Source organism: Hyaena hyaena, unplaced genomic scaffold (genome assembly GCF_003009895.1).
Source record: "Hyaena hyaena isolate Hyena2069 unplaced genomic scaffold, ASM300989v1 scaffold_19, whole genome shotgun sequence".
In the NCBI taxonomy this organism is placed as follows: Eukaryota; Metazoa; Chordata; class Mammalia; order Carnivora; family Hyaenidae; genus Hyaena; species Hyaena hyaena.
The window spans coordinates 4,140,654-4,211,684 of NW_024080651.1; the positions used below are offsets into that span (position 1 = coordinate 4,140,654).

The window sequence follows — 71,031 nt, forward strand, 5'->3', positions numbered from 1 at the left end:
TGGCTCAGTCGGTTAAGTGTCCGACTTTGGCTCAGGTCATGAACTTGTGGTTCGTGGGTTTGAGCCCCACGTTGGCGGGCTCTGTGCTGACGACTAAGCTCAGAGCCTGAAGCCTGCTTCAGATTCTGTATATCCATCTCTCTCTGACCCTCCCCTGCTCATGCTGTCTCTCTCCCTCTCTCAGAAATAAATTAAAAAAACATTAAAAAAAAATAAAAAATAAATTTAAAAAAGGAGGCTTCCCAGAGAGGGTGTGAACACAGACAAATACAAAATGTGAGCCTCTGGCCCTGGCTCCAGGCCTAGAACCCATTACTTGGAGGCCCCAGGATTCCCCTTCCTGAGGTCAATGAGAACTTGTCCTTGGGTGGCACTGCCAACTAAGAGCTAGGCCTTCCCAGAGCTCCGTGGGTGGATGTGTCCCACAGGTGGGGGAAATAAGGATTAGCACCCTCCTCAGCCTGGCACCAAGAAGCTGTTTATTACTGGAAAAAGTTTCCTTCCCCAGCTCAGCCTGAGATAGTTCCTGGAGTCCAGAGCTGAGACAATCTTTATGGTTAGAAAGCCCCAGGAACTTCTCACCTGTTCCCCTCGGACAGGTGTTAGGAAAAGCTAAATGCCTGGGTACCTCATAAAAGTAGGTTTCTCTTCTGAGAAATTGGTCTCCAGTATAACTCTGAGCAAGCAGGACCGCTCTCGGCTAAGGATATTGGAGCTAATGTCCTGTTTCAAAAATCTCTAGAAAACTGATAGAAACCAGTCATTTGGTCATTCGGTTAGTCATTCGGTTAGTCAATCAATACATATGTATTGAGTGCCTACACTGCCTGGCTCTGTTCTAGACATTGGGTATAGAGTGGAGAACAAGAAAGATCCCTACCCTCATACAGCTTACATTCAAGTAGAGGAGACAGATGGTAAACAAATTAAATAAGTACTTCAGCTCATGTTAAGGGCTATGAAGAAAGTAAAACTGGGTAAAATATAGGGGGTAACTCAGGTTTAAAGAGCAGTGTGAGATGCTACTAACTAGGTAGCTAGTGAGGGAACATGTATGGTCTTGTAGGTCATGCTAAAAGAGTGTGGATTTCATTCTAAGAAGAAAGGTAAGCCTCTGGAGGGTTTCTGATTAATAGCTTACACTTCTCAACTAGTTGCCATGAGCCAGGCATCATATTAAGTGCTTTGCAGTTTGTGTGTCACTTTACTTGAAACATAATCCAAGAGGCCATTTTATTATTCCCACTGAATTAACTCTAGTGAGGTGTAAAGAGCACTGATTTCAGAATGGACAGCACTGGGTTAGAATTCAAGCCCCACCACCTACTGGCTGTGTGAATTTAGGCAAATTACTTACTCTCCCTGAGCCAGTTTTCTCATCTCTAAAATACGCAGCATGGTATTGCAGAATGGCAGCTATGATTCTTGTTATTTCTGGAGATGTTGTCGTCTTGGAGGGGTGTCAAAGGGAGTCAGGATTACTGTGCAGTAAATCCTCACCAGGCTGACTGCTTAATTAACCCAGCCAGGGGCTATCCGGGCTGACACTCTAGGGCTGCCTGCCAAGGTTCAAAACTTTTCAGCTCTGGGTGGAGTCCAACTTGTCCTGGCAGCTCAAAGAAAGGCCCAGCCCTTGGAACATTCTAGACTTTTCCCCCGGTAGACACAAGGATGCTGCCTATCATAGGCTAAGTTCCTCAGGAAGCCAACTCTGGGCTTAGTGTGCAAGAGGTTTACTGCTCAGGTCCATTGAATTATTTTTTTAATGTTCTTTGTTTTTATTATTATTATTTTTTAATTTGAGAGAGAAGAGTATGGGAAAGGGGGGACAAGGGGGAGGGAGGGAGAGAGAGAGAGAGAAAGTCTCAAGCAAGCTCCATGGTCCGCGCAGAGCCCAAAGCAGGATTAGATCCCACAATTCTGGGATCATGACCTGAGCTGAAATCAAGAGTTGGACGCTCAACTGACAGCCACCTAGGCACCCCCTTTTAATTTTTTAAATTAATTTTTTATTTGAGTGTAGCTGACACACAGTGTTACATTAGTTTTAGGTGTACAGCATAGTGATTTGATAAGTTTATACATTATACTATACTCACCACAAGTGTAGCTACCATCTGTCATCAGCTATTACAGTATCATTGACTATATTTCCTACACTGTGCCTTTTATTCCCATGACTTACTCTTTCCATAACTGGAAGCCTTTATCTCCCACTCCCCTTCACCCATTTTGCCCCCCTGCTTATCAGGCCCATTTTATACCTACATCTACTCCTTGAGACTCTGCAAGAATGGATCTGCAAAGTAAAAATAGTTAGACATGCAAACTTGTGAAGATTTTGGGCACCTGGGTGGCTCCGTTGTTAAGCATCTGACTACAGCTCAGGTCATGAGCTCACAGTTCGTGAGTTCGAGTCCCACGTCAGGTGAGCTCATGACCTGCATCGGTGAACACGAGCCCTGCTTTGGGTAAAAACACAAGCCCTGGGTGAGCCCCACTTCTCTCTCTGTCTCTCTCTCTGCACCTTATGGGATCCTCTCTCTCTCTCTGTCTCTCTATTTCTCTCTGCAGCTCTCTCTCTTGTGCCCTCTCAAAAAATAAAAAATAAAAAAATAAACTTGTGAAGATTTTTAAAAATTATAATACCCAGCCTGAGCAAAGATATAGGAAGTGATTTTTCTCAAATCCTGTTAGTAGGAAGGCCAATGTGACAGTAAAAAACCTTGACTCAGCAATTCTAAGAACTTACCCTGAGAAAATAATCATGGATGTGGACAAATATTTAGCCACGAGGTTGTTCACTGTAGTTTAATAGCAAATAATCAGAAACAACCAAAATGCACAGCTACTGGGTTGACTAAAGTATAGTCTGATAGAATAGCATTAACCCCTTAAAAAGGACAAAGACTAGCAATGGAAACATGTTCACAATGTCTAACTAACTGAAAAAATGGTGGCAGTAACGTGTAGTATGATTCCATTTTTGGAGAAAAATTCCTTTTTCCAAAATAATGTCGGAAGGATACGAGCTAAAATCTTAACAGCAATTCTTTCCGGATGGTGAAACGTTCTTTCTCTTTGCTTACTTATGTGAACCACACTGAGAAGCATGTTACTGTTTTTGTAATAAGGGGGGGTGGGGGGAGAAGCAATATAAGTGATTAAAAAGTAATAGATTCCATCCCATAACTCAGCCAGCCCTTCCAATAACAAGGAACAAGGACTGTCCTACAAATGAATTTGAAGCCTTGCGAGGAAAGGACAGAAATCAATGAATTTCAAATGTCTGAGCAATGCGCATAGTTGGAGGGAATACAAATTCCTCAGGCAAAGTGACGGTGATGGCAGTTGCCTTCGTACGAGCAAAGGACGAACACTGCACAGGGGCAGACACCAGCACACGTAGAGGATCACACACCCACACGCAAAAATAGCTGCCTTCTCTAGGCACTCACCCAGGGCCAGGCCTCGGCCTGGTGCCACGAACGTACCCTAGGTCACTAGATTCTCAGTTGCAGGTGGGCGCTGCTCTCCACGCCATTTTATAAGTGGAAAATGAGGTTCAGAAGGGTTAAGTATTTTGTCTAGGGTAACACAGCTAGTGAGAGTAGAGCAGAGGTTCAAATACAGCACAGTTGACTCCCGAGGCTATGCTCATAGCCATAGCTCCACACGGTGTAAAAATCATTTCTCTCTCTTCACTGGGGCCTTGGCCTGATATGCTTGGATTTATACACAGACTGAATGCCAAGGGCAGACTCCAGCAGGCATCAAGGACAAGGCAATGATGGAATGCAGAGAAAGTGTCAGCTGGGAGCCACTTGGCCGACAGTCTGTGAATACAGGGGTGCTATCTATCTGCTTCTCCTGGCCCATCCTCCCTTCATAACTCCTGCACAGAACCTTCCTCAGCTGCTCTGGACACTTCTTCTCCATTGCACCCTTATGAGGCTGCCAGATCAACTCCCCTGCTCAAACACCTTTGATGGCTCCTCACTATAGGTAAGACCAAGTTCAAATTCCTTGGCCTGACATTTAAGATCCAAGCTACCTCAAATCTCACTTTACAAACCTTCCAAATACGGTCCTTGCTATGGGTCCCTTTGCTGTCCTGTCTTCTGCCTAGGCATGGATTACCGAAATAGCACATGCCTGTGTTTGAATTCTAGCTCTGCTACTTTCCAGTCAAGTGACCCTGTCAGGCAGGTTGCTTCCTCTGTGTGAGCCTTGCTCTCCTCATGTGGAAAATGGGACCGTGATGGCAAAACCTCACAGGGTGTTTGGGAAGATATGTGAGATAATGCTTGTAATGTCCTCAGCACATGCCGATTAGGGGTGGTTTTGTTATGTTGCTACAGTGAGTAAATAAAAGGGGGCTCCCTGCACAGTCTTCAGGACCAGTGCCTAATTAGCGTATTCAATCCACAAAATGCAGGCTGAGAACTTCGGCCATGACTGTACAGCTGAATCATCCAAGTGCCCTACCCCTTGTCCCAGCTGTTTTGAAACTGGGATCCTGACATCCTTTCTATCCCCCTAACGCCCGATCACTTTCTTGTGCTCCCCTGTGTGTGGCTGGGATAATCTCGTTTTCCGTGTCTCTAACTAACACTGTTTTAAACTCCAGCAGACTTGTGCATTCCTCCAGTAATCCTTATCTCTTCCCCACACCTTTAACCACGTAACAGACTCCTGTCTGCCTCTATCTATCTTCCTCCCTTCCAGATGTCTGAGCACATTTCTGTCTCCCTCCTGTAAGGGCTATCAACAGAGAGGCCACTTCCTGCCCTGGGGCTGCAGTTTTGTGTGATGCCTTGTGTCTGCAGCTCACTAATCTTTCTTTATGAAACACCTCTTTCAAACTGGACCCTCTAAGGGGCATCCCTTCCTTCCATTAGCAGACAGGGGAGACTACTGCAAAGTGGAGATTTGGAAAATATGTCCTGCCCAACTTCCTACTCTCATCTCCTTCTCCCTGCTCCTCCGTCAATGGAATGAGTTGATTATAGGTTGTATTAATAGATGTATGGTATTTAGAACAAAGGAGGTGATAGGTCCTCTTTTCCATGCTGAGCCAACCACGCAGGGATTAAGTGTCAGCTACAGGGAGCAGGAAAGCCAAGAGGCTGAAAATATGGACTTTGGAGGCTGGCAAGCCTCAGTCTGAATCTTGACTCAGCCACTGCTCAGCCATGAATAAGTGGCCAAATCTCTAAACGAGACTTACAATTACACCTATTACATGGTTTTGGTTCAAAGATTCAGTGAGGTAATTTCCTGTCCCACAAAGCTAAGCAGGGTACCTCCCTCTTGCTCCCAGGGCACCTATCACATGCTTATCAGGCTGGATGGTGCCCTTCTTCTCTTGCCAGCTCCTGTGTGTCCAGTTCATCCTGAGACCAGAGGCTTCTGGGAGGACCGCCCTAGAGGAATCGGGGCAGCCGTGCTGAGAAGGTGAGAGGTGGAGTGCACAGAAAGCCAGCTGGGACACTGGTGGGAGGCCCCTGCCACCCTTCTCTGGGGTCCCTGTGAACAGGGCCCTGCCAGTTCACTAGCCTGTCTCACAGCGGGCCAGTACTGCACACCTTATCCCACCAGCATCTCAATTTAGAAACAACTGTGGCTCAGAGAAACGAAGCCACCTTGCTCAGAGACACAGGGCCAGGGAGTGGCCGAGGCCGGCTTGGTTCTGACCCTGGAGCCCAGGCCCTGCTCTAAATGGCAAAAGCCTAATAGACCACTGGCCATTCAGAGGACCCTATTACCCAAGAAAAAGTTCTGGCGTGCCATTGCATGTTACTTGGAGGTAATACTCTGGGGGAAGAACCAATGCCTTTCTGTGTAGACCTGTCCCGAGCTGGGGAGTCTGATTTTCCAGCTGTGACAGGCTGAACACATCCCTGTAGCAGGTCCTCATCTGTCGCCCCTCTCCTGTGACAGAGGTCACCGGGAGCTGGGGCCTGCGCTCTGCCCATTGGATCTGTCGTGTGGCACCTGATAGGCCTCTCAGAGGAAAGGAATAACAATCTCACCTTCTAAACAGCCTCCCATCCCAAGCGGTCCCAGTGTGACCATGCCAGGCTTCTCTAGAGGCAGGGGCCTTGCGGGGAGGCTGTTTCATGACAGAACTTGCTCGTGGAGCCAAAAGCTTTGGAGTTCAAGCTGTTCCCTGATTCTGTCTTTCTAGTAGGAATGGTCAGCAAAAATCCAGACAGAGGCAGCTCTAAATCTTTTCCTGGCTCTGGGACCCCAGCATTCTATTCTTGGAAATGTGTCCACTGGAAATAGGTGATTTGTGCAAAGAAGTTTCTGGCAGGGTGATTAAAAGAGAGAAGTGGAAACTGCCCCAAATGCAAGGTAGACAGGCAATTTTCTTCTCTTCTATTTGAGTAAGATTCACCAATTTCAGAGTGCACCTTCCCTCCATCTGACTATCACAATTACCCATGACCATAAGGCAAGAGAAGGTAAATGATCATTCCCATTTCATGTCAGAAGAAATTGAGGCCCAGAGAGGCCAAGTAAATGACCCAAGGTCACACAGCTTGCTGAAATTTAGGGCCTAGACCCCAGCCTCCTGACCCTTAGTCCAGTGCTCTTTTCACCACCCCAGGTCACCGAACAAAATAACAATAAAAAGGATGGGCTTGTGAGGCTTGTGAATGTACATAGGAAAGAACGCAGAATAAGCAGATCAGACCACAAGATGGGAGACAGGGTGACAGCCTGTGTGTAAGCTCTGCAAATAAAATTCCGAAATGGATGGGAATGGCTGGCCTCCATCCCACTGGGTGTCCCCTTTCGGCCAGCCTCTTCTGTGAAAACCACTTTAAGAAGGAGAAAACCATAATTACCCCCTTGGGATGGCAGAGCACTTAAGGGACCAGTCGGAGTGTCAAGGGTGGGCTCACACAGCCAGAAAAACCATATTCAATGTCATAATTTCATAGTTGGGAAACTAGAATTAAGCGCCTGTTATTTTTGTAATTCAGACCACAGAGAGCAAAGCTTGATATAACCTCCATGGCTGGGAGAGCATCATGGAAGCTCAGTGAATTCTTAAGCAGAGCAAACCTCCTCACTCCCAGGGGTGGGGGAGTGGGTAACTGAAATCCCAGGGCCTGAGATTGTTGGGAGTTTAAATAGGTTGAGAAATTCTGGACAAAATGCCCTTTAAGGCTCTCCCAGGTCTGCCAGCTGTGTAAAATTCTCTTGATGATTATTGATTGTTGGGAGAAAATTTTCAGTGTGATGTGGTTTGAATTTGATTCTCATTTTAAGACACCCCCCCCCGCCCCCCCTGCCCCATACACACACATTGGACTGGAGATAGTAACTTTAGACTGCATTGTTTACCTTGCTTAGGCTACAGGTTGGCAACAGCAGCCTCTGGCCATAGGCCCCTTCCTCCTGCCCCAGCACCCAGGGATCTAGCTAGGACCTGACACCAGGCTGATCTGGGGAGCTCCTACTGGGGACTAGCCTTCCCCCAAGTGGGTCCCCTAGAGCTCTGGCACATCCTGTCAACATGGTCTGGGTTCTGACGCTCCCTCCTCACTTCTGAGCTCCCTCTTCCTCCTCTCTGCACCAAGTTTCTTAGAAGAGGGGCCCACTCTCCTGCCTCCTTTTCCTCCCCTTCCATTCTTTCTACTGACTGCCTCCCCATCACTTCCTGGCCAAGCTGGGGCAGTGGCCCAGGGAGCCCCACTGACAGCCTTCTTGACCTCCCAGCTGCTGCCTGACACTGTGACCACTATCCTTTGCTTTTGGAAAGTCTCTTTGCTCTTGTCTTCTTTCTATTCTCCTTGCCTGCTCTTTTCTTCATTTATTTGTTTTGTTTTTCATTCAAGTTTTACTTTAGTAAGTCTCCAAACTGAAACTCTTATCTATGATGCTGGGAAAACTTAGACAAAAGCTACAGTTAAAAAAAAAAAAGTGAACAGAAAAAATAATTGGGAGAGAGCTGTGTGGTATATTCTTTTTTGTTTATTTATCTATTTTGAGAGAGACAGACGGAATGTGAGTGGGGGAGGGGCAGAGGAAGAGGGAGACAGAATCTGAAGCAGGCTCCAGGCCCTGAGCTGTCAGCACAGAGCCCGATGCAGGGCTGGAACTCACGAGCTGTGAGATCATGACCTGAGCTGAAGTGGGATGCTTAACCGACTGAGCCACCCAGGTGCCCCTCTGTGTGGTATATTCTTCAATCACTCATTTTTTAGGGCTCAGTACAACTGTGACTAAATCGCTTTCCCAAAATGTCTTCACATCCAGATCCCGCCTTGGACTGTGAACTCCATAGGGGAGGGGCCCAGTCTTTCTCACGCACACCTGACACAGAGCCTGGCACCTAGTAGATGTTGGTCGACATGTGCTGAGTGGATTCATTTGTCCTCTCCTCCCCTGGTCCTTCCAACCAGGCTGACTCAAGCCCTGAGGGCAGGCAGTAAATACTGGGAGTTTGTGGGCAAATGTCCTGGCCATGGCCTGGCCTCTGGTCCTAATTCTGGGACTCCCTCTGTCTCTCCCATCCTTCTTCCATACTCATCTTGCACCCTTTGACCCTGGCCTCTTGGCCCCTCCCTGCCCTCAGTGCCCCTTGGGCTCTGCTGCTCCCCTCTTAGCTGAGAGAGCTCTACCCTCAGCCTTTTCTCTGCTTCCCACGGAGAGGGACTGGACATAAAAAATGAAGAATCATTCAGTGGACTCGATGGCAGCCTGGACAGAGGAAAGGACGCACGGATGTGAAAACTAAACGTGAGAAAAAATGCAGCAGGACACCTGTGATCTGACAGTAGCCAGTGGTGCACATACATGCAAGTAGAGTCCCATCAACCTGGTCTGCCCTCCCACCCTCCTGTTCTGCAGCTACCTGACTTGTATTTTCTTCTTTCTTTGTAACAACAGTAGTAACAAGGATAAAGATGTGGGGGCAAGAAAGGAATGGCATGTGGTTTCGGGGTAAAGAGCATGGGCTTTAGGAGACAATCCAGGGACTGAATCCCACTTTGGTCACCTGCCAAATGTGGGGCGTTAGGCCAGTCACCTACCCTCTCTGACCTTGGTTTTCTCATCTGTACCTACCTTGTAAGAATCAAACAAGATAACGCAAGGAAAGAGCCCAGCAGATACTCTGGTCATGGTAAGTGCTCAGTAAGTGCTTTTATTCTCATTACAAATGTCATGGTCTTACCATCATTTTCGTTTATGCACATTCCTTTCCAGACTCGGTCTGCAGGCAAATATTTAAAAAACATTTTCACAATCATGATGCATTACCATCCAATTTATTCTCTTAAAAAAAACAACTTACTCATCAATATTTAGCTTTTTACATTGCTACTAAGTGTTCAATGACATCATTTTAAAGAAGGGGGCTCCACAACCACCCCCTGCATTTTTGGTGGGTTTACTCTTGTGTTGTTCGTTTCCCTCCCTGTATCGTTTAACCCAAGCTCCCAGTGTGACAGGGACAGGCAGGTTCTTGCCAATCACGTACCTTTCCAGACTGCACCTGGAGCTCAAAAAGGATCTGTATCCAGGCCCTGCTGCTAACTTGCCATGGGCTGTGGACAAGTTCGTTGCCCTTCCTGGGCTCCCAGGTCCCTTTTTTATCAATGACAGGCTCTGCCCTACCTATCTCACAGAGGCACAGAAGCACAGCTCAAACATGTCTGCCATCATTGCCACTCATGAGCTAGAAACAAAGACACTCAAAGTCCTAAGTCCTCCGGGAGGCACTAGGTTGTAAAAGCTTCCTAGGAAATGCCTGTGATAGTCATGTTCTCTAACAGGGTGTAGAGAAGGCACTTAGAAATTCCTGCTTAGGGGTGGTGGGGTGATGGGGCCCATTGATCAAGTGAGCAGGGTTCAGGGCTCTCACCCCACTCATTTGTAACACTCTGCCATTGCTCGTCTTAAACCTTGGGGCCTCTTCAGAGGATTTAACTGGCACCAAGCGGAAACCATTCACTTGGCCCAACATACCCACTTTGCAGATGGGAAAACCGAGGCCCTGAGAGGTGAAGGGATGTGCTGACCAGCACCGTTCTGAATGACCCCTGAGTGAGGTGTTTGCAAAGCACCCCTGAAAGGGTGCCCTCAAGATCTGAAATGAGAAAGAACATAGTTCTTCAAGGGAGATCAAGTTTGACCTAGGAGTACATTCTGGGAAATTTGAAAAATTGCCTGTCTTCTCAAATCCTTTAAACCAGGATGCCAGTAGGAGGTTTGAACACCACTCCAAGTGGTTAGGAGGTACGTATGACAAAATGAAGGGCAAAATGAGAGGGGCTGTGTGAACAGTAACATGGTAGGAAAAGCCCAGAGCTCCCCTCACTCACCTCACTTTGCTTCAAGTCCAAGAACTGGGTCTGAGGAGCTCAGGGAGAGAGAAAAGAAATCACCCTCGCCTCCATGGTCCCCGGCAAATGCCTCTGGGAGGAAACAGTCTTCCTGCTACCTGTCAGAATGGCTGACCTCCCAGCCTGATCTCACCTAATTCAGTAGCTGGAGGGGAAGACACCACTCCCATCTCCGCTCTGCATGTCAAATGCACCAGGAGAACTGGCGCGGCTCAGAGGAATTGCTATTGATTTTCACTTGTGCGGCTGACCTAACAAAACCAATTCGTCAAGTGCCTGTCTGCCTGGCTGCTCCAGACACTCATCCTAACCACGTGCAAATAAATTGCACAAGCATCTAGGGTGATTTGTCCAGGTCCAGCTGGGCAGGGGCCCTAACTTCCCCAGATGGACGCCAGGCTAGGCTGGGTAGGATTGGGCCAGCAAATACCCCACGGCTGATCCTCTGTTGATCAGAAGTGTTCAGGGGTGAGGTGGGGTGAGGAATCAGGATGCCTGCCAGCTGCCGCCACACTATGAACCACTGCCCACCACTCCCCTGCCCTGGGAGGAGGTTTTGAGGAACTAGGCCCAAGTCCTTCAACAGGGCTTGGCAGTGACATCCCCACTTGTGTCTCCTGGTCTCTGACCCCTTGATTTTGGAGGATTTGATGGGGTGCACACACAACCAGGACACACCGAGCTCCAGTTTTGGCTGTTACTGGACAGGTGTCCTTGAGTCAGCTATGGGATGGTGATGACAACACCTATGGGGGTCTAGGACCCTAGAAAGGCCAGCGGTCAGACTAAGGGTCCCTGTTCTACTTCCTAGCTGTTGCCTGGGCTGGCACCTTTAGCTTTCAGTGCCTCACCTTCCTCACCTATACCACGGGGCTGGAAATAGTACCTACCTCCCTGGGAGGAGGTCTCAGGGACTGAACAAGAGCATGGAAAGGACTGCAGGACCTCACACCCTTATCTCTTCCTTCCACGAGCAGGGACTAGGTACTCAGAGAAAGGAGTGATGTGCTCAGTACCCCAAGGCAAAGCCTGGCAACATCAGGAGGGGTTACAACGAGATGCAAGCACAAAAGGCTGATGAGAAGAGCGGGTGATCGTCCGGCTCTCTTGCTCTCCTGATGGTGGCTGTCACTGAAGAATGGGATACAGGGGGAGTGGGCCATGGGCACATCATGGATCATTGCTTGAAAGGGTCAAAAACTTTATTTGCAGGCCTTTTTTGTTTTGGTTTTTAAAATTTACAGGTTTCCTGCCATCCAGGGTAAAAGAGAAGTGGTGTCTTGCTGTACGAGGTTTGTGGGGCTTGCCTTGGGGCTCTGTCCCCATCCGTTTTGCCTGCTCGCTGGCCCCAGGGGTTCTTCCACTGTGGGATAAGGCACTGTGTGTTCTGCAAGAAGGCGCTCACGGCTGGCTGGTGGACGACGAGGCGGCCTTCTCAGGGGCTGCAAAGCTGAGGCTGTTGAGGGGTGGAGTTGAACTTGGGGCCCTGGCAGGAGGCCAATTAGTGAGACCCGAGGCTTCAGTTACTCAGCCCAGCAGGTCTGGTGCCATTGCCCCCCAGCTGGCTCTGCCATGGCGGCCTCAGGATGGAATCATGCCTTTGCTTCTTTTGCGGTCAGCCATGGTTCTCCGGTTGTGGTTGGCTCGTGTTGCCTTGTTGGCTTCCTTCTTCCTGCGTTCCTGGGTTGTCTCACGGCTCTGCCCGTGGCCTCGGGGGCTGCCGGCCACTGCCGTCGAGCTGTCATGCCGGTACCTGAGGGAGGAATGACCCACCGCAGGAGATGGGAGGAGCCTTTCTCGGAGGTCCCTGGGAGAGGACACACAGCTTGGGCCAGGAAACCCATGTCCCAGCTTCCAGTGGGAGAAGAAATGGAGCCCAGCATGGGCAGGGCTATGGGGGTTTTGGCCGGTCCTGTGTCTAGTGAATTCTCTTCTCTGAGCCTTGCCTCTGGATGGGTTCCTGGTGAAGCTGAGGGAAGGTACCCGCTGTGGGCTGACCACAGCCCACAATAAGGAGAGGAAGGCTTAGGGATGGGGAGGGCCTGTTTCTTCCTCTGTAAAATGAGGATAATGAAATAGTGGCTACTTCATATGCCTGTTGTGAGGATTAAATTAATACATGTAAAGCACTCAGGGTTTATGTGTGGGCTTCCTAGGTGGTTGGCTGAGCCCTCCCTGGATAGCTCCCTCTCACCAGAAACAGCTTTTTAAAATGCTTACCCCTTCCTGGCGAGGAATGCCATGCGCCTAGCTTCTGCTTTCTCCCGCAGCAGTGCTGGGTCCTGCACGAAATGGTCAGGCTGTAGAGGGGAAGGGAGAAAAAAATCTAGAGTCACGAGCCTGTCTATCCCCCAAGGCTGTGGCAAGGCGGCGCCTGACTGAATCTTGTTGATACCTCCATGCCAGGAGTGGGGGAAAGCCAGGCTGTGGCAGGGTGATGTCCTAGAAGGAGACACCCTTGCTTGGTCCAAGGTTTTCCATTCCAAGTCTCTCTCCTCTGTCCCTCCCACCTCTTTTGTGATGGGGAGGCAGCTAAAGGGACTGAGGCTTTCCCACACAGGCATGATGGGATAGGTGGACCATAGTTGGAGCATGGATAACAACCGGGGGTCTGGCCAGGATGGCCACCATGAGAGACCACATAGAGCCTTGAAAGCTGCCCCTGGGAGCTGACTTGTCCTCACTCTAACACCACTACCAACATGCTATGGGAGTGCCCACTCTTTTTTTTTTTAATTTTAAGGTTTTATTTATTTACTGGAGGAGGAGAGGCAGAGAGAGAGAGAGAGAGAGAGAGAAAAGGTAGTGGGAGAGAAGAATCCTAAGCAGACTCTGCACCATTAATACAGAGCCTGATGTGGGTCTTGAACTCAAAAACCGTGAGATCATGACCTGAGCCGAGATCAAGGGTCGGATGCTTAACTGGCAAAGCCACCCAGGTGCCCTGAGGAAGAACCCACTCTCGACTGTGCTTTTGTTTTTTTGTTTTTTTTTGTTTTTGTTTGTTTTGGCCAACAAAAAAGGAGCCTGAACTAGCAGCAGGAAAAACTGTGACCTAAGAACCATAGATAGCTTTTGCTGGCCTGTACTGTTAAAACACACACACACACACACACACACACACACACACACACACACACACACAGAGAAGTACAACTGATAACATTTGACAACTGGAAGATTATACATAGAAATCTAGGCTGACCTCCTGCCTGGGAAGGGAAAGCCCTGGAAGCTCTGGGCCTACATGTATGCTGAGGAGCCCCTCGGGCAGGGTGTATGTGTGCTTCTGCTCCACTAGTCAGTCTCCATCAGGCCCTACTACTCATTTACGCTGGTAACCTGGCCTGGACACATCTGAATTTGTCACCCTGATGGGAGGGCACGAGGGGATGCAGGGGGTCCCAGGGTGCCACTAGGGTTCAAGCTGAGCAATCCACCCTTAACTGTTTTATATGTTGAGGTTCTAGTTAAGATTTCATTTGAAGAAAAAGTTCAGCTGCTAAAAAATAGAATTTCAAACTCACCAGCCCAAATGACCACCAAGGGCCCTGGGGCTTTAACATCTCTGTGAATTTAAGAACTGCCATCCTGAGCATGGTGGCCAAGTACTGCCTGGCTCTCTCTCTCGGTCCCCAGGCTCCTGGGCCTCATGAATCCAGTGGCCCCTAATCCATCCCCTGAGCCCCCACTGGGTATGGAGGTGAGTTCTAAGCGAGCAACTCTCCACGCAGGCATCTCGGGCTTGAAGGAACCCCTCTTCTGAGCAGTGACGATGGGGCTGCCTCAAAGCCAGATGCAGGCAAGCAGGGGCCCGTGCTCCCAATTTGCCCTTCAGAACTGCACCCTCCCCTTCATCTGCCACCTGCCTACGAGGTACCTTGGGAGCCTCAGCCTCAGCCTCCTCCTCCTCCTCTTCCTCGTCCTCTTCCTGCCCTTCCCCGGGCACTTTGGTTCTTAGCACCTGAGGGATGGTGAAGGGCCTGAGGGTTTAGAGAGAAAGTGAGATCAAAGATTAGATTAAACCTGGAGAGGGAGCTTCAGGGAGGAGGGAATCAGGCTGGGTGAGAGGGAGCTGTCAGGATGGGGAAGGGCTCAGGCAGCTGGAAAAAAAACAAAGTGCCTTTCAAGCCAGCTCTGCTCTAGCCCCCGGACCCTCTAGGGGTACCAGAGTCTGATATGGGGGCTTAGCCAGAGTGGGGCAGCTCTACTTTTCTCTGCACTGGGAAATCTCTGTAAGGTTCCACTGGGGAGAATTTTCTGCAGTTAAAGAGAACAATGTAAAATGACAGCCTGAAACCAAATCAATGCTGTCCCACTCGGGATGGGTTGGACCAACTGGCCAAGGGGGTGGCCTGGGGTGGAGGGAGCACTGGACCGGGAGTCAAGAGACCTCGGTTTGGGCCCTGGCTCTACCACTGACTTGCTCACGTGATCAGGGCCTTGGTCTCCCCAGCTGTATACACAAGAGGCTCTGGGACTGTCGCTGTGCCCCTGGAATTCTGCCCTCTGTCCACCCTGCAGCCTCACCTGCGGCTGATGAGCTCATCATCTGAGTCGGCATCGTTGGCGCCCACCTGATTGCCATCATACGTGTCATCATACTCATCCTCATAGTCGTCCCCGCGATAGGGCAGGCCCTCACCTGGCTGCAGCGGCACCTGCAACAGCAGCAGCATGGGGCAGAGGGGCCCGGGGCTGGCTGGCTTCCCCCACCCGGCAAAGGGCCGGCAGCCTGGGGCCACCTACCTCCTCCACCACCACGCTGTACTGCTCGTAGCGCTGCCGCTGTGCCACCACGTCCCGTTTGTCATTCAGCAGGCTCCGCGTGTTCTCCTCCTTCCTAGAGTTGTGAGGGGACAGCGCAGAAAACCATCAGGCTTTGGAGGCTGCAAGTGCCAGGGCCCAAAGTACCAAGGGCTCAGGCTGGCACAAACTGTGACAAATGGTATCAAACACTGGCAGGGGCACCCACTGGGGTGCCCATGTGACCAGGTCCAGCCACTTTGGAAGGCACTCCAAAACAGCTGTTGCAATGTAAAATGTGCCCACCCTTTGGCCAGGAAATTCCTCTTTGAGGCGCCCACCGGGGGGAAACACTGGCCATGAGCATTAAGAGCTCTGATCGGAATTTTCTTCCCAGTGTTGTTTGTAACAACGAAAAATGGAAAACAACTAGTGTTCATCACAAGTGAAATAGCCAAATAATGCGCCACATCTTTATTACAGAACGCCAGGCGGCAGTGATCGAGAATGACATTCATCTGTTTGTGCTGATGCAGAGAGAATTCTAAGACCTACTCAAGAGGAAAAAAACCAAGCTGCAGAAAAATGTATATGGTATGAGTCCATTTGTATAAAAGACAGAAAGCAAACCAAACTAGCTGTTCCTATGAGCACATATGATTTACATACATCAATGCACAGAGAGGACTAGTTAAGTCCCCCACCAAATGACAATGGTTACTCCTAGGTGGGGCCTGCTATTATTTGAACCTTTTAGAAAACAAAAATTTAAGAAAGGGAAAGGCCAGGGGCACTTGGGTGGCTTAGTCATTTAAGTGTCTGACTTTAGCTCAGGTCGTGATCTCACGGTTCGTGAGTCGAGCCACATATCTGGTTCTCTGCTGTCAGCACAGAATCTGCTTGGGATCCTCTGTCCCCCTTTCTCACTGCCTCTCCCCCACTTATTCTCTCTCTCAAAAAACAAATAAACTTAAAACAGAACAAAAAAAGAAAGAGAAAGGCCATATGTGGCCTTCTTACTGAGTTCAAGGGAGCCACAGGGGACTTCTGGGGTGTGAGGGGCAAGCGGGGTCCTGCCCCCTTCCTCCTACCCCTGCTTCCTCACGGTGACCTTCTATCTTATACAGTTCAATCTTCCATGTCAAATTGCATTGGAAGAAGCAGCCCAAAAGTTCAACCGCTGTGATAGCACAGGTGAGGAACCTCGGGTGCCGTGGAGGGAAGAAGGGATGTGCCTGGGATCAGTGAACTGTAGCACAGCCTCAGTGGGGACTCAGGGCTCTTGACTGTGGCTTCGCAAATCTGTAGAAAAACCTGGCTTGTCAGACACATGGGCCTGTGGAATGTAGTTTCTAGCCCTGCAGGAGAAAATCAATATGAGATGCCAGGCAAGAAAATCCAGCTTAGCTGTGAAATCAGTTTTCTGGAATGTATCAAAGGTAGGGGGGGAAAAAAGAAGAAGAAGAAGAAGAAAAAGAAGAGATACAAAGTCATACACAGCTCCGTTAAAATCTTCTATTAACTGGCTTTTGGTGCAGGGAGGGACAAGGGCCTGAGTCTCTCAGGCTGTCTGCCTGGGAGCCTGGGGCAGGTAAGGTTTTGGCTGCCTTGAGTAGCTTTTACTAAAGGGCCTACTACATGCCAGGGAGGGTACTGAGGCTGAGCTGGGGACAGACTGAAAAAAGAGGAAGATCTGGGTCTGTCCTCATGGAACTCACAGTCCGGTGAGGGTCACAGGCAAATGGCAGCTGACACAAAATGTACCGAATGGACGCAAGCCTGCCCTGGAACCCGGACCCTCCTCGTTTAGGGGCTCTGGCTGGTGGGGGTAAGGGGGAGGAGAAGACGAAATGGAGGCTCTGTGAGGTGGGGGGCATTTGATCTAGACCAGAGAAGATTCTTAGCCCACAGGGAAAGTCTGTATCACACCAGGAAAGGGGGCCTATGCCTGTGGCCTTGGCTCCTACCTGGCTCTTTTCACCAGGCTGGAGGCTGGAGAGGAAAGAGACAGAGAGGAAGTGAAGGGGGTCTGGGCAGTTGGTGCCACTGGAAGGAACACATCTACTCATTCCACATACATTGCCTGAGGGCCTACCAGGTGCCAGGGCCTGTGCTGAGCCAGGTGTCCAAGGATGAATGAGAGGTGTCACTGTCCTTTCTGCCACATCCCACAGCCCCTGGTCCATCCAGTTCCCGGTTCTTGTGTGGAAGGTCCCACTATGGGCCTCTGGTTATGTGGCCCCCTGGCAGGGCCAGAGAAGCCTTGCAAACTCCACTCACCCAGGGTCCTGGGAGAGGACAGAGGCAGGGCCAGTGGAGCCTGGTGCTCTGGGCAGCCCCATTCAGGGAGGTGCAGCTTTGGCCCCATGACCTCCCCTTTGGAGCCAGGAAGGAAAAGAAAAGTGAGGCTCAAATCCAGCCAGGAAAAGATTCATCGGAGGCCTGAACTTCAGTCAAGTCTGGAAACACAGGCAACAGTCGCTCCAGAGATTTCTTCGGAGCAGGTGCTTCCTCAGGGATCCCAGGGGACATGTGGGCTCCCCTGAAGCTGAGGGGAGCCCACTTCCCTCCTCACTTCTTCCAGCCTATCCTTCAAGGCCCAACTCAAACTGGCCCTTAGCGGGGTGACTCCCACCTTTGAACTTCTAAAGGAACTGTAGAGCCAATAAATCCTTCCTTTTCAAGGTAAGGAAACGAACCCAAGAGGCAGAGCAACTTTCCCAAGGTCACACAGCTTCTGTCAGCAGAGCCAGGCTAGAACACAGGTCTACTGACTCAAGTCTACTGGGTACTTCTTGAGCTGTGTGATCATAAGCAAGCTCCTTACCCTTGCTGAGTCTTTTTTTTTTTTTTTTTAAGTTTATTTACTCATTTCGAGAGAGACAGAGAGAGTGAGCAGGGGAGGGGCAGAGAGAGTAGGAGAAAGAATCCCAAGCAGGCTCCGTACTGTCAGTGCTCGAACTCACGAAACACAAGACCATGACTTGAGCCGAAACCAGAGTCAGACGCTTAACTGACTGAGCCACCTGGGCACCCCTCCTTGCCAAGTCTTGATTCTGCATCCCAGGGATGAAATTGGATAATGACTAGAAGTGAACTTGGCAAATGCTGGGCTCAACAAAACGAATCCTATTTCTTTTTACTGCAGGACTTGTCAGAGCCTTTAATGTGCTAATGTGCTCTGTGACTCACCAAGTAGCAAAGTATACAGACTTTTTTGGCCATAGAGCCTGTTTTGAGGGAGAACACTCATAATCTTCCAGGGTACCACTGTTCAGTCCAAAGGATTTATGGGACCCCACCTTATACACACTGCCTCCTTCATTTTCCTATGATATACCTGCAGCACATGTGCTCGGCCTCTACCCAACAGCCATCCCCTACCTCACCCCCATTCCTAATATACCCTCACATTTGGTTCAGGTCTTTCCACCTTTCCCCCTTCTCCTGGAGCTCTGGACCTCAGCCCTGTGACCCAGCTGCCCACTGAGATATGAGTGGAGTCTGGAGACTTCCAGGAAAGGCCTCCTAGTCTCTAAGAGAAATACAGGAAGACCTGGTCCAGACTTCCTCTTGGCACTGTCATTTCTGGAGGTCATAGATGAAGTAGCTGTGGCCACCCATTGGTTCTGAAGGAACTAGCTCCCAGAGATGGAAAAGATGTATCCTTGATGATGAGATTATATCACAGGTTAACCAAGCCTAGATGGACCCACCTTGCAACTACTTTTCCTGCAAGGGAAAGATTTCTCTATTACTTGAGCCACTGAGTGCATCCTATTTGATTTAACCACATACACACATTTTAACTCAAGTGTGACCTTGTGCTATTTTTCTCATGTGCCCGTTGACTGCCCTGTCCAGATTAGGACAAGTGTCGCTATGGAGGCCCTTGTATGCCCCACCCTGGCACCTCTCCCACTCCGTCTCTACTTGTTTAATGGTCTAAATCTTTCCCACAGTCTCTGCGCTGTTTGAGAGCGAGGCCCGGGTACCCTGCTCACCTTGTCTCCCTGGTGTCTAGCACAGGATCTGGCATTAGTACATCACTTAATAAATATTTGCTGAATGAATAAGTAAATAATGAACACATGAATGGAGGCTTTGCCTCTTTGCAATCCCCAGCCCCTGGGCTACCCAGCACAAGGAGTTCAGTAAACATTTGCCTCCCAGTCTTTCCGCCCGGCAGCTCGGAGTGCTCTACGAGCAGGGCACAGCCCTCCTCATCTGCCTCTTTCTCCACGGCAGAAGCTGCAGAGGGTCATTCAGACCTGGAACAGTGGCCATGGAGGCAGGATAACATCTCTAGTCTGGGATCTGGGGATGTTGCAATGTGTGTGACTCAGCAGTTTACAAATGCTTCCTGTCCAGCCAGCCAGATGGCTTAACAGCTCCCTGCGCCCGCTCCCCAAAGCCCTCAGCCAGTCAAGCTTCCAGCACGGGGCCCTCACTGAAGCAGCAGCCTGTAATTCTGCCACTGGGGCTCCTAGTGCAAGAATGGGGCAGGTCCCCCTTCGCCCCTCTCTGAACCTTGCTGTCTCCATATATGTGATGGGGGAGAGGGTAGGCTGTACTTGTCCAGCGGTCCCTGGATTTCTGGATTTCATGAACTAGTACAATTTAGTAGACCTCTGGGGGCTAGCACAGTGTTGTCAATGTCTCATTTTGCCATTTGTCTTGAACTGTCATCACTACTAACTCTTGGTCCCTCCAGCGGGCCTCCGTTCCAAAGCCAGGTGATCTTTCCAAAACACGTTGGCTCCTGGGACCCTCATCATGCTCCCTGCGACCTCGGGGCCATTGCCCCTGTTTTTCACTCTGCCTGGAAAGTTTCTCCTTCCCCGCTCTTTACAGAATTGGCCCTTTGAGCTTTCCTCAAGCTTCTACTCTTGGTCCCATATCATTTCCTCAGAGGAGTCTCCCAGCCTGGATGGAACCCTCTACTAGAGGCTCGGAAGTCTGCACGCCTTCACCTTATAGCGCCTGTTATATCTGCAATTTTACTTTGCTTCTTTGACAAAGTGATTAGTGCACACTCCACAGGGGCAGGGGCCATGTCTGTTTCCCTGCCCGCTACACCTCCAGCACCCGATAAATCCAGGGCCAAGTATGCCATGAGCACCAGGCAAATATTTGTTGAAAGAATGAATAAATCATAAGTGGACTTTTCAATGCCAAAAGGACATAAACTAAAAGTAAGTAGAAAGACCTTAAAATGGAGTAAGTTCACCTTCTGAAAAGCTAAGTACAAGTCCTTTGTTTTCTCATTTTGTCACAGGATGGAGAAAATCAGGTCGAGGAGCATCTTCTGGGAAGTACTGCTTGGCTCTGTCACCCAGAGATTCGACGATTGACACATCCAAAGTTGTAGGAAGGGAAGAGGGGGACAGTTTAGGTCCCTCTGGGCTTTTGCTATCAACAAGGGGATTAATTTAAAAAACACCCTGTCAGAGTCAGAGCCTAATGTATAAGCATAAGAGAAGCCGCCCCTGCCTGCTGGGAGCACACAGGTCCTGGACTGCTGGGGGGGTGGGGGGACCCTGAGCCGAAACTCAAGCCAGTTCTGTAAACATGGAGCCCTTAGTTTCTCTGGATTTTCTCACTGCACTTACAGACTTGGGGTGCCTGGCACCCTGCAGCCCACTGTACTCACCTCCTGCCTTTGTGCACCCGGCTCAGGTCCACTGTATCTCTGCTGAACACATCAAACTCGTCATTCTGGAAGATGTTGTGACGAGATGTGAGCAGGGGTGTCGGGTCTGGTTTCAACTGTCTGCGGGGTAACAGAGAAATCAATTCGAGGGAGAACAGTCAGCTGATGTCTACCTGTGCTCTCTTGACCCATACCATGTTACATCCATCAGATTCTCCACTCCCCTTCCACGGCCACATGATACACAATCTAAAAATCCTGCCCTGTGGCCCCTACATGGGTATGCAGCCATGCCTCACAAAGATCCCCCTAAGTCCCACGTGCCATTCAGAGATCTTCTCAGAAGTTCCCTCCCTCACTGAACACTCACACAGTTCTGTAACATAGGTAGCTAAAATGATTCGACCTCTCTGGGCCTCGGTGCCCTCCTCTGTAAAAAGGGCACAAAGTGGCTAAGGTACTTGTTCAAAGGCTCGAACTTCATTCATTCGATAAACATCATCTTCTGCGGAGGAAACACCCATTTGTGCACTCATTCCTGCTGCCCCACAGGCCTTCAGAGGAACAGTGGGTCAAACTCAGAAAGGGAAGGTGTGAAGAAAGTGAGAAGCTCTGGCTGTCCTCCCTCAGGAATCTGCTGGAAAGGTGACAATGTCAGGGGCAAGCCAGAGACTTCGGAGCTCTGAGAGGCTGAGCAAACCCTTTGTCATATCCTGTGCTTCTGACGGGTCCTCTAGCAAGGAGCTGCTGCGATGTCCAGCTGTGCACGCTCTCCACCCTGCAGGGGGCATCTGAGAACCACCCGGAGGGCCCTAAGTTTTGCTGTTTTCCCAAGGAGGCCATTCAGTTACACGGCTGGGGAACACTGCTATAGTGAAGAGAGAGGAGGCCGAGTTCTGGCCCCCGAGCGGGAAGCAGAGAAGCTAAGAAGGGGCCCTGACGAGGCCCCCGGAACACCTGTAGCTGGGGCCCTGAGACAGCCTGGGTGCCGTGAGACCCCTCCCACCTATGTCTCCCACCTGTCTAGGCTGCGGTCCAGTTGACTGAGGGCAGGGGCCAGCTGCTCCTCCAGGATGTTGTTGATCACCTGCTCCGGGCTGTAGCTGCAGTGCTCCAGGCAGGCCAGGATGAAGCCCTCCCCGAGATCTGGCAACAGGTCCTTCACCTGGGAGATGAGCGAGTCCAGCTCCACGCCACACACAGGAGGGCCCAAGGGAGCAGCCGCCCCCATGCACTGTGGAGAGAGCTAGAGTGAAGGAGGGAAAAGGCAGGCCAAGTGGGCGAGAGGGCAACAGGCCTCCAACAGCACAGGACCTGGAATCAGCGGACCTGGTATGAGTTCTGGCCCTGCCACTCCTGGGCCAAGATCTCAGCCAAGTGACCCAGGTCTCTTGAGTCTCCAATTCCTGAAGCCCTGTGAAGAGGGGAGGCTCTATGACTTAGTGGTTGAGCTACTTCTGGCTGTGTGATTTGAGGCAGGGCACTTCCCCTTTCCAAACCCCCAGCTTCTTCCATGTAAAATGCACGTACTGCCTTCTACCTCATGCTGTTTCAGACGGTTCAAAGAGACTAATGAGGAGCACAGTGCCTGGAGAAGGCGAGGCACTCCACAAATGGTCATAACTTCAACTAATCCTTTCCCAACTCTAACAGGTTAATGGCTGACATTGGAGAGAAACAGCAACCAACAGCCCTGGACTGTGTGGAGATGCTCCCCTTTGATTATATTCTTCTTAATAAGGGAGTTCAGTTCATATCCTGCTTGATGTGGCTTAAATCTGTTAGAGTTTTCATTTAAGGAAATCCCCAAATCAAAAAACAACAATAAAAATCAACCGTGTCTCAGAGAAGAAGCCACATGGGGAAGAAGGTGGGAAGAGTGGAGGGGATTGTCATTTTCCAAGGCCCTATGACAACCACAGGGCCTGAGTCTAACACAGGAAGGAGAGCAGCGTCTGTCGACAGCTAGAGGGCCAGCTGGGCTTGCGGCACTCCACCCAACAGCTCTGGGAATCCCAACAACCTCGTGGAGGTAGGGATAGCGACTATCCCCACCTTATACATGGGGAACAGAGGCCAGATGTGAGTGATGTGCTTCCAGCCACAGAGCTGGGAGTGGCATAACCAGGGTCCAACCCCAGAGACTGTATGGTCTTAATCCCTATGTCACGCTGCCTCCCAACATGCAGGGAAGAGTCCTGGGCTCAGGGGCAATCTGTATGGCCACAGACTTGGCGAGTTCTGGAAGAAGCTGGAACACCAGAAGCTTCCACACTTGCTCAGTAGAGCCCTGCAGTCCCATGGCGGGTGTCCAGGCTGGCCAGGCAGTGAGGGAGACCAGGCGTTGCTCTCCACTGCATCCAAAGCGGCTATGCGGTCATCTGTTTAGAGGAGAGCTCTGGGAAGGATTTCACGTGGAAAAAAGCTCCATCACTTCACTTTATAGAGGAGAAACGGGGGGTTTTGGCAGCTGCAGGGACTTGCAGGACTCTCTAAAGGCAGCAGGGAGCTGACCCGCAGCTCAGGGCTGTCAATTCCAAAAGAAACCTTTTTCTCAGAGAGCAGAAACAAAGAAGGGACAGGTTTCCCGGAAGGGGGAGGGGAAACAGGAAAACGTCGCTCCAGACACACACCTCCTCTTCCTCTGAGTTTTCCAGATGTGAGGATGGTCCACTGGCTGGTTCCACCATCGCAATGACCCCATTGGGGTTCTCAGCCACCGGTGGGTCTTTAGCATCTGTGGCTTTCTGTCGGTCCACCCCTTCCCACGCACTCTCGACTGCCTGGAGGATGTAGGCAGTCCGAGTCTCGTCCCTGTGACACATGTTAAGGTGTCTCTCTCTCAGGTGCCAGAGCCTTTTCTGCCTCTCTAGCTCTAAGGCAGCATAATTTCTCAATCCTGTCCCAGCATCTGACCCTTTGACTTGTGTCAGGGGCTATCTGGGTTGTCTACCCAGTGGGCATCACAGGTACCAGGGCTGCTTGAGGAAAGAGGCCAGATCATGGCCACACTGGCCTTGAAACCTAGTATCTGCCACTCAGCAGAAAGCAGCTCTGGATGAAGACAAGGCCACGGGCATCCTAGGACATGATAACTGGAGGAGCCAGCAGCAACTTCTATGCACTGACCCCCAGGAGGAGGACCTGATGGAGTCACTGCTAACAGGGCTTCCTGACCCCTTGCTGAGGGCTTGCAGAGGGCCCATAGGGTATCCCTGAGGCAAGACTAGCCCAGCCTCCAAAATGGCCCACAGGTTCTCCTCCCTGTCCTTCCTCCCTCTCTACCACCCTGGGCACTGCCAAGCCAGATATCTGGGAGTTGTCCTAGGCTCCCCTCTCTACTTCTAATCTAACTCCCCACTGGCCATCCCTGGATGCCAGCAACAGAATCCTCACCAGCCCCTGGGGCTCCCAGAAGTCTTAAGCCTGTCTGTTCTCCTCCCTGTGCCAGACAGAGCTTCTCCAAAGTTTAAAACTGACCCTGTCACTCCGTTTCACACTCTTCCATGACACCCCGGTGCTTGTAGGACAGAGTCCCAACTTTCAGTGAGTCATCCCAAAGGCGTGCAGGTCTGCTCACCCCCAGCTCATCTACCATGCCGTAGCCTCCTCCCCCAGTCCCCAGGCCCCCAGCCCCACCCTGAGAGCTACACAAAATGTCTGTGGGCTCCTCAGATGGGCCTCTCTGTCCTCCATCCATTGGGAACACTTAGCTCTGGCCTTGGCCACCTCCAATTTCTTCTGCTGGTCTCGGCTTGGACATCACCTCCGTCTCACAGCCTTACCCTGAGCTTGCAGGGTTAGGTGCCTTCCTTGTCTTTCCTAAGCCTCTGAATTTTTCCCATATGACACTTTAACTGCTTGTTTACTTGTCTGTCTCCTCTCCTGCAATGAGGTCTGTGAGAGTGGGGCTGAGTCCATGTTTGTCACATGGGCCCGGACACTCAGTAAACAGTTAGAGAATGCAGGATGCTATCCCACCCAGCTCTGAGGATTGGAGTAGTCATCTCCTCCAGAAACAGGGGCTGGGGCTTTGGCGGGCTTCTGGGGAAAGCTGGCTGACCCGTGTGTTCTGGGAATAAACCTCCCTCTGCTCCGGGTCCTCGCAGCCCAACTCCCACCTGGCCGGGCCAGGTCCTGTGCCAGTGGCTGTGGAAGGATACAAGACTGCTGAGGCCTGCTGTAGCAAGCTGACATCATCGGCCACAGGGAAGAGTGTGTCGTAGTCCCGGAGGAACCTGCCGAGCAGAGAGCAGACGAAAGGGACAGGGCTGGGGCAAACCGGTCTGCTGCCCAACCACAAATCCCAGAACCTTAGACCATGATGAGCATATGGTAGAGGCTCTAGGATGTAAGGCCTTGTGGGGACTGGTCCCAGCTCAGCCACACTCACCTCTTCTCCTGCAGCAAGGAGCTGAAGATCTGAAGGAACTCTTCGATGAAGCCCTGAATGTTGTCACAGCTGGAACAGGACGTCAGGGAGGATGAGCTCACTCGATACGAATGATCTGTAGCTCCCCTCCCTGCTGCCCGCCCTGCTCCCCTGCGAGGCCTCAGACCAGCTGGATGAAAGAGGCATTTGTCTCTTTTCCCCATCACTGTTCAGCAACCCCGGAGCAGGGAAGGGGGCAGATGACATGAGGGAAATACCTCTGCTGGGCTTGGGGAGGGTTCTTCCACCCGGGCAGCTGCTCCCCAGGGCTCACCTATTTTCCAGGACGGGGAGGAGGCAGATCTGGTTCATGAGGATGTGAAAAATCTCCAGTAGCTTCTTCCTGGAATGGGACAGTCTCTGCCACAGGTCACCTAGCAGCCTTTGAAGGCCCATGAAAGAGAAAAAAAAAAAAAACAGAGATTTGGGAGATTAAAAGGCCTAGAGGGATTCTCAACAGCTGCAGGTTTCCCTCCCCACAGCTGAGAAAGCCTCACAAGTCACTGTGGACAGCAACTGGCAAAGGGTTACAGGCCCTGAGAGGCGAGCTGATTCCAGGGCCGCTTCTGAGTTTAAACAGTGGGTGGGAAACCAGTAGGTCAGTTACCAAGAGCTTGGAGCATCAGCTGAGAGGAAAGGTTAGGACGCAGGGGGCAGGAGGCCACTAGGTAGGGACACTGAAGCTAGAGTTGCACAGTCCATGGTGCCACCTCGTTTGTCTTAGAGATGGAGATGTTAAAGCCCAGGAAAGGCAGGGCCTCTATCTCCCATGACAGTGTGCTTAGTTTTGGCCCCGGCTCACTTGCTGTCTTCAAGCCTCCTCTTCTTGATTGCAGACTCTAGTTCGGGAATTGCAGTTTCATAGAAGGAAGCTAGTCTGTGGAGGCACACATGGGGGAAAAGGCAAGATTAGTTCATAAATACCACACTTCATCAGAAAATCAAAGCAAACCACAGGAAGCGGGAAGGCCCATTTCTCACTTCCAGGCTGTCACCACAACAGTTTTCTCCCAGAACCACCCTGGCTCTTCCCTAAGCCCAGACTGGCCCTCTGTGGATGGTCCCAGAAAAGCCTTGAGAAGTGACCCGTAGCTATATCCACCTTTCACTGGGAAACCAAGGCCCAGGTAGGCTCATTCTAACAGAGCAATGAGCTACTGAGGTTTGAGAAACCAATACAAGGCCACTCTGTGTTTGCTCCAATCTGTCAGTAGCTTCCTACCTCCTATGACATGAAACTGTGGCTCCTCTCTCTGGTACATCCATAGCCAGCACAGACTAGCTAACCTTGCTTCTCACCTCAGCAACCTCACAGTGACCCCCCGCCCTTCCCAACTCAAATTCAAACTCTTCAGCCAGTGACAGATTTCCAGATCATGCTCACTCACGTGACTTCTCCTTCCTGGAATTAGGCGCACAGCTTCAGAATTATGTTACCCTTACAACTTAAAACACAGCTGCCTCTCTTTTGTGGTCTAGTTCTTCCTCTGAACGTCTTAAGCTTCCCAAAGCCAGAACAGTAGCCTTAGTGTCTAAGATGATGCTGAATTTGTAGCGGGTAATCTATAAACATTTAACTACTGACTGGCTGGATTCTGGCAACTTCTATGTTAGTGTAGTCCTGTGTGCAGCAGAGGGTAACTAGGCCCAAAGAGACAGGCTTTACTAGGCCCACAGCATGGCACCCAGAAAAAGAGAGGGCAATTTGGCCCAAACAGATTCAGGTGTTGCCAGGATACATCGCTGGTGGGAAGGTAAATTGGAACTACCCCTATGGAGGGCGATTTGGTGAGATCTATAAAAATTAAAAATGCACAAACCATCTGTTCTTGTGATTCTACTTCCAGGAAAGTATTCCTCAAATATACTTACAAAGGTACAAAATGATGTATGCGCAGTTATTCTTTGTAACGTTTTTCTGTAATAGCAAACAACTGAAGAAAAATCTAAAGATCGATCTATGGGGTCTGGCATTGGTATCTAGCCATACCAAAGACTGAGGATGCTTTGTGTACTGATACATATTAAATTTAAAAAATAAACTGCAGGGCACCTGGGTGGCTCAGTTGGCTAAGTGTCTGACTTCAGCTCAGGTCATGATCTCATGGTTCATGGGCTCAAGCCTTGTGTTGGGCTCTGTTCTGACAGCTCAGAACCTGGAGCCTGCTTCGGATTTTCTGTCTCCCCCTCTCTCTGCCCTTACGCCACTCACGTCCTGTCTCTCTCAAAAATAAACAAACATAAAAATTTTTAAAAAAAAATGCAAACAGTACATATAGTACTCATAATATGTCAGCAGTTTAAAAGGCAGGGGGGGTGATATATAATGTGCATATTTACTTGTATATGTGTATCTATATGCATATCTCTGGAAAACCCCACATAAAAACCTTAACAATGGTTATGTGTGAGGAACAGAACTAAAGAAGGGGGAAAGGAAGACTTCATTGCATATGTATACATACATCATATATGTACTATTTACATGTATGTTTGTGTGTGTATATTTATACACGTTTAATACACAATGAAAAGTCTTTTTCTCCCCCTTCTCTAGTATATATGTTCATATATATGTATATATATATTTGTTGCTGTTCTTGTTGTTTTAATGTGTTTTTTAAAGTAGGCTCTGTACCTCATTATATATTTTACACCTTTCCAGTTTTGAACCATGTGACTGTATTATTCATTCATAAAATTAAGCCACAGAGAGAGATATTCTAATATACCTGAGGACTTAGAGGACGGAGGTTGTTATGAGAGGATTAGCGCAGAGTTGTGTGGTGCCCACAGCCCCTTCCAGAGAGTTGCAGGACTGAGCTTGCTGCGTTTGCTCAGCGAGCGTTCTTGGCCTCCAGCACAGTGAAAACAGGCTGGGCCAGCCCAGGGCTGTTTCTGTTTGTGGGTCAAAGGCAGTGCCACTTGCAGGCAATAGTGTTTTCCTTTCTTCCTCCTCACCCCAAGATGGGTGGAGCCACTCCCCTGCTTTCACTGACCCTTGCAGGAAAGTCAGTTCTTCCAAAAATTACCCTCCATTTCCAGAGACCCTTTCAAAAACAATTTGAGAAGATGCTTTAATAAAATGGGAAAATGCCTGTGGGGGTGCCTGGCTGGCTCAGTCGGTAGAGCATGTGACTCTTGATCATGGGGTCATGATTTTGAGCCCCATGTTGGGGGTAGAGTTTACTTAAAGAAAGAAAGAGAGAGAGAGAGAGAGAGACCAAGCAAGCAAGCAAATGCTTATGATAAGTGAAGATAAACAGGGTACAAAATCCTAAGAATATAATGATCTCTCACGGTGATTTTAATTTTCTACCTTCCAGAATTTTCCAAATTTCATATGAGCATTTGCCAGTTTATGCTACTTTAATCATGAGAAAAGATACCTTTTTCAAAAAGTGGACAGCTACAGGCTCATCCTAACCCCTTTCTTCCAGGGAGAGTGCTGATTGGTGCTTTATTCTAACATCTGGGAGGCTGATCAGTCCTCACATCTGATTTTCACGAGCTGAAAAGACCCAGGAGGGGTCAGAGAACCAGCTGCCATCTCTGGCACATGTAAGCACTAGATAAATGTTTTGTTGAATGGGCAAGTAAATGACTGAATGGACCGATGGCTGAGTGGACAGAGTTGGGCAGCTCCCAGAAGCTCCTGCGAATGGTGGGGAGAGACGCCTGGCAAAAGCAACAGCCAGAGGCCATGGAGAATAAGCCAGTCCCCACTGTTGCCAGGCAACATGCAGGTTACCAGTCCAGGCCTGTGGACCTCTTTCTCACCACACAAGGAACGGACCATTGCTCGTGGCACTAAGTGGGCAAGGAAGGTCTAGCTCCCTATACCTTTCTTTACTCATATCCTCCTGTACAACTTTCCTCATCTTGGCAGGATCGTTCTAGAACTCTTTTGGATAGAAGCTTTCAGGGGCTCCCTACTGCCTTCAGAATAAATGCCCCACTCCCTGCCGGCAAGTTCAAGGCTCCTCACGATCACTTCTACCAACTCTCTGGAGACTCCATTGTTACCAGCTCCTCTTCCTGCTGCCCCAGGCCCTGCTTCATTCCAATCCACTTCCTGGCTCTCCTTGGACCCACTCTGGGCCTTCCCACCTGTACTCTGCCTGCCTGGAATGCCCTTCCTGCTAATGTAATCTTACTCTGTCTGGAAGGTTCCTGTTCATTCTTCCAGATCTTGCTTAAGAGCCATTTTGAAACCTCTTATTTCACCAGATGGAATTTTGCCTCCCTCCTCTGTGTTCCCAGGGCACTTCATAATATGGCCACAACGGCTGGCCCCACAAATCAGCAAATCTGCCTGTTTCTTCGTGCATGCTCTAGACTAGATGCTGAAGTTCTCAGACCACTTCTTATTGTCTGTTACTCCCTTGTACCTGTCCATGACAGGAACCTTGAAACAACAGAACTGAACTAAAACTGCCCTGTTCTTGGTTGCTGGGTTTTTTTATTCCCTCCCCTGCTTAGTTCTTAGCCCAAAATGGGAATGCTTCTAAAATGCGGGCTTGGAGTGCCTGGGTAGCTCAGTCAGTTGAGCGTCCAATACTTGATCTCGATTTGGGTCATGATCTCACAGTTCATGGGTTTGAACCCTGCATTGGGCTCTGTGGTGACAGCTCAGAGACTGGAGCCTGCTTCGGAGTCTGCGTCTCCCTCTCTCTCTGCCCCTGCCCCACCTGTGCTCTGTATCTCTCTCAAAAATAAATGACATTAAAAAAAAAATAATAATAATAATAATAAAAGTTAAAAAACAATAACTAACTAAATAAATACAATGTAGGCTCCACACAAGCAGGAGCCTTCTCTGTTGTCCTCACTGCTGTACACTCAGGCTGGAAGAGGGCCTGGCACATTCTAAGTACCCAGTAAGTATCTGCTGATGGAGGATGTCAACTACAACCTCTACTTCAGCAGTCAGAACTACTACTGTACCTGTAACAGAAGTCATGTTTCTGGAAGGTTTGGCAAGCCAAAGGGAAGATATCCAGGAAGGCCCAGAGTGTAGTGCAGGTATCACAAAGGTAGAGAACAACGTCTTTTAATTCCTGTTGCCAAAAGAAAACGCTGCATTATTTTCCTCCACCCCCATACACAGCTCTGTAGTGGGTCTGAGACAAAATTGACAAAAGCCAGGAGCCAACAGGCAGATACCTTGTTGGGGGGATGAGAAACTAGACATTTGCGCAAAGCCTGGCTGGTCCATCTCGAGGAGCACCATCTGTACAAGTTACTCAATCTCCCTACTTCAGGTCTTGCTACCTTAGCTCCAATGGGCACTGACCCAATGAGCTCTGGGGTTACTTCTACATCTAGGATAATATACTTCTCTCCTCTAAGCTGAAAGAGAATCACCCCTGAACCTGAAGACAATGCCTGTGGTCCCACACAAAAGCACATTCTACTGAGGACAACAATATCAAGCCCATACTTTTCATACAGTTTGAAGAGGACAGAACATACATGTTCCTGAGTCTCTTGACAACTTAAAAAGGAGGCTAAGCAGTTGTTAGGATCTCTATTTTACAGAGAAGGAAACTGAGGTTCAGAGGGGTAAAATGACTTGCTCCCACAGTACTCTGAGTCTTTCTGAAACATGTGTTTAAAGCCTATTTTCCGAAGAGACTAGAAGCTCCAGGAGGGCAGCTCACAGCTGCCTCTTTCCTGCTCTGCCTCTTGTGATTTTAGGCCTTTTAGGCCTTTTAGCATAAGGCCTGACGCATGTCTAGGCTCCTTAAGTATCCACCTCTGACTCAGACTCCATGAGAGCAGGCGCCATGTCTGCTTTTGCCTACAGTTTTATCCTGAAGTCTCCACACATGCTGGGGGCTCCTCAGTATAAATTCACTGAACGAACACAGGGCTCAGTGAATAACACGAATGAGCTCATTGCGCTGAACTAAGTGAAGACTAAACCCCCATCCTCTGACCTCTAGTTCCCTGTTCTTTCCACTACTCCATAAGTGAAGCTCCCGGGGAAAAATAAAAGCCTGCTGAAATGGTCTAAACCTGTGTGATGGGAATAACTGCTTATGGAGTTGGGTAAAAAGGGCCACAAACATGGGAAGAAGCTGCTGGGTCCCCTGCCAGCCCAAAAGAGGCTGGGCTGAAGTGTAACCTCACCAGGAGAGGCATGTCGCTGGGGGTCAACCGGCTCCTCTCCTCAAGCTTCTGGGGTGTGGCGCTGGCCCCGTCCCCTTGCAAACCACAGTGCTGGAGGATATTGCTAAAAACCTGTGAAACACAAGAAGAGACTCTCCCACATCCTGTCACACCAACAGCTAGGACCCCTGACCTGCAGTCTGGGACGGGTGATCTGAAAGCTACCTTGGAATCTCTGGACTATATGCTAGTGTTCCTATGAAACCAGAGACAATGACAGGGTGCAGGGCACAATCTTACAGGATTGTGGTGAGGATTAAAAAGACAAAATGTATGGAAGCCCCCAGAGTCCTGCAGATATTACCTGAATGGATATGCTGGGCAAATGTATGGTAATAAATATTTAAGATACATAGTCAGAAAAATATATGTATATTTAGCAACATATTATATATGTTTTGGATTCTCTGAAGATGCAATCATCGGTGAGGAGAAAATAGAGTCCATCGTAAAATCATGTACGTCTTTAACTCATTGCACCATCTTAAGTACGCTAGCACATAACTACCCTAAAAAGTTATCGTGAATAGTGGAATTTCTTGGTGGTGGGATTATGGGTTAATTTTCCTCTTTCTGTTTTTTTTTTCATAATTTCCAAATTTTCTACAATGAACATTATTTTATAAAACAATTTTATAGAAATTTAAAGCTCTTATATGAGAAACATGGGTATCTGAGAGGGGTATCCTTAGAGCCTTACAGCTGTTGGCAAACAGCACACAATTTAAGCCAAGCTCTTTTTGTGTGAGTGCTAGACAGCCCTTAGATTTCAGTTCTGTTCAAGCAGGGAAAAACGCAAATTTGAGAGGGTGTGCTGAGGGGCAGACACAAGGACTGGCTGGAGACGGGGCTGGAGAGAGGTAGGGAGGAAGCATTTCTCCCAGGCTCTTCCAGGAAAGTCCAGGGACACCACCAAGTTGGAGAAGGGATCTGGGCAGGGCTGAGAGCTGATACCTGAAGGATGGTGGGCATGGTTTCATCCAGGTCATTATAGTAACTTGGCTGCTGAGTAAAGATGTTTCCTGAAAAGAGAAGAGAAAAGTAGGAATTGGGAAAAGACAGTGGGGGAAGGGAGGACACATTACAAATGGTTGCCAGCATATTCTATGACCTTTCTCCCTTTTCCTAAGCCTGTCTGCACTAGAGCAGTCCTGGCCCCAGGCCCTGCTGGCACAGAGCTTTGGCCCAGCCTAGAAACTTCCCCAGCATGAGGGAAGGACTTTACTCAGTACAAATTAACCTTTTAAGCACCTCTGCCTAGTGAATTACATAAAAGGCCTGCCCTGGTCAAACCAGCTTGTCCTGATGTCCCCAGGGTGTGATCACATTTGGGCACCGTGCCTTGTATGACAGCATTGGCTTTGGAAGTGGGAATTAGTCATCCAGGAAAATTATAAGATATGATCTCTTTGCTCAAGAAACCTGGATGCTATAATCCAAGATTCTTGCCAGGCCACACCTCTAATAATGTGAGGAGACTCTAAGGAGAAATTTGTCTAGAAATTCTCTTACCTTCTGCTTTTGAATATGCTAGCCATATTAATCCATCCTCCTCCAAGGTGAGAAGCCTTAGAGAGATCTTGAACTAAGTTTACCACACATTTGCAGTTGTCTTAAAAAACAAAGCTCCTTTCCGAATGTTTACTACCTCCAAGCGCGGCTGCTGTGAGCGCATAGGTTAGAGCATATGGTAACTGGAACAGTAACCAAGTGTTCTGGCTGCCCAAATGGTGAGGGAAGGAAGGAAAATCACAGCAAGCTAGGAGACATGATGACACAAAATGCCAACACCCTTAAGGAGAGGCCAGGATTCTTCATCCCACCACGATCCTAAAGTCTAAGGCTGGCTGACTGTCAGGATGTGCTGCATTCTATGAGTCCTTTGTCCTTGGGCAGGTGTGTCCTTGGCCTCCCTTAATGAAAACCCTGCAGCCCTTGCCCCATCCCGGAGGATTTGAAAAATCAATGAGATCAAAGGCCAGATGGGGCTGGGTGAGTAAGCAAGTCACTATGTAGCCAGACTTTCTGTAAACACTTTCTTGGATGCCACTTCACTGCTTGATTCCAGAAAGCTGAGTTTTAGCAGCACGAGCTTGCTCAGTGCATCCCACCTCCAGATGGGTGCTGACCCCTCAACCTGTAAAGGTACTCCCTGACCATCTGTGCTCGCATTCTAATCTTGACAGCAGGGAGGGACTGAGGTGTCTCCCCACCAGGTTCTGTTCTTTCTCACAAAACCCTCCCATCCAATGGTATCCTCAAGGTCAAGTCACAGAACTCCTGACCACAGCACAAAGGGCCATGTGACATCTGGCCCTGGCAGCATCTCCAACCACCCTCTCCCCATTTCCTGCCTTGCATTCCTCTCTCACACCTCTTCAACCTCAGAGAACAAGTCCCATCCCGTCCCTCCCATCCCTGGAGTGACCTCCCAGAGCTCAGTGCACCCTAAGGCAGGTGTCACCTTCTCCAGGCAGTGCCTCCTGACCCAGGCATTAGGAGCAGATCTCTGCCCTCACCCCATACCAGACAGTGGACCCCACCACACCCTGACCACCTGGCACGGGGTAAGGCGCTCTCTTATAATCCTTCTAGTGCTTAAGCCTGAGTAACAGGGATGTTTTACAAGCACCAAAACAGATCACATTTCACAACTGACCCTTTCCTCTCCTTTATCTGATCCAGTGACAGTGAAGATCTGACTTTCAATTTCACAAAGAAACTGTTAAGAAGTAAAGGACAACCTTCTCAGGCTAAAGCAGTTCATAAACCCAGAGGGAGAAAAAAAAAAAGTGGGGGCGCCTGGGTGGCTCAGTTGGTTAAGCATCTGACTCTTGATTCTGGCTCAGGTCATGATCTCAGGGTTCGTGAGTTCAAGCCCCACATTGGGCTACACACTGAGTGTAGGGCCTGCTTGGGATTCTCCCTCTCTCTCTTTCTCTCTCTCTCTCTCCCTCTCTCTGACCCTTTCCTCCCTCTGTGCATGCATGGGCCCAATTTCTCTCTCCCTCTCTCCCTCTCACAATAAGCAAACTTAAAAAGAAAAAAAGGGGGGCCCCTGGATTGCTCAGTTGGTTAAGTGTCTGACTTTGGCTCACTCAGGTCATGATCTCACAGTTCATGAGTTCGAGCCCTGCATCAGGCTCTGAGCTGACAGCCCAGAGCCTGGAGCCCGCTTCAAATTCTGTGTCTTGCTCTCTCTGCCCCTCCCCTCCTTAACGTTAAAAAAAATTTTTTTAAAGGAAAGAAAGAAAGAAAAGAAACCCAGGTGAATGGGAGGTATTGCCAAAGAGATCAGTGCAAGTTCTTGGTAGGGCCAAGGCCTGATGTACCCCTGCTTTCGAAAAGAGGCTCCAAGAGTCTAACTGAAAGGCCCTACTTTCAAAATTATAATTGATTCAGAATATCAACCTTGAAGTTTAAAAAAAAATCCAGGTGTGTGTACAGGGGGCTGGGAGTGCTAGATAAGGACGGGGCTTCTGCCCAAAGGAAAATCAGCCAGTTCCCTTGTTCCTTCCTTTTCTCCCTTGTCAACTCTACTACTACGGCTCATCTGCTATCTCCCCACCAAGAGCTCAAGAGCTTCTGTGGTAGAGAAAGTGGAGGCCACCCCTTTGGGTTGGAAAGAGAGCTGCTGTGTGTGTGTGTGTGTGCATGCATGCGTGCATGTGTACATGTGTGTGTGTGTGAGTGTCTGCAGGCCCTTCCTCCATACTCCCCTCAATCCACACACCCCAGCACACACACAATGAAGGGACTCTGGGTGCCTTTCTCATCCTCTTTTCCATTAACCACCCTCTAAGAGCCGAAGAAAGGGCTCTCCTAAATAAGCCAATTAAGAGTTCTCAATCTGGGGCTAAAAACATTCTAAAATGCCTCAAAATCTATAAGGCGGTATGTTTTTCTGGGGACAAGATTCATCTGATTCTCAACGAAGTCAGTGACTCAAAAGATTAGGGGCTTTCTCACTCTACCCTTGTCCACCTGGAAATGCTCTCCCCCAGCATCTCATGCCCCAAAGATCTCTATGCCTCCACTCACAACCCACTCCATTGCTCCCTCGTCCTGCCCAAAGGCCCTTTCCCTGCACCCGACACCAGTTTTCTCCAGAATTGTTCAGTCTTTTCCCTCCAGCTGACCTCCCTAAGCACTGCTTTATTCTGCTCCAGCAGCCAAACCAGGCTCTCACCTTCAAACCCACACTGAAGCACTGGTCCCCTCCTCAACCTCTTGTTACTACCCTCCCCATTGGCATACTGCCAAATAAACTTTGACACCAGATATCTCCTCCTCGCAGTTCCCATGGCCTCATGACACTAAGAGCTTACAGTCACCAGGCGCTTGTAATGAGCCAGGCACTATGCCAATCCTTACAACCATCCTATGAGGTAGGTGTATCATTAGTCTTCCCATCCTTCAGATGAGAAAACTGAGGCTGAGAGAGGCTGACTGACTTGGACAAAGTGACACAGTCAGGAACAGAGCTGGGGTGTGAATTGGGCAGAGCCTGCTTTCTGAGCCACCAAGTGATACTTCTCCCCAAGTGCTAAAGGCTGGCACAGAGCCCTCCTTGAACCGGCCCCAGCTTCCCCTTCCCCATCTCCTGCTGCTGCCCTCCCAGCATGCTCTGCTCTAACCAGACTGGCCTATAACTGTTTCTCTAACTAATCATGCCTGTTTTTGCTCACTCACCCCATGCCCTCAGTCCACAGTAACATTATGAAGAGTCTTTCTCTGGGAAAGTCAAAGAAATGAACTGATGACCAGAGAATAATTAGATTTGAATGGGAAATCAGAGGCTATTCCAATGAAAAGGCTGGATGTGAAATTCATATATATTATGCTCTGATATGGTTTTGAAAAATAGAGAAAAGACTAGAAAGAAATAATCACCAAATGATTGTCTCTGGGTGCAGGAATTTGGTAACTGCTTTCCTGCTGTTTTACATTTTATATTCCCTCCAAGCTTTCTAAATTAACATATATTATCTTTATTATTACCTTTATTATTAGGAGAAAAGAAAGAAGCAACCCATTTCAAGGGATAACTTAGCTTTGTAATTGGGTATTGAGAAACTATGTCCTATGATCTCAGGGTGAGGAGGGCCGACAGTGGTGCCCTGGGTGAGCACCTCTTTGTGTCTGGCCCAATACCATCAGCCGTGGTTCAAAGAGGAATCCACTGGTTGGAGCGCTTGGGTGGCTCAGTCAGTTAAGCGCCTGACTCTTCATTTTGGCTCAGGTCATGATCTCACGGTTCATGAGATCCAGTCCCACATTGGGCTCTGTATTGACAGCATCAAAACAAATCAAAGAGAAATCCACTGCGGCGTTTTTCCCTCTGTCATATCCCAACCAAGTTCCAGTCTGTGATGAAACCTTCCAGCCCACTGCTTTTTTTTTTTTTAATGTTTACTTATATTTGAGAGAGAGAAAGCATGTGTACACACAAGGAGAGGAGGGGCAGAGAGAGGAGGACAGAAGATCCAAAGTGGGCTCGGCGCTGTCAGCAGCAAGCCCAATGTGGGGCTTGAACAAACAAACCACGAACAAGTTCACGACTTCAGGCAAAGTCGGACACTCAACTGACTAAGCCAGCCAGGTACCTCTGGCCCACGGCCTCTTGATGGGATCCAACTCCTGAAGTTATTCCTTTCTCAACCCAAAAGAGTCCTCTCTGAACTCTGTCTTCATCTATTCTCAGCAACAATACAAATGATGACATTTTGGGGGCAGCCCTATTATCCTTGAGGCAGGGAGGGACGAAGAGCAAGAGCTCGAGAGTCAGGCCTATGTGACATAAATCCCAGCTTGGCCACTTATTAGTCATGGCCTCTCAGGCAAGTCCCTTATTTTAACCTCCATTTCCTTGTCTGTAAATAGTGGTATTACAGGGTCGTATCACAAGGCTGCTGTGAGGATCCGTTAAGATCACACAGGAGGAGCACTCAGCAGGGTGCTGGGCCCCCAGTGAGCACTCACACAAAGGTTAGCAATCACTGCTGTTCCTACTCTCACCATCAAAGCAAACTTCCTCACTACTTCAACTGGCTGGCATGCGGCCTAATACTAAGATCCTTGAGGGACCCTGAGATACAGTGTTGTCTCCACTCCCCCATGGCCACCCAGTCGCATCTTTCGGAGTTGACACACCTATATCTGCAAGGTCATACCCAAGCCCCACCTGCCACCGCAGCTCTGAATCCCCCTGTGCTCATTGAGGTGCCGCGTTTAGAATGTCTAGTTTGGCATGTGGGGGCCATGTCCGTGCAGCCCTCCAGGCCCTGTGCCTTACATACCTATCATCTTCTGGAGCAATGGCGAGTTGCCTTTTCCAAAGAGCACACAGAGGTCCAAGATCTTTGGGATGTCAAACAGGAAGTTATTGTAGAGGATTTCTCCAAATGCAGAGGGGGAAATGAAGTGTTCCTAAGGAACAGTGCAGAGAGACAGGATGAGAGACTGTCTGAAAGCATATCTTTGTGAAGGAATAGCAAACTCACAAGAAACAACAGGCTAATAAATGAAGGTCTGTCCACACTGTGGACACATCTGGGCCTCATATATTGACCAGGAGCAATAGCTATTCTTCATTTTAATGTAAGAAGAAGCAAAAATACACTATAAAAAGTTGGTTGGGCATTCATCCTAAAATATTTATGGGTTGTAGCTCCTGGTTGGTAAAGCATGTGACTCTTGATCTTGGGGTAATGAGTTTAAGCCCCACATTGGGTACAGAACTTATTTAAAATAAAAATAAAATATTTACAGGTAGATTACCATGATGTTTGGAATTGTTTTAAAATACTCCAGGAAAATAAAATACTCCAGAAAAAAAAAAAAAAGAAAATTCAGGGGAAGAAAGAAATAAGATTGGCAAAACATTGATAATTATTGAAGCTGGTGATGGGTATGTAGGATTCATTACGCTTTTGTATGTATTTAAAAATTTCTATACTACAAAATTAAAAACAAAAAGCAAGATCCTATTGTAAAAATAAATGTACACACACATACATATATCAAATGGAAAAAAATTCCCTGAAGGAATATGCATCCTAATGGCGGTTATTTTCAGGGAAAGGGATTTTGTGGGTGACTTTACCCACAAAATATTTCTGCAATGCTTGAATTGTTTAGAGACAGCATTATTTTTAAAATTGGAGGAATAAAAGTAAGTGTTTTTAAAAAGTACATACAAGTTCCTTGGACACCTGAGTGGTGCAGTCAGTTAAGCATTCAGCTTCGACTCAGGTCATGATCTTGTGGTTCGTGAGTTCGAGGCCCACATTGGGCTGTCTGCTGTCAGCACAGAACCTGCTTCAAATCCTCTGTCTCCCTCTCTCTCTGCCCCTCCCCTGCTCATCCTCTCTTTCTCAAAAATAAATAAACTTAGGGGCACTTGGGTGGCTCAGGCAGGTTAAGCATCCAACTCTTGGTTTTGGCTTGGGTCATGATCTCACAGTTTGTGAGTTTAAGTACCACATCGGGCTCTGTGCTAACAGTGTGGAGCCTGCTTGGGATTCTCTTTCTCTCCTTCTCTCTTTGTTCCTTCCCTGCTTGTATCCCCTCTCTCAAAATAAATGAATAAACTTTACAAAAATTTAAAAAATAAAAAACTTTCAAAAAAAAAAAGCACATACAAGTTCCTTTAACAAATCAGAATCAATGTTTTAACCCTCTGAAGCATAAAAAAAAGGCAGTCACATGTCTACTGGCAAAGGGCCCTCGGCTCCTATTGATGAAAATACCTGATGTAACACAGACCCGGTGAATTTGCGGATAAGGGGGATGGCACAGATTTCTTCCCCAATGGTGGGAATAAAGGCAGAGGGGAGACAAAGAGGAAATGTGACACTTTCAGAGCCTTCCTTCCCAGGGGCGGGAGAGTCGGGCACAGAGGTATTAGGTGTCAGGTAGCGCCCTGTCGCTGGATCAGGGGCTTACTTTGGATTCCTTATGAGTGGACATGCGGAGGAAAGTGAGGAAAATACTTCGATGGAGCCGTTTCTGCATGTCAACAACCTCAGGGGCCGGGGCCACCCACTCGTCGAACTTTCGGGGGACATAGCGCAGATAGGAGTCCAGGCACTTCTGCAGGGTTTCATCGAAGATAACCTATGCCAGACAACAGACCAGAGCAAGGATTTGTCACTGAGGCCCAAGGGCTTGTGGGTAGACTGCGCAAGGGCTCATGGTCTACCAGCCCTGGCCTAAGGCAAACACTCCAACCCCAAGGGACTAAGGAGGTATGAATGAGCTGAGGGCTAAACACAAGTTTCTAAAAATGACACGTTGGAAGGCGTTGTGTAAACATCATTAAGATCGTGATACAAGACAGAACAATCCAAACCACAATTTGCTGTTAAGGATCCAGTGTAAGAAGTAGAGAAAAAAGCATCTCCTAGGGGGAGAAAAACAACGACAGCAACCAACCAACGGCATGTCATGTGCTTTGTCTTAGTGTTAATTTTGATAGAATGTTACCTGGCACCAGAATTTATCGTGAGGCAAGGCCAGGAGCCAGTCGAGGTCATTGGCTACGAAGGTGGCGCGTTCCAGGTACTCCTCCACTAGGGCGGGAATGTTGTCTTTAGGGGGTGGTTTGTATAACACAAAATACCGGTCTGCCTTCTGCTCGGGGTGCTACGGATCCAAAAACCACGTGTTAACGTGGCAGAGGTTAGTCAGCGAGGGCCCATTTGCCAACCCACAGCAATGACAACACTTGGCTGTTCCAACCGGTGACCCTCCAAGGAGTTTTAAAGCATAAAGAACCAAGTGTCTCTAACAAAGGGGGCTTGGTTGCATCCAGGGAACACTAGGCAGGCATTCAAAACCATGTGTTTTGGAGGATATTGAATGACATGGGGAAAGGTCAAGGGAAGAGAAAGCAGGATATGAACCTATCTAATATAAGCAGTTTGGGGGTTTTTAAAGAAGTATATATTTAACACAGGTTAAAAAAAACTGGCGGGGTGGGGGGAGTAACATCCCAAAGCTAATAGTGATTACCTTTTGTGGGGGGTAATGAGGGCTTGAATATATTTTCCAATTAAAAAAATCTATACGTGTATTGATTTTTCAGTTATTGTGTAATTACATGAGGGAGAACACATCTTTTCTTTCAAAACCTACAACCCTGCCAAGAGGGGAGTCTCCTTGGACGATACTCCTTGTCCCCATGTCCTCCCAGGGGTGACCACTCACCATCTGGTAAGTGTCCCTGCAGGCCTTTTCTAGGCTTTTATGGGAAAATATACCCATAGAAGGTATTTCAGATCTGTTTTCATCTTTCTTACATAAAACAGTATCATACTGTATGTATCATGCTGTATCCTTCTTAGAATCAGAGGGAAAAAAACCTCAGGAATTTTTTTCTGTTAAAGATGCTAATCCAGAAATAACAGGTCTCAGCTTAGAATCACAAGTTCTTTCTTCCAACCCTTACCTTGCCATGAACAAACCTTATTTTGTTCACCTTAAAGATGAGATGAGCTCAGTTTTCTCCTCTGACTACATAAGGGCTGCTTTCTCCAGGGGAAGTGGTAATAGGAGGAAGGCTGGGCAACATCTCAGCGGTTATCAACCATAATCCACCCACTTCCAGGTCTGTCAGTCCAGGGGGACAGGAAAGTCATGACTGATTGGTCAGTTTTCTCAAGAACTCCCTATGCCTCCCTACTGCCTAATGCAAGTCTTCAAACTGTGGAGTCTTTGAGTCACACAAGGATTCCTTGGAGACCAGCTAAGAGGTGGGTCTTCAGAACCCCTCTCACTGAAATCAGAATTTAAGGGATGCCTGAGTGACGCTGTCAGTTAAGTTTCAGACTTCAGCTCAGGTCATGATCTCACAGTTCATGGGTTTTTGAGTTCAAGCCCCGCATTGGACTCTCTGCTGTCAGCACAGAGCCCGCTTTGGATCTTCTGTCTCCCTCTCGCTCTGGCCTCTCCTGCTCGTTCTCTATTTCTCTCAAGATAAATAAAAACTTTAAAAAAAAAAGAAAAAAAAAAGAAATCAAGATTTATACAGTGGGCTTCCAGGTACAAATTTTTTGAAAAAGGGAATCCTGCTGACCGAAACAAATTCAAATCTACTCTCTAGGACCTAAGTTCATCTCTTTGATTTCTAAGCTCTTCCCCTCCTCTATATGTTGACATCTCCTCTCTTAGGTCACTTCCTAGGCAGGGCTACTCATCGCCCTCTACTCCTCTGACAGATGTGCTCGCGCACACACACCCTGAAATTCTACCTTCCTTGCAATCTTACTAACGTTTACTGGCACACTGTTGTGTGCCATGTGCATGTTCATGTACATGAGGAAAACATCTGCGTGCTCACAGAGCCTATGCTCCAGAGGGGCAGATGCACATCTAAGCCATCAAAAGTGAGCACAAAACAGAGGAAGTGACAGCTCAAAACTGGCAAAGGGACCGTGGGAGTGTAAAAGGTGATTATTTGCACCTGGGGGACAAGGGACAACTTCCCAGAGCAGGCAGCATCTAAGCGGGCTTTGAAAACTAAGAAGGATTTTTAGATGGAAGAAATGGTATTTTAAGAAGGGATAAAAATGGGCCATGAAATAAAAGGGACCTAGAATGCACTGAGTGGTGGGAAATAGATTTGGAGGAAGAGAACACTGGAATGGTGCTAATAAAAGCCACCACTTGGGGCATCTGGGTGGCTCAGTCGGTTAAGCATCTGACTTCGGCTCAGGTCATGATCTCAGGGTTTGTGAGTCTGAGCCCCACACTGGGCTCTATGTTGACAGTGTGGAACGCACCTGGTATTCTCTCTCCCTCTCCCTGTCCCTCCCCAACTTGCACACATGCATAGTCCCTCTCTCTCTCAAAATAAATTAATTGAAAAAAAATTTTTTTTAAAGCCACCACTTAACAGGGACCTGCCCAATGCCAGGCTGCTGAGTAGGTGTGTCCAACAGCCTATTTCTTTTTTATCTACAACTACTTAAAAGGGAGGTAGTATTCTCCCCATTTTATGGAGGAGGAAACAAAGAATCAGTAAGGTTCAGGAATTTTGCTAAGGTCACAGGGCTAAGGAGGCAACTGAGGCAAGATGTGAAGCAAAGCTTATGCTGCTGACCTACTGAGTGACTTACAGTACCCACGTGTCATCCTGGTCTCCCTGCTTATCCCTGCTCAGCTCTGACCTCGTCTCCCCAACTCCCACCCCTGACTAGGTTAGGGGTTCACTGGGTCTCCCCAAACACCTGCCCTCTGTGCTTTCCCAACCACAGCACCTGCTGAACTGTATCAAAAGTACTTTCAGATCAGTGGTTACTGCAGATGGGGAGAGAGGAAAGAATGGGACATAGAAGAGCACAAGGAAACTTTTGATGAGAGTGGTAGAAATGTTCATTATCTTGATTACAATGATGGTTTTGTGGGTATATACTAGTGTCAACACCAACCAAATTGTATACTTTTATTTTTTTTAATTTTTTAAATCTTTTATTTATTTCTGAGAGAGAGAGAGAGAGACAGCGTAAGCAGGGGAGGGTCAGAGAGAGAGGGAGACACAGAATCTGAAACAGGCTCCAGGCTCTGAGCTAGCTGTCAGCACAGAGCCTAACATGGGGCTCAAACCCACGAACCAGGAGATCATGACCTGAACCGAAGTTGGATGCTTAATTGACTGAGCCATCCAGACACCCCCCAAATTGTATACTTTAAATATGTGCAGTTTAGGGGTGCCTGGGTGGCTCAATCAGTTAAGCATCCGACTTCGGCTCAGGTCACGCTGTCATCGCTTGTGGGTTTGAGCCCCATGTTGGGCTCTGTGCTAACAGCTCAGAGTCTGGAACCTACTTTGGATTCTGGTTCTCCCTCTCTCTCTGCCCCTCCCCTGCTTACGCTCTGTCTCTCTTTCTCAAAAATAAATAAATATTAAATATGTGCAGTTTAGTGTGCTTCAATGATGCCCCAATAAGGTTATGTAAAAAGGGAAGGCCTGCCTTCTCTGTCTCCCCCACTAGTCTGTGGGTCTCCGGAAGCCATCTGGGCCTTGCTCACCACAGCATTCCCAGTCCTTAGAATAGTGTCTGACATTGAGCTGACTCTCTGTATACATTTACTGGCTGGACAAAGAATGAAGGTGTGTAATGAAGGACTAGATCCCACCAAGTTCTTTGAAGGACCTTGGATGCCAAATTCAAGAGTGGGGACTTTATTCTGTAGGTAACAGGAGCCATGGGAGATTTCAAGGCAGACAGCAACAGACTCCAGCTGTATCTTCCACCCTTCAAGCCTGGCTCAGGTCCCACTTGCTCTGTGAAGCTTTCTGGACATTTCCTGCCCATGAAACTTCTATTCTGCTTATCTTGATAAGAAACCATTTTATACAGCTCTCCAAATGTTCCACTTATGTGAGTTCTGTCTTCCTCAAGACCTCATTCTCTCATTCTGGCCCAAGACTTAATTTCTTTTGGATTTTCAAGAGCACCAAGCGTGTGCTGTGTGTGCAGTTAGCTACTCAATAAACACTAGCTCCACCTATCACCCTGCAAAGGCAGCATAGTGGCTGTCCCTTGATTAGAGATCTTCTTGTCCTAAGTTGGGACTAAAGAGACAAAGATACAGGGGCGTCTTGCTGGCTCAGTCAGCTAAGCGTCCAACTCTTGGTTTTGGCTCAAGTCATGATCTCACAGTTTGTGGGATCGAGCCTTGTGTCCGGCTCCGTGTGGATGACACACAGCCTCCTTAGGATTCTCTCTCTCTCTCTCTCTCTCTCCCCCACTTGTGCTCTCCTTCTCTCTCAAAATAAATAAATAAACCTTAAAAAAGAGAGAGAGAGACAAATATACAGTGGGTAAATATCTCTTCAACACGGTCAATAAGACCACTCCTTGATCAGGCAGCTGATCCTTCTTCCCACCTACTTCCCATTTGAAGCTTCTGCCACTGTCACTGTTGTCATCATCACCACTATCGAGTGCTTACTATATTCTGGTCACATGGCCAAGTATGTGTGAGATTTAACACAAAGCTTGTGTGCCTTAACTCAATGATACCGCTTCTACCCAAGTCACTGGTGGTTGGTGTAGGAGTCAGGCCCTCTCAGGACTCCAGGACAGTATACTTGGGTCCTCCTGCCAGGTTCGTCCTTCTGCCATTGCTCTGCCCGGCTAGTGCTTATTCCCCCTTCAATACCTAGTTTGGGACTCCCCTCTTTCAGGATGCCTCCCCTAGCTGTACATGCCCCACCACCGTGCCCAAGACCTCCCTGCCCTACACAGTCCTTCAGTCTAGATCAGTGGCTTGGGCTCTGCACTCATATCGCCACCTGGACTTCTATCACAACCCTGATCACACTATAGAGAAACTACTGGTCTGCTTTTCTCTTAGTCCATATACCCCTCAAGGCCAGGGACATGTCTTTTTTCTCTGTAGCCCCAGCATCTGGCACAAAGCCTAGTTGGAGTTCTTGACTCATTTACTGAATGTTTCCTGAGAGAAATGAACCTGGCACTTGGAAACAGAATGAAGGGAAGGGACCAGGTCTCTGTTCTCATGCAGCCCACAGCCTTGCAACCTAGGTATTAAGTGCATGGGGAAGAACTGAGGTGGAAAATCAGAGTGAACTACTTAAGGAGTCAGTCTCCACCAGCCCAACAAAACTTTCTGTGTTTGTGTGTGTGTGTGTTTTAATGTTTCTTTAAATTTATTTTGGGAGTGAGAGAGTGAGAGTGACAGAATGAGAGTGAGAGTGAGAGTGAGAGAGAGAGAGAGAGAGAGAGAGAGAGACTGCAGCGAGGAGATGCAGAGAGTGGAGAGAGAGAATCCCAAGCAGTTCCGCACTGTCAGCACAAAGTCCAATATGGGGCTCGAACTCACAAACTGTGAGATTATAACCTGAGCTGAAATCAAGAGTGAGACCCTTAACCAACTGAGCCACCCAAGAGCCCCAGAACTTTCTGTGTTAATGGAACTGTTCTATACCCATGCTAAAAAATACAGTACACATTTACCACATGGGCTATTTTAATTTAAATTATCTAAAATTAAATTAAAAATGCAGTTCTTCAAACTATCCACGTTTCAAGTGTGCGATCCCTACATGTGGCGAATGACTACTATGGCTACTATACTGAGCAGAACAGTTGTAAATTTTCTGATAAATATCCTCCTCACGTAAAAAGGTTATGAAAACAAACTCGCAGGCTTTCTAGCAGAAAAGTTAAGGGTATGAGGGTCAGTCTAGCTAGGCTCCCATCCTGGCTCCCCTAACTTCCCAGTTCCGTGACCCTGAACTTTCAGTTTCCTCATCTGTAAAATGGGGACAATCAAAACACCTACTCACAGATCTATGGTACAGCTTAAATGAGATAATCCAAGCAAAGTGTTTAGAAAGGTTTGGCCCAAAGAAAGTGCTCTACAAATGTTAAGTCCTATTACTAAAGAGTAATTAGAAAATAAAAGGAAGCCATCCAGAAAGCAGGAAATAAAATACCAAGCTCTTGTTTCCCACAACTTTACTCAAGCCCCCTAGAAAATACTTCCTGCCACCTTGTTTGAGGAAGCTCATATCCTTGGGAAAACAGTAAGGGGCTGTGGGGACTCCAGTCCCCACATCTGTCTCCTGCAGCAGTCTGGCACCTCTCCGCAGCCCTAATCTCTCTCTGCAGCTAGTAATCGGCACATTCACAGCCTCCTTATTTTTCAGTCTCCCAAGCCCTGCAGAGTTGGTATGTGGCAGGTGGTGCTTCTTAGCCCACTACAATAAAAGACAGGCTGACCTCTGAAACTGGTGTTCCCCCTGAAGTGTGGATAATAGGTGAGATAGCTCTGAAAAAGGCCTACTTGAAACCTGAACACTTCCCGCAGGGTCAAATCCCCAAACCCGACTTTGGGCTGGATCTTTTTTCTAGGCCAGCTTAGGTTGAGTCAGAACTGCCATGAGACTCTAATTCAAAACGAAATGCTTTAGAGGAAAGGTGGCGGGTGGCAACATGGAAAATACTACTCAAATTCAAGCTGCTGCAGAAAGGAAACTTCTGCAACTGGGCCTGGAAGGACCTAGTAGGTCCCAGCTACTGAATTACTGATTGTGGCCCTCGGGTCATTCTTGGAACAGATAAAGGAGGAATTTGCTTTTTGCTTCTGAAATTGCAAGAATGATAATATCAAGCTGAACGGCCTCAAGGTACCGGCTCACCAGCGCTGGTGAAGTCCTCAGTTTTCCTGTCTTCAGGTCCGTGTGGGTGATCTGGAGTTGGTCCAAGGGCAGAGATGGCATTGTGCTGCGTGACCCTCCTGTAAGGAATATGGATGGGAAGAAGAGAGCAGACACATAGGCTCCTGGTGGAAGGGGCCTGCTCTGGAACTGATCCCAGAGCCAAGAGAGAAGTTTCACCCTCTGGCCTCAGGAGGCTCCTGACTTTGGCCTTGAAGATCCAGTTCCCACACCTATTAATTCAGACTGAGGTGAATTTCTGCCCAATGCAGCAGTTTCTCACTGAGGAGGAAAACACTCTCCAAGTGACTTCGGATATATTCCCACCTTCTTTGTGTCGTATTGGCCAAAAGCACATAGATTATTTTGGGGAGCACCTGGGTAGCTCAGTCGGATGGGTATGACTTCGGCTCAGGTCATGCATCTCATGGTTCGTGGGTCTGAGCTCCACATCAGGCTCTGTGCTGACAGCTCAGAGCCTGGAACCTGCTTCAGATTCTGTGTCTCCCTCTCTCTCCACCCCTCCCCAGCTCATGCTATGTCTCTTCTCAAAAATGAATAAAACGCTAAAAAAAAGTATATAGATTGTTTTCATTATGGCTCCAACTCTGTGGTCCCTCTGAGCTCTGTGAAGACAGTGCCTGGGCTCTTTTTCTCTTGCTATGTTTTCCATGACAGACCTGGTACAGAGTTGGTCTCATCAAATGTTTGATGAGTGACTGAATACGAGGACACTTTTCTTAAGAATTCTAACCAGATTGGCAGATTTTTGAGGGAATGGAGTAATGAGCCTTTCCTCACTTATAAAGAGTTTTAAGGTTTTACAATTTCCCTAGGCTTCAGGGAAAAAGGACATGGATGAACAGAAGGACCAGAGAGGACAACGGAATTCACAGAAACCTGCCAGTGTGAGCTCTCTTCTGCAGAGGCCCAACCCCACCTCAGAGTCAGTGAATGGCAGACATCATGTCTCTTGTCTTCCCATCCAATGTTCTCTCCATAATTCTACTTGGCCTGATCCACAGAAAGGGACACGCATATTGGCTGAATCATGGAATGGAAGTGAATTAGGCCCCTAATTACTAATGGAAGACATCCCATAAAAGGCCAGCACAGTCTCAATGACAACATAAAGACATACTGAGGCTGGGATAAGGAAACCATCTGTCATCTCCTGAGAACCTCACAGAGGAGCTGAGGGGCTCAGTCAGCTGTGAGTTACAGGGTGTCCCGTATCTCAGGTATCAGGCCAGGCCCTGGTGTTATTAAGACAGACTGATAACGCAGGGGCTCTGTCCACAGGAGCTTACAGTCCAATAATTACAACGATAATGGCAGCAGCAGCAACATGCATATCACATGCTGGTGCTTTTCCTAGGCCTTTTCTCAGCATTAACACACTTGGCATATATTAATGCTCGTGACAACTCTAAGGTTGAGTCTATTTTTATCCCCATTTCATCAATGTGGAAACAGGGACTCAGAGAAGAGGAGAAACTTTCCCTGGGACTCAGTTAGTAGTTGGTGAAGCTGGCTGGCTCTTAACCATTAGCTGTACTGAGTCTAGTGATAGTGTAGTTGAACTTGGGTATTGTTGTCAGGAAAGCACTTCTAGGGAGCCTAAAGTATCAAGAGAGCCTGAATTGAGTCTTTATAGTGGAGATTAGTCAGGAAGAAGGGTACTCCAGGCAGAGGATACAGCAGAAGCAAAGGTAAGGAGGTAAGAACCAGCTTGGTACATAAAGAACCTTAGTTCATGGGCTGTTTTAAAGAAAGACTGTGAGGGGCGCCTGGGTGGCTCAGTCAGTTAAGCTTCTGATTCCAGCTCAGGTCATGAGCTCACAGTCTGTAGGTTTGAGCCCCACATTGGGCTCTGTGCTGACAGCTCAGAGCCTGGAGCCTGCTTCAGATTCTGTGTCTCCCTCTCTCTCTGCCCCTCCCCACTCATGCTCTGTCTCTCTCTGTCTCAAAAAAAAAAATTAAAAAAAAAATTAAAAAAAAAAAAAGACTGTGAGCTAGCCATTCTAAAAGGATGTAAAAGAGAGAGGACCACTCTGTCTAGTCCTCAAGGCTTATTCCAGCTCTAGAATCTCAGTGGGTTAGACATGTGCTCCCTGCACACACGAGGTGGCCTCAAAATAATCATAAGGTGAAGTAATGAAAGGGGCTTGGGTAAGTTTTCACCTCTCAGCTTTGCAAAACATAGATAAAGTATACATATTGCACATACAGTATTTCTAATCAAGTTACTATCTTACTAGCCTCTCACAACAACCCAGTTAAGGACAAGGATTATTATGTTCAGATGTCCAATGAGGGACTCTGATTTGCTGAAGGCAGATACATTAGTGGCCATGTTGAAATTGAAGCCCAGGCCTTCTGCCTTGGCATCTGGGTCTCTTATGCTGAACATACTAAAAATATTTATTTCCTAACCCCCTAGTGATGCTGGGAAGGCAGCTGGAAACACCAGGGGTCTGCTCACCAGACAGAACCTAAATGACTCACAGTCCTCATTCTTTCCATATTCACCTTCCAAAGACAGTTGTGGGAGTGTCCAATGTAGGGACCTAGGTTGGGGAAAAAGCCATAGTAGGTGGTGGCTCTTTGTCCTTTAAGTTCCAAGCTCCAGAGGCCAGGCCAAGATGGGTAGAGACAACTACCCGATTTCAGAAGAAATCCACCCATACAAGCCAGTGCCTGTAAGGGTGGTTCAGACCCAGGCTAATGTGGTGGTTAGAAGACAGTTTTATAGTTCTGCAGCCTGGGTTCATATCCTGGCTCCACCTTTTCCTACTCATGTTTGAGACCTTGAGACAGTTCCTTAAACTCCCTAAGCCTTGATTTCCTCATCTGTAAAATCAAGATGTGAGAAGTAATCAATGTTAAGTGTTCAACACAGTACTTGGCACATAATAAGCACTCACTGAAGTATGGTTGTGATTATAAGTCCCAACTATAGGCAGAACACTTTGGATTTCCTCATTTACTCAGCGAACGCTGATTGAATACATTCTAGGTCCTGGGCATATAAATGATTATTCAGTGTGATCAGAGCTGTAATAGGAAATTTCCAAAACAAGCACAGCAGAGAAAGGTAAGATGACCCATAACTGGTTGTTGAAGGATAGGAGGAAAAGATGGTTAGGAAGAGCATTCCAAGCAAAGAACAAGTGTGAACAAAGACTCAGAACCAGTCGTTTTGAAGGAAGAAGGAGACATCTGGCATGGCTGAAAACACAGGGTCAGGAAGGGGATGATAGTAGAGGTGAGATTGGATAGGAAAGACAAAGACATTTTAAAAAGAGCCTCCAGGGGTACCTGGTGGCTCAGTCAGTCAAGTCTCCAACTCTTGATTTCAGCTCAGGTCATGATCTCACGGTTCGGGAGATAGAGCCCCACATTGGGCTCTGTGTTGACAGTGGGGAGCCTGCTTGGGATTCTCTCTCCCTCTCTTTCTGTCTCTCCCCTGGTCACTTGCTCTCTCTCTCTCTCTCAAAAAAAAAAAAAAAGCTTCCAATGCTATACTAAAAAATTTTGGTCTTTCATTTGAAGGCAGTGAGGAGTCATTTAAGTAGAGAAGAGATATAATCAGAAAGAAAAGACAATAACCTGGTGGCAGAGAGGCTGCCTATGAACCCCTGGAGAGCAAAGACCATATTAATGATTAATGATGAGTCATTTTTGATCACCTACTATGTGCCAAGCACTAAAGCCTGGTTTTGACATGTCCACTAATACCAAGGTGGACAAATAATAGACTTGGTCCTGCCCTTCATTGAGCTTACACTCTTTATGGGAAAGACAGATATGGATCAAATAGCCATACAAACCAGTTATACCATGATGTATGCTATGTAGGTCAGGCCCCTTGGGCCGTGACAGCACTTAATAGAGAGAACGAACTTGAGGAAGGGAGCATGTCAAGGAAGATCTGAGTTTTCATCTCAAGTATGGGTAGAAATTAACTAGGCAAAGACTAGACTCTAAGTTCCAAAAAGGCTCTAACTTCCATCTGTGTCCACCAGTGCATCCTTCATGCCAAGCAAGGCAGCAGAAGCCAAAATGGCTTTCTATATAAGGTGAGCTTGGTGCAAGCACCAACTACAATAAGGCCTGGGAGAGTTCCCAGGGCTACTGCTGCTTCAGCTGACTGTCATCACTCTTCCAGTCTCAATTCAATAATACTTTCCTCAGGGAGGTTCGCAGACCGCCCGATCTAAAGTATTCACTCCGCTGTTACTGTCATATCTTTAATTATCTTGTGCCTTTATGTGTTGCTGACTGTCTCCTCCCACTGGACTGTATGCTCCATGTGGGCGGGTGCCTTGATTGTCTTGCTGTTTGTATCCCCAGCGCCTAGATCTGCGCCTGGTACGAAGGAGGCGCTAGACATGTATTTGTTGAACGAATGAATGAACTCTAAGGAAACTGAAACCCAGAGTGAGAGTAGGAGGTCTGTGACTTGTCCAAGGTCACTCTGGGGCTGAGCCTCGAACCCGAGACTCACGGCTCTGGCGGCCTGGCCTCTGGGGCGACACACGGCCCCTGGGGCAGCGTCAGTCTCGGCCTCGCCAGGCAGGTTGGGAGGCCCGTGGCCGCCGGAGACTCGTCCCAGACCGATGCCCCCTATTCGGCAGGGCCCAGCCACGCACTCACCTCGGCGGCTCCACTGCCGGCGCTGTGCCGCCCAGCCGCCGCCGCCTCCGTCCACGGTGACAGCTCCCAGTGCGCCGATACTTCCGGGGTCAAACGGCGATTCCGCAGGCGCAGACAGGAAGCCTCGGCCCCGCCCCCGTTCCCGGTGCTAACTGCCTTCGGGAAGACAGACCCGTGGTCACGCCCCCAGTCTTAAGACTCCGCCCCAACAAGGAACAAGCTCGACTGTAACCGCATGCCCTGCCCCCTCTCTTCTCCCAAGAGGTTCAACCTATTGGAAAGTACTAGTATTGTACCTGGCTTTACAGGATCTCAGGTTTCCACCTCCTTCCTAACTTCTCAGTCATTGCTTTACAAATTTAGTCCAAAAGAGTAGTTTTAACAAGTCAAAAGCATAAACATGGTGCTGAGCAGGAAAAAGCAAAGTGTTACAGACTACAATTTTGTTAATAGAAACTTATAGGACAGGCAAAACTAGTGAGTGGTGTGGGGTTAGAATGGTGGTTACCTCTGGAGCTCATGACTGGAAGAGGCCAAAAGTGAGACTGGGGACATTCCAATAAATGTGTTCAATTAGGAAGAGTCATCAAATTGTACACACATATGAGTTGTGCACTTTCCTATGTGTATGCAATGCAGACAGGTTTTTGGTTTTGTTTTTGTTTCAAATCAGGAGGACTGCATATAGCCATCTTAAAAGCAAAATGCAAAATTTCCACAGAATGTCTTAGGCAGTATGGGCTGGTGTTGCCAAATCTGGCTATGCATTAGAATCGTCATAGAAAGCTACTTAAAAATTCATAACCGAGGGGCACCTGGGTGCTCAGTCTGTTAAGCGACCAACTTCAGCTGAAGTCATGATCTTACTGTTCTTGAGTTCGAGCCCTGCATCCGGCTCTCTGTTGTCAGCACAGACCCGATTTGGATCCTTGGTACCCCCCTCTCTCTCTGCTCCTCTCTCTTTCTGGTTCTATCTCTCTCTTTATTTCTCAAAATAAATAAACTTAAAAAAATACACAATCTGGCCTTCACCTCAGTGCCTAGCACCTGGTAAGGATTAAAAAACCACCACTGCCATTATCATGAGAGTGTTATGGAATCCCCTAATGGAACACAAAACCCAGCCCTGTGAGTCATGAAATACTATCCAGCACTCTCCTAGTGCCAGGCCCTGCTGTCTGCACTGGGGTCATAAGGAATGACAAGCACAGTACCTGGCCCCAAGAAGCTTACAAGATGGGGGTGGCAAGAAAACCAAAAGCTATAAGGATTTGTGATGAATGCAGGATGTTAAGAAAGTAGCGGAGATGAGCTCTGAACCAGAAATAGGGTGGAGAGGTTGGATACTATATTAGTTATGTATTGCTGCCTAACAAATTACTACAAACTTTGCAGCTAATAACAACACATGCTTATTATTTCATATTTACTATGGACCAGGAATCTGGACACAGCCTAACTGACTCCTTTTCATCAGAGTCTTCCATAGGCTGCAGTCAAGGCGTCAGTCCGGGCTGGATCTCATCTGAAGGCTCAACTGAAGAAGGATCTCCTTCCAAGTTCATATGGCTGTTGGCCAAATTCAGTTCCTTCCTGGTTGTTATTCTGAAAGCCTCAGTTCCTAGCTGGATTTTGGCCAGAGGCTACCCTCAGTTCCTTAACACATGGGCTTGTCCAATGCAGCAGCCTGCTTCATCAAAGTGTGTAAGCTGAGAAGGCAATAGGGAGAGTTTGCTAACAAGACAGCAAGGCAGAAGTCACAATCTCATGTATCTCAATCAGGAAAGTAGCACCATAGCACCTTTGCCATGTTCAATTTTTTAGAAGCAAGTCAAGGTCCAGCCCACACTGTGAGGAGGGAATTACATAAGGGCATAAATACCAGGAGGTGGGAACCATTAGGGGTCACCTTAGAGTCTGCCTGGCACAGATTCTTAGAGGACACACATCAACTCCAGGTCTTCAGGAAGAGGAAGCGGAGGTGCAGAGAGGTAAAGCTTGATTTACCCCATGTAGCAATGACTATGTTTGTCAGGCCTTTATTCCATCACAGGTACTGGACTAAGTAAGTATTATCTCCTTGACTCTTTATAAGAATTATAAGGGGTGCCTGGCTGGCTCAGTCGCTAGAGCATGTGACTTTTGATCTTGGGCTTGTAAGTTTGAGCTACATATTGGGTGTAGAGATTACTTAAAAATAAAATCTTCAAAAAAATTGTAAGAGGTAGTAATTATTATTATCCCATTTTACAGAGAGGTTTAGAGACCAAACCAGGGTCACAGAGCTTATATGTTGATGGAGTGGGGATTTGAACCCAGCTTTGTCTAGCTCCAGAGCTCGCCCTCATAACCTCCTTACCAAGGGCTAGCCCAAGTTCTATGAAACAAGTTTGAGGGTCTCAAGTCCAGGAAAAATTCTGTGGCCAAATATTGCAAGCTGTTTCAAAACAATGGGTGCTTCCTTTAATGTTTTTTTTAAATTTATTTATTTCTGAGAGAGAGCGTGTGAGCAGGGGAGGGTCAGAGAGAGAGGGAGACACAGAATATGAAACAGGCTCCAGGCTCTGAGCTGGCAGTCAGCACAGAGCCTGACGCGGGGCTCAAACCCACAAACCATGAGATCATGACCTGAGCCAAAGTCCGACGCCCAACCGAGTGAGCCACCCAGGTCCCCCTGGGTGCTTCCTTTAACTTCTGTCATTTTTCAGGCAAAGCTGATCATCTAGGAAGTGTTACCAGCCTGACTCCAGGAACTTAGGAAATTACTAGTAGAAGCTTCTGCTTCACTGTCAATCTTACCTTTTAGGAACTAAACCCCTAGAAGCTTCTGCCTAGCTTTCAACCTTACTTTTTAGAAATAAACTAACAAACTGTTGGAACAGAAAAAGAAGCATTTGAGGAAGACTCCTGCACAGATGAATCAGAAAGCACCAGAAGTGACCAACAGTTACCTCAATCTCATTGTAGTGTTCAAATCTCCTTCTGAACATTCATCCCGAGCTCCATCAAAGGAGGCTGCCTTCCCTTTTTCAAAGAGCCACAGCTTTGGAAATTATTCCCCATAATCTCCTTATTTGTACAAATAAAGATTACTTGTATGGCAACTCCATCTGATGTAGTCTCTTTCTATAAATCACCAAGGAGCAGACCCACTTTGGGTCTGGTAACAGAGGGGCAAAAAAGTGCCAGAAATTCCCTGGGTTTTTTTCCTCTGGCGCCACACACGTTGGGCACACAGGAAATATAATCTGTATCTTGGTGATTGGTTGGAAGGAAATCATTTGTAGCAGCCTTTGGCACAGAGAAAGCTTAAAACAAGATTTCTGGCAAACATGTATGGATACATTTCATCTTTCCTCATGGGTGTTAATATCACTAAGACTTTGGAACTAAACAACAGAACTGTAAAAAGACAAATCATCCAATAAGACACCTAACTTCTCCAAATGTGTCATAGTTTCCTCGTCTGTTAAAAGGGGTTGTGGGGACACTTAGCTGGTTCAGTCTTTGGAATATGTGGCTCTTGACCTCAAGGTTGTAGGTTCAAGTCCCATGTTAGGTATGGAGATTACTTAAAAATAAAATCTTAAAAAAGGTCAGGGGGGGTCATTAATACCCGCTTCATGGTCATCAGGAGGTTTAATGAAATAATAATGTAGACAATGCCAGGTACATGATAGGTGCTCAAGAAATTTATTGGGAAGGAAGGAAGGAAGGAAAGGATGAAGGAAGGAAGGAAGGAGATTCCCATTTAGAGTGTTAACCCTTATATTTCCTTTACCTTAGTTTTCTTTTCTTTGCTTAAAGAGATTAATAAGGAATCTGAACTTCCAAAGGAGACATCTTTGTCTAAGGTAACATATGTCCAATTGAAATTAAATTAAAAACCCATTTTAGGGGCACCTGGATGGTTCAGTCATTAAGCATCTGACTTCAGCCTGGATCAGGATCTCACAGTTTGTGATTTTGAGTCCCACATCAAGTGAGTTCAATCCCTACTTCCGGTGAGTGCAAGCCCTTCTTCAGATGAGCTCATGCCCCTCTTGGGGTGATCTTGAGCCTCACTGCAGATGAGCACAAGTCTGACTTCTGGTGAACACAACCCCCACTTCGAGTGAGCCCCTCTTCTCTCTCTCTTGCTCCCTCTTCCTCTGTCCCTTGCTCACTTGTGCCCCCCCCTCAAAAACAAAGCCATTTGAACAGAAGAAACCTTAAGCCATACATTAATCACCCAATATGAAGGAATTTGGGGGCTTCAGTTGTCTAGATTAAAAATAACAAATAACTTACTTTAAGAGTAAATATTTGGATTGACAATAAAGGTGTCTGTGCTGCCCATAAACAATCAAGTCTAGGGATAACTTGGGAGAAAAACTGTCAGTAGTTGGAGCTGGAAAATCAGCATAGGAATTTCTGGGACTGTATTCCCCCGCCCCCCTCCCCAACCTTGTCCAGATTTTTTTTTTTCCTGAGAGAGAAAGAGAGACAGCATGAGCAGGGGAAGGTCAGAGAGAGAGACAGAGGGAAATGCAGAATCTGAAGCAGGCTCCAGGCTCTGAGCTAGCTGTCAGCATAGAGCCCTACACAGGGCTCAAACCCACGAACCGTGAGTGAGCTGAAGTCGGATGCTTAACTGACTGAGCCACCCAGGCGCCCCAATTGTCCAGATTTTCTGAGTACCTAAAATGAATCAGTATCATCTTAGGGCTTCAGTCTTCCAGAAACTGTGTCCATGGAGAACCCATTGTTGGGGTTATCTGCAGTATGGCCCACCCCGTGTTCATTTCCTCTGTTCACCTTCCCGTGAACAGCAACTTGATTCCTCCTCAGGGAATATTCCTTCCACTTTAGTCCACGTGGAGTTAGACTGCTCGCTACCTAGAGTAGAGGAGTAAGCCATTGTGTTAGTTATGTATTGCTGTGTGGCAAATCACCCCAAAACTCAGTGGCTTAAGACAGTAATAATCATGGTGTGCCTGACTGGCTCAGTTGAAGAACAAGTGACTCTTGATCTCAGGGTCAGAGTTTGAGCCCCAGGTTGGGTATAGAAATTACTTTAAAATAAATAAGGGGCACCTGGGTGGCTCAGTCGGTTAAGCATCCGACTTCCGCTCAGGTAATGATCTCACAGTTCATGGGTTCGAGCCCCGCGTCCGGCTCTGTGCTGACAGCTAGCTCAGGGTCTGGAGCCTGCTTCAGATTCTATGTCTCCCTCTCTCTCTGACCCTCCCCTGCTCACACTGTGTCTCTCTCTCTCAGAAATAAATAAAAACATTTTAAAAAATAAATTAAATAAGTACGCTTTAAAAAACCCAACAGTGGGGTGCCTGGATGGCTCAGTCGGTTAAGCGTCTGACTTCGACTCAGGTCATTGTCTCACACTCTGTGGGTTCTAGCCCCACGTCAGGCTCTGTGCTGACAGCTCAGAGCCTGGAGCCTGCTTCAGATTCTGTGTCTCCCTCTTTCTCTGCCCCTCTCCCACTCACTCTCTGTCTCTCAAAATAAAAATAAAAGACATTTAAAAAAACCCCAATAGTAATCATTTATTATCTTACATGGCTTCTGTAGATTAAGAATTCCAAACTGGTTTGGCTGGGTGATTCTGGCTCAGGGTCTCTTATGAAGATGCAATCAGATGTCAAGGATTATACTCATCTGAAAACTTGATCAGAGCTGAAGAATCCACTTCCAAAGTGGTTCATTCCTGTGTCTGGCAAGTTGGTACTGGCAATTGGAAAGTTATTCTCCACAGGGTCATTTGAGAATCCCCACAACATGGGTCCTGGCTTCCTTCAGAGGGAGCACTCCAAGAGGTCAAAGTAGAAGCAGCAATGCCTCTATGACCTAGCCTGGGAAGTCACACAGCATGACTTCAGCTGTATTTCTGTTGGTCACATTGGCCAGTCTTGGTTTCGTGTAGGAGGCAACTATATAAGGGCATGAATATCTATAGGCAAGATCAGTAGGGGACATTTTAGAGGCTGGCCACCATATCCATCTAAGATGAGCCTGACCAATTGGCATTTTCCAAACCCAGACACAATGATTGGCTCAAGAATAAATATGTGCTCTACACCTATCCAATAATACCTAATTCTGGGATCTTTATTGAAACCAAAATAGTAGAAAGCTCTCTTTCTGATTACGTTGATAGCAATAAGAAAGAACTAAGCCCAGAACTGTCAGAGGCCAGCTTGCAAAGGAAGCAGAGCTGGGAAAATAAATGGGAAGCTGGAAGAGAATGAAAGAGCATGGTGAAATCATTTAATCCCTTGATCTAGGTGCACCTGAATCCAGATTCCTTGGACTTTTCTTACTCCTGTCTTCCCTAAGCCATTTTGTGTTGGGCTTCCATTCTATACAGCTTCTAGATGCCAAGTCTTTCTCATGTCCAGCTCATCAGACTTTTCTAAAGATTATGACTGGCACCCACTGGGACAAGAGGGTTGAGGTTGCCTGTTAACTGTTCAGGCTTAGAAGTTGCTGGCATTACAAGTCACTACATAGTGATGAGAAGTCAGCTTGTGGATTGAACAGGTACACCTTGGGTATGTGCCAGCTGGTATTCTTTCATTAGACCAAGTGTGTTCAGGAGACGTACATGGTAAAGAAGTGGAAAATGGAGCACCTGGATGGCTCAGTTGTTTAAGTGTCCAATTCTTGGTTTCAGCTCAGGTCATGATTTCTCTGTTCATGCATTCAAGCCTAGTGTCAGGCTCTGTGGTGACAGTATGGAGCTTGCTTGGGATTCTCTCTCTCTCTCTCTCTCTCTCTGCCCCTCTCTTGGCTTGCATGTGTGTTCTCTCTCTCTCTCAAAATAAACTTTTTTAAAACGCAGGAGGGACACTGCTTTTAAGTGTCTGACTCTTGGTTTCTGCTCAGGTCATGATCTCACAGTTCCTGACTTTGAGCCCTGAGCTGGGCTCTGCTCTGACAGTGCAGAACCTGCTTGGGATTCTCTCTCCATCACTCTCTTCTCTCTCTCAAAAACGAATAAATAACCTTAAAATTTTTTTTTAATATTTAGTTATTTTTGAGAGAGACAGAGTGCAAGTGGGGCAAAGGCAGAAAGGGGGAGACACAGAATCCAAAGCAGGCTCCAGGCTCTGAGCTGTCGGCATAGAGCCCAACACGGGGCTTGAACCCACCAACTGTGAGATCATGACCTGAGCCGAAGTCGGACGCTCAACCGACTGGGCCACCCAGGTGCCCCAATAAACACTTTTTGTTTAAGTGGAAAATGGATTGGTGGTAAAGCCTGTAGACCTTGTTTGTCCCAGCTGCACTGCCTACTCACTGGGAAACTTTCGACAAGCTGCTCCGCTTTTCTGACCCTTCATTTCCTACATAGTGGAATACTACAACTTGTTCAACCTACTATGTCCACTCATCAAACATTTATTGAGGACCTATTATGTGTCAACAAAGCAACAAAAGACTTAATTCTAGTTTTCAAGGTTTTCAGAGTCTTGTCAGAAGTATGAATAGAGCATGAAATGCAACATGGTTTGAGATAGATGTACATAGTGTGAGATGTACACATGGTTATTTTGAGGGCACAAGGGAGAAAGCATCTCAGATGGTGGGATCTGCATGGACATTCTAAATGAAGAGGATGCTATTTAATCTGAATTTTCAGGGAATGTGGGAACTTATGGGTTGGAAGAGAATAACAGGAAAAGAGCACAGCCAGGAAAGGATCTAGAGGTGTGAAAAAGAATGGGCTATTCAAGGGACATCTGGATGGCTCAGCCAGTTAAGCCTCTGGCTTTGTTTCAGGTCATGATCTAATGGTTTGTGGGTTCAAGCCCCACATCCAGCTCTGTGCTGACAGCTCAGAGCCTGGAGCCTGCTTCAGATTCTGTCTCTCTCTCTCTTTGCCCCTCCCCTACTTGTACTCTCTCTTTCTGTCTCCCAAAAATAAACATTAAAATTTTTTTTAAAGAATGGGCTGTTTAAGAAATTGCAGGTAGATGTGTATAGCTTGAATCTTAGGGTTTAGGGGTATCCCAAGGAAAGACCAGATTATAAAGGGCTTTTTGGACCATGTTTAGGAGTTTGAACTTTTCTCCTGTCAATGGTGGGGAAGGCCCTGGAAGGTCTGAATAGAATCAAGGAATTTCACAAATGTATTTTAGAAAGACAACTGTAGTAGCCTTGGAAATGCAGAGAATGAACGATGGCAAGAATGGAGGTAGGCTTGTATTTTTTTTAATTAAAAAATTTTTAAATGTTTATTTATTTATTTTGAGAGAGAGAGAGCAAGGGAATGGCAGAGAGAAAGAGGGAGAGAGAGAGAATCCCAAGGAGGCTCTGCACAGACCCTGATATTGGGGCTCAAACTCACAAACCATGAGATCATGACCTGAGCTAAAAATCAAAACTTGGATGCTTAACCAATTGAGCCACCCAGGCACCCCAGAGGTGAGTCTGTGTTGCAGTTACTTGATGCTGCAAAACACATTACCCCAAAACCTAGTGGCTTACAATGATATATTATTTCTTGTGATTTTGTGATTTGACTAGGCTCAGTTCTTCTGCTCCATGTGCTGTCAGCTAGGGTTATCATTTGATTATGTTCAGTTGGGTGTTCAGTTGAGGGTGGGACATTCACTCATATGTCTGGTTTGGGTGGCTGGGAGAGATGGTGGCTGGCTGGGCCTTTCTTACCGCACGGCCTCTCATTCTTCAGTAGTCTAGCCCAGTGGTTTTCAGGCAGGGTTGATTTTCTCTTGCAGGGGATGCAGGGAATGCAGGGAAATGTCTGGCGACATCTTTGGTTGTCACAGCTGGTGGTTCTGGTGGGTAAAAGCCAAAGATGCTGCTAAACATCTGACAGTGCACCAGATAGCTCACCGCCACAAAGAATTGTCTGGCTCAAAATGTCAATAATACCAAGGTTGAGAAACCTTAGTCTTAGCCCAACCTTCTTTACATGGTGGCTGGGCCACAAGCTGGTAACAGTGGGAGTTGCCAGATCTTTTGAGGCCTAGAATTTCCTTCACATTCTACTGGTCAAAGCAAGCTACAAGGCTAGCCCTGATTCAAGGAGATTAGAATTGGCCCTCCTCCCCCATCCGACGGTATAGATTTTGGGTGGCCATTTTTATAAGCAACCTACCACAGCCAGGGAGACTATACAATGGGAGACATTCACATGGGCAATGGTCATGGTTTGAGCTCAGGTAGCAGCAAAGTATCTTCATGAGAAATAGAACAAGGACCGAGAAATCTCTTTGCAAAACGTTGCATAAAAATACTATTTTCGGGAGTGACTGGGTGGTGGCTCAATTGGACTCAGGTCATGATCTCACAGTTCGTGAATTCCAGCCCCGCACTGGGCTCTGTGCTGAGAGCTCAGACTCTGGAGCCTGCTTCCAAGTCTATTTTCCCTTCTCTCTCTGCCCCTCCCCCACTAATATTCTGTCTCTCTCGCTCACTCAAAAATAAATAAACATTAAAAATAAATAAATAGAATACTAATTTCATAATCCATACTGTCCCCAACCAGGACTGCTGTCCCTAGCGGCTTTCTGTTAAGCCCAGCTTTCTCTCAACAGGCCTCTGCTCTGCAACTATCCAATCCCCCCTGCCCTCTGTTGAGTTCATCAAAGCTTCTGCTGACTCAAGAAGAATCTAGAGAATGATCACTGCAGTGAAAGTTTCAAATCATCCCCCAGGGCCCCTAATAACAAAACATCTGCTTGTCATTCTCCCCTACCCCTCTGGGTTTTAGTGAGAAAACAGCGTTAAATGATGATAATGGTAAACAACTTAAAAACTAAGCTTCCTGGCTTCCAAGAATGAAGGCCTAATTTGAAGGCAGCTAATTATCCACTCATTATAATTTACAAATAGTAGTTGTCTTGCCTTCTGTCACTGGTCTGTGAACAATAGTCGTAAAGATGGGGAAAAATGTCCAAGTTACCACATTTTAGAAAGAAGAGGGCAGAGGACCCTCAAGTCAAAGAAAGAATCTTATCAAACATGTAGTCTAAATCTCAAATTTTATGGATAAGGACACTGAGGCCCAGAGAGGGGATGGGACTTGTCTAGAGTTGCCCTGTAGCCGGTGGGTGGCAGAATGGGCATTGGAACCAAAATTTCTGTGCTGGCTCCAGCCTAAAGCCCCACCCAGGGAGATGAAAGGGTAGCTCTGTCTGCCCCATGCAGCCTGGAGACTCTGCACTCGGACCACCCATCAAAGTGGCAATTGGCACGTCCGGGCCTCTCTATAATCATCAGTGTGGGACTATGGAACCGCAGAACCAGGAGGTGGAGATAATTCCTCAAAGGCTGGGACATGGTTTAAATTGCAGAGCGGGGGCTGGGACTGGGAGATTATTGCTTCACCTTGAGATTACACATTTTATTTGGTAGCATCTTGTGCTTTTCATATAGGACCTGAAAGGAAGAGGCTTCAGCTACTTGGAGATGGAAAAGGTTGGTGCTTAACATTTTTAAACCATCGAACCTAGGATTTCAATGAATGGAATATTGCCAGATCTTTAGCTTTCCCAGAGAGAGCATGAAAAAGAAATTACTAGAAGATATATGCCTTGATCATCATAAAAAGAGGGAACCCCTAACCTTCTCATGTTTCCCAGGCAGCACAGTCCCCACAGGACGACAGAATGAAGCCAAGTTATAATTATTCCCTGACACACCCATTCTTAGCGAGATCCCTGCACTTTCTTGTATAGCATTGATCACATCTCATCATCTTGTATTTCTTGTGTAATTGTTTCGTCAATGACTGCCTCCCTCATTAGACTATGCATTCTGACAAGTTAGGGACCTCATCTGTTTTGTTTCCCAACCTTATCCCTAGTTCTTAGCTTGGTAACTGACATCTGATAGGGTGCAATAAATATTTACAGAAGGAGGGAGGCCTGGCTGGCTCTGTTGGTATAGCATGCAACTCTTGATCTTGGGGTTGTAAGTTCAAGCCCAACATTGGGTGTAGAGCTTAATTAAAATAAATCTTAGAAAAAATATATTTGTGGAAAGAATGATTGAATCAAAGCACCAAGATAATCTAGACCAACTCTTCCGATTTCAAGTAAAGAAAATGTGGCCCAAAGACAGGCAATGACTTGACAAGGGTTACAGAGCAAGTATCTAATAGCTCCTTGCTGATTATTTGCTTGCATAGAGTAGTGCCTGAAACAAGGCTATTTCAAGGAAATGCAAGCCTGAAGGACTGAACTGTTTTCCATGCTCTGGACAATTGTAGTCTCTCTCCTTAAGAGAAGACTCCCTTTGAGGCAGCAATTCCAAAGATGAGTTCAAAAAGGGGCTCTCAGGATCTATGTATACCCTGAATTGTATGCAGATATATTGGGGAATTTTTTTCAGTAGTGAGGTTGCAAGACTGTCTTCTGATCTTCATAAAAGCAAGACCCCCAAAATGCTAAGAATCATTCATATAAGCTCTCTGCTCAAACTTTCATCCCCTTCTAGCTAGAAAAGCCACTCTATTGCCCAAGAATCTCTGGTGGTAGAAATATGACTTAGTGTGAAGCTGTAGGGTCAGCATTGTTCAGGGCTAAATGGCTAATACACGGGATCAGAGAGAAAGACATTTTCAAATAAATAAATACATTTATGTTTAGCTTCAGTTGGTTGGGGGTGTCAGGGAAAGTTTCTTGGAATAGGTGCCAATTAAGCTGGGCTATAATGAACTGTGAAGGTTTGAGAGGCTGCAAGTGAGATGGAGTGAGGGGAGATAGGGTCCCAAATTCCCTTCTAGTGGGACTGTCTTTATCAACTCCCTATGCCTGAAAGGAGGGCTTGTTTAAACCACTCAGTATCAGGGTCATTTTGGTCCAGACACCAGCCTAGCTGTAGAATCTCTTTTTCCATCCTCCTTTAGAAAGAAACATAGGCACTTTTTGTGATGACAACCATTACTGGTGGCCCTTTGTCCCCTCTGTTGAATTATTCATCCTTTGAGATGAATTATTAATTTCCAATTTTGTACAGCAAATGCCAGGCAAACAGGTAGAAATGGAGTTGAGACCCTGGTCACAGAGCCACAGGTTTTCCCAGGTCCACTGAAGCACAGGCTACCAGGGCCAAGAAATTATGCAGGAATCTGCAAGTAGCTCACCTTGGAATACACTTGCCTAAGGGCAAAATTGGCACAAGACTGTGGTGCCTGTGAAGTGACTGGGCTCCATTCTCCTCTGGCTCTCAGGCCCTTTGCTTTCCTGGGTCTTAGCTGTGGCACTCCGACCTGGTTCCAGGGCTGGGCTGTGCTACATATCCAGAATGGGGTTCAGCTGCATTCGGTAGAGTGACTTGGGTTTGATTCTAAACCTAGGATCTGAGTAGCCCTGGGTTAGTCTGGCAGGGTTTCTCAACCTTAGCACTATAGCACTATTGGCATTTGGCCCAGATAATTCTTTGTTAGGGACTTCTCTGTGCATTGTAGGATGTTGAGCAGCATTCCTGACCTCTACCCACTCAATGCCGGTGGCACACCTTCCTCTCCCCCAAGTTGTGGCAACCAAAAATGTCTCCTGACATTACCGAATGTTCCCTGGAAGGAAAAATTGCTCCTACTGAGAGCCACTGGGCTAGTGCTTTCATTACTTTGAATTTTTTTCATCTGTTAAGTGGGGATCAGAGTACTAATTACCAGAGTGTGATATGGTGATCATGTGCGATCACAGATGTGAAGTCTCAGTTCGTTCGGTGTCTCCACCCTGGGACTTGTCTGCTTCACGAACTGGTGGTTTTATTTTGTGCTTAAAGTACAGGTCTTAGTTAGTATTGTGTTCTGCTGCAAGTAATGGGACATTCACCTTAAACTGACTTGAACAGTGAAGGAGTGGAATGGGTCCATAACTGGAGACCCAGAAGTAGGTTGAGCTTCAGGTTAGGTTGATTCAACAACTCGCATGTGTCCTCATCCTCAGGGACTAGTTCTTTCTGTGTTTTTGCTCTGTTATATACAGTGAGGACTGGTACTGAGGCCTTGGGGTCTTAGGATGACCTCCAGCAGCAATTTGGCACTGTGGCCTCCTTACTCACTTTAGTGTCTGAAAGAACAGATCTGTTCCTGCATTTCAAGCCAGAGCCCTTGGTGTCAGCCTGGCTGGGCCACTTAGGTCACAAACCCACTCTGAAGTTAGCATCTACATCCAGTGGAATGGGTGTGCTGGTAGGACCTTCTAAGTCCTACCCCTGGAACTTGTCATGGAATCATCTCCTCCAGCATACGGCCATGTAGATACCCAAATGAAGATCTAAGCACTGATAGGATCTAGCGACCATTCCCCAGGAATGGTCAGAGGGGAGGAAGAGACTATGTAGATTGGCTGGACCTGAGACTTGACCAAACTTTGGAGTTCAGGGTGTAGGGACATGGGGACATCAGATTTACCCAATCACAGGAACTGAAAGTGGGGGAGTCTTGGTTTCCCGATCACAAAATTAAGGATGCTGCTACCAGAAAAGGGAGAATGGGTACTGAACAGGCAAGAATAAAAGGTGTCCATTGAAGGGCCCATTGGTGGTGGTAGAGAGACATGTCAATATATCTGTAGAGTAGATCAGACATTTCTGTGTACCAGCCAGGTCCTCTTGGGTTCACCTCTTGTTCCAATGCGATAGATGCTCTCAGGTGCAATTTAACAATGCCTTACCTTTTTCACTTCTGCCACAGAAGGTGTAAGGGGTACTTGTCAGGCTCAATACTCACCATGTGCCACCTGGAAGTGTGAGATGTTAATGCCCCATGAGGCAACCCTTGATCAATGGGAATGGGAGATAATGGCTAAATGCTTCCCCCTTTGTGGTGCCTGGCTAGCTCTGTCAGTGGAACGTGGGACTCTTGATATTAAGATTGTAAATTCAAGCTCCATTTTGGGTGTAGAGATTCCTTAAAAATAAAATATTTAGGGGAGCCTGGGTGGCTCAGTCAGTTAAGCATCCAACTTCGGCTCAGGTCATGATCTTGCGATTGATAAGTTCGAGCCCTGTGCTGGGCTCTGTGCTAACAGCTCAGAGCCTGGAGCCTGCTTCGCATTCTGTGTTGTATCCCCCCCCCACCCCCCGCCCCTTCTCTGCCTCCTCTCTCAAAATAATAAATAAACATTAAAAATGAAACCTTTAAATGCTTCCCCCTTTATTCTTGGAATGGATACTTGCCTATTCTTCACTCCTGTTCCCTGGGGCTACTTCCTAAATAAACTATGCACACAGAAACCTTTATCTCAGACTTTAATTTTGGGGGAACCCTGGATAAGTCAAAGATTTTAGCTAGTCTGGGAATTAGATTTAAGTCTTCATACTTTTTTTTAAGTTAAAAAATGTTTTTAAATGTTTTATTTATTTCTGAGAAAGAGAGAGAGAAACAGCGTGAGCAGGGGAGGGTCAGAGAGAGAGGGAGATACAGAATCTGAAACAGGCTCCAGGCTCTGAGCTAGCTGACAGAGTCAGCACAGAGCCTGATGCGGGGCTTGAACCCACGAACTGTGAGATCATGACATGAGCCGACATCGGACCCTTAACCAACTGAGCCACCCAGGTGCTCCTAAGATTTTTTTTAAGTAACCTCCACACCCAATGTGGGGTCCAAACTCACAACCTGAGGTCAAGAGTCACATAATCTACTGACTGAACAAGCCAGGTGCCCCTAAGTCTTTCTACTTTTTAGGCATGTAAAAAGTAAATGAAAGTAAGTTTTGTGCCTTTAAATTGGCCTCCTGCCTGCTGATTGGGGGCTATGCTCAGAAGACACTGCACTCAGGGACTGAAAGTCAAAGACTCTTGAAGTCAGTGAGTCTCAGGCTTTTCCTGGCAGGAGACAGCAGCCTGACAGCTGGGTGGGCAGGCAGGCAGCAGGAGCGCCCCAAGATGAAACTGCTGCCCAGAGGAGCTGTCAGAGGCTCATTGCAGGCCTTGAGAACTTTATCAAGATGTTACCAGCCAAACTGGGAAAGTTGCCCTGCCTCAGCTGCGATCCTGTGATTCTAAGTGATGTGTCAGGACACCAACATGTCCCCAACTCCACTGGGGCATCAAGTGCTTTTTAGCGTGGCTTGGCGGTGACAGGGCACAAAGCAAATCTTTGCAGAGATGGTGAGAGGGGTCTGGAGTGTGGTCTGTCTCCCTTTCTCTAGCAGCTTTGCCTCTCCACAACTGGCTACAGACATATATCATAATATGGTCTCTGTTTCCTGCTCCCCGGGCTCAGTTTCCTCCACTGATGCCCACTGACAGTCCCTGACACTACTTGGATGAATGCCTCATTTTCTCAACCCCTGGCCCTTACCCATACATCTACTGTGCCCCCCTTCTGGCAGGGCCCCAGCCACCTCTGTTGGGCTCAACCCTTGCTCCTTGCTGCCAATAAGGCCGGCAGACCTAATACATCTTACCTTTGCACAATTCTCTACCTCCCCAACAGAAAAACACAGCAGAGCCAGCAGGGCACAGAAACAGCCCGATTTATACATATTTGTCAATATCTCAGTTTATTGACAGTCATATCAGGGGAATTTGGGGCAGGACTAAATAGTTACTGATTAGCCCCCATCTGACTGTGTCACTTTTTGGCTTCATATTTTTCATTGGCACCCATGGCAGTTCAAGGGCCTGCATAGGGCATTCAAGCCTCTTCAACTTTGTCTTATCTTTTTTTTTTTAAATTTATTTTTTGAGGGAGAGAGCATGAGCAGGAGAGCGGCGGAGAGAGGGAGAGAGAGGGACAGAGGATCCAAAGTGGGCTCTGTACTGACAGGTTGACAATAGCAATTCTGATGCGGGGCTCAAACTCATGAACCATGAGATCATGACCCGAGCTGAAGCTGGGTGCTCAACCAACTGAGCCACCCAGGTGCTCCAACCTTGTCTCATTTTGTCCCACAACCTCCTTCCAGTGAGCCTACTGTAGCTCCATGACCATCCCACACTCCCTCTAGTTCCCATACTTGTATCCCAACTGGCCCCATTGTACAGGAGGTAGTTCCCATTCTTGTTCCTATATTACCTGGCTTACTTTGAACCATTTTTCAGGTCTCAGCTGACTGCCACCTCCTCCAGGAAGCCTTTTTTACTTTCTCAAGCAGTGAAATTCCTCCTGTAAGTTCCCATGTTGCCTAAAGTAAACCTTAACACATTGCCTTGTACCTGTCTATTTATGTGTTTGTTTCTTTCAACAGGCAATATATTCCTAGACATTCAGTTACTATCCCTAGCTAACCCATCCTTCCCTCAGGGCCAAGCTTGGTGCCTGACACAGAGAAGGTGCTAAGTAAGTATTTGTTGAATAAATATTAGGAGACTTCAAAGTGTCTCACAATTTGAGCTGAGGGTTTATTAGAGGAAACAAAATTTCAGATTTTGTATAACATCTAAGAGTAGAAAAAGAATTCATACATTAATATGGAGTATTATCATTACCAAGTCATATTCATATATTAAATATATATTTATATAGACAAATATTTTCAAACTCATATGGCTACCAATATTAAAACACAGTATTGTGTGTGTGTTTTAATGTTTTATTTATTTTTGAGACAGAGCCCAAGCAAGGGAGGGACAGAGAGAGAGGGAGATGAAGAATCTGAAGCAGGTTTCCGGCTCTGAGCTGTCAACACAGAGGCCTACATGGGGCTCAAACCCACAAACTGTGAGATCATGACCTCAGGTGAAGTCAGACGCTTAACCAGCTGAGCCACCCAAGCAACCCTAAAACACACTGTTAAAAGCAGAAAGAAAATAAATATGCAGCAACCTAACATAAGCATTGTGTATTTTCTTCCAGTCCTTGCCTTTGGGCAGGCATATTTTCCCCAATTACAGCAAGTGTTATTTCTGCCCTTCACTTAATATTACAGCACCATCAACATTTTTTTAAAATCTTGGAATCACTGTCTTTGGACCTAAAATAAACTTTAAAAGTGGTCCCATCCATCTGTTTCATTTTCAGAGAGAGGAACTGAGGTCTGGAGTCATAACTGGCTTGAAATTACCCAACAAAATGACAACTCTAGTTTCTAAACTTCCTGACATGTGATGTCACTTTCCAACCCCATAGCCTTTGAGATTTTCTCAGATACTCTCTACTTTGGGATCTAACAGGAAAATACTTTGAAAGGAGGATTCAAAAGCAGAGATGGATCATAACTGGACTTGCATGCAATTGCTTTTCAGAGTTTAATGACATATAATTTTTTACTTTTTTGTTTGTATGTTTGTTTATTTATTTATTTAGAGTGCTTGAGCAGGGGTGGGACAGATGGAGAGGCAGAGAGAGAATCCCAAGGAGGCTCTGTGTGTGAGGGAGGGTACACTACATTGGTGCAACCACTTTGGAAAACTTGCTGAACATCCACCTATCCTACAGCCAAAAATCCCTCTCCTTTGTACACTCCAACCAGAAATGAGCACTTCGGTCCATCAAATGACATGTGCAGGAAGGTTCACAGCAGCCTTATTCATAGTAACTCAAAATTAGACACAACTCAAATGTTCATCCACAGTAGAAAGGAGAAATAATTGCCATAACTTCATAGAACAAAATACTGCAGAACAATGCAATCTAATGTCTTTACTATGTGACAAAGCATAGATGAATCTCCTGGATTCAATGTTAAGTGAAAGAAGCTAGACATAAAAGGGAATATGCTGTATGATTCTATTTATATAAAGTTTAAAATAGGACAAATTAGGAGCACCTGAGTGGCTCCATTGGTTGAGCATCTGACTTTGGCTCAGGTCATGAGTTAGAGCCCTGTGGCAGGCTCTGAGCTGAGCTAAGAGCCTGGAGCCTGCTTCAGATTCTGTGTCTCCCTCTCTCTCTGCCCCTCCCGCCCTCATGATCTGTCTCTGTCTCTCAAAAATAAATAAACATTAAAAATGAATAAATTAAAATAGGAGAACCTGGGTGGATCAGTCAGTTAAGCATCTGACTTTTTATTTTTGCTCAGGCCAGGATCTCATGGTTTGAGAGTTCAAGCCCCGCATCAGGCTCTACACTGACAGTCCAGAGCCTGCTTAGAATTGTCTCCCAATCTCTTTCTGCCCCTCCCCCGCTTGCTTGCGGGGGAGCTCTCTCTCTCTCTCACTCTCACTCTCTCTCTCTCAAGATTAAATAAATAAACTTTAAAAAAATAATAAAAGGGACACCTGGGTGGCTCAGTCGGTTAAGCATTCAACTTTGGCTTAGGTCATGATCTCATGGTTCGTGAGTTCGAGACCCACATTGGTCTCTGTGCTGACAGTTCAGAGCCTCAAGCCTCCTTCAAATTCTGTGTCTCCCTCTCTTTCTGCCGCTTTTCTGCTCATGCTCTGTCTCTCTCTCAAAAATAAATACATGTTAAAAATTGAAAAATACCTAAAAATAAAAAAATAAAATAAAATAGGACAAATTAATCTATCTTGACAAAAAAATGGTTATGGGGGGGCTGTTTATTTAGAGCAGTCATGAGGTAAGCTTGGGGTTGACAACATTCTATATCTTCATAGAGGTGTTGGTTACATGATTGTTTACATATGTAAAACTTCATTGGGCTGGATGCTTAAGATTTGTGTATTTTCTGTGTGAAGTAAAATTTTAAAAATATACTAAGCTCCCCAAACGAGTGCAATCTGAGTTAGGTATGTAGTCTTGTTAATGTCCTGGTTTGGAAAATGCACTATAATCGTATGAGATGTTGCCATTGAGGAAGCTGGGTCATGGGTACACAGAACCTCTCTCCACTATTTTTGCAACTTCTTTTTTTTTTTTTTTTTAATATTTTTATTTATTTCTAGGAGAGAGAGAGAGAGAGACAGCGTGAGCAGGGGAGGGTCAGAGAGAGAGGGAGATACAGACTCTGAAATAGGCTCCAGGCTCTGAGCTNGTTTTCCTCTCTCTTAGGTTAAAAGCACTTTCAAATCAGAAAAATGTGTTCATCCTTTTATTTAAATATGTATATATTTTTAATTTTATTTCTAGGAGAGAGAGAGAGAGACAGCGTGAGCAGCGGAGGGTCAGAGAGAGAGGGAGATACAGACTCTGAAATAGGCTCCAGGCTCTGAGCTGGCAGTCAGCACAGAGCCCAACGCGGGGCTCGAACCCACGAACCGCGAGATCATGACCTAAGCAAAAGTCGGACACTCAACCAACTAAGCCACCCAGGTGCCCCTATTTTTGCAACTTCTTGTGAGTCTGTAATTATTTCAAAATATGAAGTTAAAAAGTGGGGGGCGGAGCACTTGTGTAGCTCAGTCAGTTAAGCCTCCAGCTTGATTTTGGCTCAGGTCATGATCTCACAGTTCATGAGATAGAGCCCCACAGGGCACTCTGTGCTGACAATGCAGGGCCTACTTGAGATTCTCTCTCCCTCTCTCTCTCTCTGTCCCTCCCCCTGTCTTTCTAAACAAACAAACAAACATTTAAAAAATTGGGGGTGCTTGGGTGGCTCAGTCGGTTGAGTGTCTGACTCCTGATCTTTGCTCAGGTTTTGATCTTAGGGTCCTAGGTTCAAGCCTTTCATTGTGCTCTCTGCTGGGTGAGAAGCCTACTTAGAAAGAAAGAGAGAGAAACAAACAAAGAAAGAAAGAAGCAAAGAAAGAGAGAAAGAAAATTATCCAGGGGCATCTGGGTGGCACAGTTGGTTAAGCATTGACTCTTGGTTTTGGCTCGGGTCATGATCTCATGTTTAGTGTGTTTGAGTCCCAGATCGGGCTCTGTACTAGCTGCTCAGTGCTTGCCTGGAATTTTCTCTCTCTCCTTTCTTTGCCTCTCTCCTGCTCACACCCTCTCTCAAAATAAATAAATAAAACTTTAAAAAAAATCTTATGTTCCCTA

The 71,031-nt window shown here is 47.2% G+C and overlaps 1 protein-coding gene across 3 annotated transcripts; it reads right to left on the reverse strand.

Moving 5' to 3' along the window:
• Positions 1–9,137: 9,137 nt before the first annotated feature.
• Positions 9,138–51,296, reverse strand: ASCC2 (activating signal cointegrator 1 complex subunit 2). 3 transcript variants are annotated; one of them, XM_039225774.1, is made up of 20 exons: positions 51,222–51,296; positions 46,545–46,642; positions 39,857–40,015; positions 39,317–39,487; positions 37,669–37,798; positions 32,324–32,391; positions 31,331–31,441; positions 30,143–30,255; positions 25,998–26,072; positions 25,470–25,577; positions 25,157–25,225; positions 24,927–25,001; positions 23,397–23,577; positions 21,783–21,997; positions 20,764–20,883; positions 15,114–15,207; positions 14,895–15,025; positions 14,245–14,347; positions 12,585–12,664; positions 9,138–12,117 (listed from the first exon to the last, which is right to left on the reverse strand). In XM_039225774.1, the coding sequence occupies exons 2-20, from the start codon at positions 46,623–46,625 to the stop codon at positions 11,946–11,948; spliced, it is 2,256 nt and encodes a 751-aa protein (XP_039081705.1). In that variant the 5' UTR covers positions 46,626–46,642; positions 51,222–51,296; the 3' UTR covers positions 9,138–11,945. The 3 variants fall into 3 exon arrangements, with proteins under 3 accessions (XP_039081705.1, XP_039081711.1, XP_039081716.1); XM_039225780.1 differs by lacking the exon at positions 39,857–40,015; XM_039225785.1 differs by lacking the exon at positions 51,222–51,296 and having other exon boundaries at positions 39,857–39,942; positions 46,545–46,626.
• Positions 51,297–71,031: the final 19,735 nt, after the last annotated feature.

Excerpts from the sequence above, each read along its gene's own strand:
- ASCC2 (XM_039225774.1), bottom strand. The coding sequence starts at position 46,625 with ATGCCATCTCTGCCCTTGGACCAACTCCAGATCACCCACACGGACCTG. Across the intron at positions 26,073-30,142 it reads AAACATGACTTCTGTTACAG|ACTAGCTTCCTTCTATGAAA; the intron begins GTACAGTAGTAG and ends GTGCCTCCACAG. Across the intron at positions 20,884-21,782 it reads CTGGACCGCAGCCTAGACAG|ACAGTTGAAACCAGACCCGA; the intron begins GTGGGAGACATA and ends GTTACCCCGCAG.